At 34.4% G+C, this 72,089-nt stretch overlaps 2 protein-coding genes across 2 annotated transcripts; one reads left to right on the forward strand and one right to left on the reverse strand.

Moving 5' to 3' along the window:
* The first annotated feature begins 19,695 nt into the window (after positions 1–19,695).
* LOC107908433 (UV-B-induced protein At3g17800, chloroplastic) lies at positions 19,696–22,126 on the forward strand. Its single transcript, XM_016835593.2, has 4 exons — positions 19,696–20,156; positions 20,235–20,383; positions 20,692–20,987; positions 21,070–22,126. The coding sequence occupies exons 2-4, from the start codon at positions 20,243–20,245 to the stop codon at positions 21,899–21,901; spliced, it is 1,269 nt and encodes a 422-aa protein (XP_016691082.1). The 5' UTR covers positions 19,696–20,156; positions 20,235–20,242; the 3' UTR covers positions 21,902–22,126.
* A 5,063-nt stretch (positions 22,127–27,189) lies between these two features.
* LOC107908432 (purple acid phosphatase 8) lies at positions 27,190–28,867 on the reverse strand. The gene is made up of 6 exons (XM_016835592.2): positions 28,493–28,867; positions 28,213–28,369; positions 28,011–28,118; positions 27,685–27,941; positions 27,553–27,620; positions 27,190–27,471 (listed from the first exon to the last, which is right to left on the reverse strand). Exons 1-6 carry the CDS (start codon positions 28,679–28,681, stop codon positions 27,240–27,242), a joined length of 1,011 nt encoding a protein of 336 aa, XP_016691081.1. The 5' UTR covers positions 28,682–28,867; the 3' UTR covers positions 27,190–27,239.
* Positions 28,868–72,089: the final 43,222 nt, after the last annotated feature.

Below are 72,089 nucleotides of genomic sequence, written 5' to 3' on the forward strand. Positions count from 1 at the left end.
ACAAGTCATTATGTACATAAGACAACCAATTAGAGTTGCATATTTCAATTAACCAATTTTCCTACCAGCATTAAATACTAATTTCATTTGAGGATCCATGGGTGTAGATGCTGGTATACAGTTGAAAAGACCAAACTTTTTAAGCACATTTTAAATGTAATGTGATTTTGATAAAGCTATAGTACTTTCATCTCGGGTTATTTTAATCCTAAGAATAACATCTGCTACATCCATATCCTTCATAGCAAAGTTATTTGACAAGAATTTCTTTGTGTTTTCTATTTGTTCCAAATCCATGCCAAAAATGAGCATGTCATCAATAAATAAGTAAATTATGACACCTTTTCCATTTTCAAAATTGCTATATATGCATTTATCGGATTCATTTATTTTATAGCCATTAGCTAAAACAACCTTGTCAAACTTTTGGTGCCATTCTTTTGGTTCTTGTTTAAGTCCATATAAAGATTTAACAAGCTTACATACCTTATGCTTCTGTCCTGGAACAACAAATCATTTTGGTTGTTTCATGTACACTTCCTCTTCCAATTCACCATTTAAAAATGTAGTTTTAACATCCATTTGATGAACAACTAAATTATATATAGAGGTAAGTGATATTAAGAGTCTAATTGTAGCAATTCTTGCTACTAGAGCATAGGTATCAAAGTGATCAATACCTTGTTTTTGTGTAAAACCTTTGGCTACCAACCTTGCTTTAAATTTATCAATGGTTCCATTGAATTTCATTTTCTTTTTGAAGATCCATTTACAACCTATTGGTTTGGAACTCGGAGGAAGATCAACAAAGATCCAAGTTTGATTTCCCATTATTGAATCTATCTCATCATTTATTGCTCATTTCCAAAAAGCAGAGTCTTAAGATTTCATTGCCTCTTCAAATGTAATAGAATCAAATTCCGTATTATAACAATAAGGTATCTTATTACATATACTTTCACATTTTCCTTCTACAAAAAATATAATGAAATTTGGTCCAAAATCTTTGACCTTTTTAATCCTTTTACTTCTTCTTAGTTCTTGACAAGATTCATCATTATTATTAATTTGTTCCAATGGAATCTCATTCTCATTTGAAGAATGAATTAACTATTGTGGTTGTAATTGTCTTGAAATAGAATTAAATCTATTTTCATCAAAAATAACATCTCTTGATTCAGTAACAATATTAATTGAAATTGAATCATTTGGTTCAATTACCATAAACCTATATGTCTTGCTATTATGTGCATATCCTATAAATATGCAATCAATTCATCTTTCACCTAACTTTTTATGTTTAGGTGTTGGAACTTTGACAATAGCTCTACAACCCCAAACCTTCAAATAATTAATGTTTGGTTTCCTTTTCCTCCATTGTTCATAAGGGGTTATTTTAGTTTCCTTATTAGGAACTCTATTCAATATATGACAAGTTGTTAGAATAGTTTCTCCCAAAAACCTTGTCTAAGACTTGAATATGATAACATTGAATTTACCATTTCAGTCAAGACTCTATTTTTCCTTTTAACTACACCGTTTTGCTGTGATGTGTATGGGGTTGAAACTTGATGGACAATTCCAGTGGATTCAAAATAACTTAGATTATAGTATTCTCCACCTCTATCCGATCTTAAGCACTTGATAAATGATTCACACTGAAGTTCAACTTTAGATTTGTAAACTTTAAATTTATCAAGCGCTTCATCTTTTGAATGCAATAAATATACATAACAATATCTAGAACAATCATCAATAAAAGTAACAAAATATTTCTTTCCACCTAATGTAGGAGTATTATGCATGTCACATAAATCGCTATGTATCAAATCAAGCAATTTTGTTTTCCTTTTAACATTAGAGAAATGGTTTTTTGTAATTTTAGTCAACATACATGTATTGTATTTTTCAATATTATTAATAAAAATAAGAATTAAATCTAACTTATACATGTCATTCAATTTTCTATAATTCAAATGACCTAATCTATAATGCCATAAACAAAAAGATTCAACCATATAAGCAAAAATATATAGTATTTTTATTCTTATTAATAATATTGAGTTTGAACATACATATACCCTTTCCCTACAAAAATTCCTCCTTTAGACAAAATAAACTTATCTGCTTCAAAAACAAGTTTGAAACCAAACTTATTCAACAGACTTCCAAACACTAAATTCTTCTTAACTTCTGGTACATAATATACATCATCTAAGGTTAAAACCTTTCCAGAAGTGAATTGTAGTTTAACAGACCCTTTGCCTTTGATTGCTACGGTGGAAGAATTTCTCATGTACAAGACATTGTCATTTTCACTTTGTATGAACTTTGTGAACATGCTTTTGTCTTTGCACACATGTTTGGTTGCTCCGGTATCAATCCACCATGTATTATCATCTTGTGCCATATTAATTTCAGATATCATTGCAAAGAAATTTTCGTTATTATCAGCCTTAGAAGATGATTTCTTCTTTAAAAATCAACATTCATTCTTGAAATGTCCCGACTTACCACAATGATAGCATGAGCCCTTTTGTTTCTTTTTGAACTTAGGTGCTCTATTAGTCTATTTGAACTTTTTCTTAAATGGTTTAGTAGTCTGCACTTCCTCCATAACATGCACTTTGGCATTTTTAGAATTTAGATTATGATCTTACTTTCGATATTCTTCTTTTATACGAAGATGATTTGCCAAAGCCTCAAGAGATATTTCCTCTTTCTTATGTTTTAGACTTTTTTTTAAAGACTTTCCAAGATAGAGGAAGTTTGTCTATTATGGAGGATACAACAATCATTTCATCCATTTTCATATCATATTGCTTAAATTGATTTAACATCTTTTCTATATCACGAAATTGTTCCATAACAGAACGACCATCAATCATTTGATAATTATTGAAACGACTGACAAGAAATTTCTTACTTAGAGCATCTTCGGTCATGTATCTTGTCTCCAATTTTCCCCATAATTATTTAGCGGTGACCTCGTTTTGATAGGTGTCAAACAAACCATCAGATAAACCATTCAATATGTGGCCCATGCATATGTAATCAGCATTGTCCCATTCTTGCCTTTCTCGGGTTACAACAACAGATTCATTTTCATTTTCTTTAGGTCTTGGAGTATCCAAAACATAAGCAATCTTCAAATTTGATAATAAGAAGTGCATCTTTTTCTGCCATTGTCAGAAATTACCACCATCAAACTGATCAAGTTTGACAAAGTTGGAAACCAACTCCCTTAGTGTTCCACTTTCATGTGTTTTGGTAGTCATCATGAAATATAACCATAAAATTGTTAGCATAAATCTCCGATGAGAAAAATCTCAAACACAAGAACGAAAATCCAATAGAAAAAGAAGAAATAGGATAAGGCTCCAAGACGTGTATCAAGCCACTATATTTAAGGTTATATTAGCCTCCACTTATCTTCGGTGTGCAAATGAGTTCCAAGAAAATTAACCTCGATGATACAATGAAGCCAATGAATATTTATGTTTTGCACTGACAAGAATAGTCCACTAAGCACTAAGCAATGTGATACGAACTCATCTCGAAATGATTCGAGTCGTTTGTGTTTGCCTTATCATGAATTTGAGTAAAGCTAAGTTCGTTTCAACAGGATAGATAAAAGGCTCCAAACAAAAGTTTAAAAAGGAAGTAGGTTTAACAATGAATGGAAAGTTCAGCTAAGGGCAGAGAATGAACCAATAATAGAGATTGTTGACCCGGATCTCAAAGTAGCTCCTAGGTGAATGTCAGTTTAGGAAACCAGCAAAGAACCTTGACCCACTATCAAATGTGATAGGAACCAAAGGTATAGTGAACTCCACACCAAAGGTGATAAGTTCGGTTTAGCAAAGGAAGGAATGACGCCACAAGATAACTTGATAAGTCAATTTAGTCCTGAAAAGAACAAGGAGAATTGGAAATCTCACAAGTTTCAGTTTTAACATAAATTCAGCAAAAGTCCCTTACAATGAGCTGATTACAATATTTATAACGCTAAATAAGGCCTAGCTGAAAAGTCATAATTATTCAACTTAAATGAGCTAATAATGAGCTGAAATTAACTTAATCATTAAGCACAAACTCTTGAAATTCTAGGCCTAAGTAACAGCAACTTTAATATTCCAATTCAGCTGATTAAATGATCTTGAATGCTTAGGTTTCATTCTTGAGCAGCCAAATAGTTTAGGAAGAGCTTTAAATTCTCCCTTGGACAGCCAAATAGACAGCATGAAGAAGCAGAATAGACTACTGAATTTAAAGGATGTATAATACTTTCCTTTAAATAATGTAACAGCTCCTTTGAATGATGTATAATGTTTTCCTTAAATTGATGTAACAGCCCCTTGTATGTAACCGATTCCAACTAAATAGTCACAATTAACACTTTGTAACAACTCTTGTACTTAACTGATTCCAACTAAACAGTCACCTGCAAACATTTATTAACAAACACATTAAAACTCATTTAAACACACTAAACTTAATAAGTAACTAAATAGTCACCTGCAAGCAATTTATTAACAAACACATTAAAACACATTAAACACATATTAGACTTAGTAAGTTTAATTAATAAACTAAATTTAATAAACTAATTTAATAAACTAAAAACACATGCAACAATAAATTATTTCAGCAACTAAATTAACTAAGAAGAACTTAATTAACTAAGATGAGTAATTTATTCCAGCAACTTAATTAACTAAGATGAACTCAATTAACTAAGATGAGTAATTTATTCCAGCAACTAAATACTTATTCCAGCAGATTAAAAATATGTTGAAGTTAAGCTAAATGAGCTTGGGTTAAACATATGTGTTTAAATGTGTTAAATGTGTTTAATGCGTTTTAATGTGTTTGCTAATAAATGATTGCATGTGACTATTTAGTTGCTTATTAAGTTTAGTGTGTTTAAATGTATTTTAATGTGTTTGTTAATAAATGTTTTCAGATGACTATTTAGTTGGAGTCAGTTAAGTACAAGGGCTGTTACAAAGTGTTAATTTTGCTAAGCACTAAGCAATGTATAGCAAGAAACTCAATTTCTACAAAGAATTTCTGCAGTAACTCTTCATAGAACAATCTAATAATATTAGAAAATAAGGAAGGATAGAAATAACTTTTAGAACTTGTTGGTGTGATTTCCAAATGAAATCTCATTCCTATTTATAGGAATTTTCATGTCTCTTCATAGAGACATCTTTCAATAGGTGTCTTTATGAATAAATAAATAATAATTATTCATTTAATTTTATAACTATTCAAATAGTATTGTTTGAATAGTTATAATTATTTTTCAAAAATCAAATGATATAACTTTTGACCAATGATCAAAAGATTTATCTTTTGATTAATTACACCCATTCATTTATAGTTATTGGAATACTATAAATATTTGAAAATGTTCCAATAGGCTATTATATTAAAGTTCTTCAGAGTGACTGGGGTGGAGAGTTTCGATCCTTTCCCAAGGTTCTTTCTTAGTTGGGTATTCATTATCGATTTTATTACCCTCATGCTTCAAAGCAAAATGGCTTAGTCGAAAGAAAACATAGGCATGTTGTCAATAATGGCTTGACATTACTAGCACAAGTTACTTTACCTGTGCATTTCTGGGCTCATGCGTTTGTCAGTGCGGTCTATCTTATCAATAGGCTTCCTACTCCTATGCTCAATGGAAGGTCTCCCCATGAAATGTTATACAAGACTTCACTTACATGTAGCTGAAGGTGTTTGGATGTTGGTGTTATTCGTATCTTAGGCTATTCAATGATCATAAGCTTCAATATCGGTCCAAACTTTGTGTTTTTACTGGCTATAGTCCAGTCCATAAAGGCTACAAGTGCCTAGATGAAACTGGCAAGATTTTTATCTCTAAACACGTGGTCTTTGATCGGCGTTTCTTTCTTTCTATTTGTAACAGCCCGATTCTAGGCCTAGTCAGAACAGTGGTTTCGGGACCACAAATTCGATGAGAGAAAAATATGATCGGCAAAAGTCATATGCGGATTTAAAGAGAAAAGAGATTGAGTTTCAAGTAGGTGATAGAGTGTTTTTGAAAGTATCTCCATGGAAGAAGATTTTAAGATTTGGTCGTAAAGGCAAATTAAGTCCACGTTTTATTGGACCGTATGAAGTTATTGAAAGGATTGGACCCGTAGCTTATCGGTTAGCCTTACCAGCAGAGCTGGAAAAAATACATAATGTATTTCATGTATCGATGTTGCGATGCTATCGTTCGGATCCTTCACATATAGTTTCTCCTACAGAAATTGAAATTTGACCGGATATGACTTATGAGGAAGAACCGATAAAGATTTTGGCTCGAGAAGTTAAACAATTGAGAAATAAAAGTATAGCCTTAGTGAAAGTGTTGTGGCAAAAACATAGAATGGAAGAGGCTACGTGGGAACCGGAGGAAGTTATGAGGAAACAGTACCTAAACCTCTTTGCCAGTAAGATTTTCGAGGACGAAAATCCCTAAAGGGGGATAATTGTAACAACCCGATTTTGGGGCTAGTCGGAACAGTGGTTTCGGGACCACAAATACGATGAGGGAAAAATATGATTATTATTATATTTTTATGGTCTACAATTTTACGGAAAAATTTCGTAAAAATTTCGTTCGAAAATTTCGACGTTTGGGCACTCAATTTAATCAAAAGGACTAAATTGTAAAAAGTGCCAAAGTTGAGTTCTACATGTTAGAAGTGTCTAATTGTTATGAGATTATAAGTTGGGGGTCCTTATGTGGTAATTAAACCATTAGTTAATTGATGGACAAAAATAGACATAAGAAATGGGTGAAATAGATTTTTTTTAAATGGGGGCATTTTAGTCATTTGGTAATAAAAAGAATAAAATGGGAAAAAGATGACAAAAATCATCATCTTCTCCATAAGTTGCTGTCGAATTTGAAGAGTCACCATAGCTAAGGTTTCTTCACTTTCTCAAGCTCATAGTAAGTGCATCCTAGCCCCGTTTTTAATGTTCTTCGCATTTTTGGAATCCTCGTAGCTCGATTTAGCTTATTTTATCAATAATTCATGTTAGGGTTCATATTTGGAAAAATACCCATAGGTGAAATGTGTTTATTTTGCTGTTTTATGGTAGAATATGAAGCTATAAATTATGTTAAACAACTTTTGCTAAGTGATTTTAAGCAAAAACGAGTAAATTGACATAATCGGTAAAAATATTTATTGTTCATAAGTGTATGTTAGAGTGAGAATTTGATGTTGCCATAGAAGAGAAAAGTGTTTAACATGTTGTAAAACATAGGAATAAGGTGTGAAATTTAATTTTCGAGCTTGGGGACAAAAATGTAATTATGCAAAAGTTTAGGGGCAAAATTGTATTTTTATAAAAATTTGAGTCGAAGCTTTTTTAATAAATGTGAATATTAAACAAGCTCAATTTGCTGTTATAGATGAAGAAAGACGAGAAATTAACCTTCATCGGGGAAAAGAGAAGATTGTGGATTAAACTGTAAAATCTCTACATTTTGTATCGAGGTAAGTTGTATGTAATTAATATTGTTATAATTGTTTTCGTTATATTTTGTGACAATATATGTGAAAGGGTTGATATTATAATGTGTTTTGAATGAATTGTAAATATATTTGGAAAGTAAGAATCTTTGTGGAAATGTCGTAATGCTAAAGATTTGAGTAAGGTATCGATGAACACGTGTGTAGTACTGTGTGAATGCTACCACGTGTCTCGGTAAACTACGGTCACATGTGTAGTACTAAGTGAAGGCTACTATGTGTACCAAGAAGCTTTGAGCACGTGTGTAGTACTGAGTGAAGGCTACTACGGGAGCCGTAAAACTTGATCACGTGTGTAGTACTATGTGAAAGCTACTACGTGAATTGTAAAACTGATCACGTGTGTAGTACTATGTGAAGGCTACTACGTGTATCGAATGATAAAAAAAATATGAGTAGTACTATGTGAAAAGCTCCGAATATTATTTTATATATACCGTCATGATGATGAAATATGAGTATGTGATCGGAATGTAATAAGTTGTGAAAAGCGATTGAAGTGATGAAATTTGCGTTGTGTTATAAAATAAGTGGTTATAGTGCTATGTGAATAAGGAATGTTGGAATAGAACAGATTTGGACAGTGACAGTGATGTTAGTTTGAAAAATCACCAAAAACTATAGAAATTGAGTTAGAGGTTGAATAATATATGAAATTTAAGCTGAATGAATCTATTTTTATATGGACGAAACAAAGTAAGCAAAGGAGTTGTATGTTTGGAGATATTTAAACTTTATTGAGACAGGGTTGGATTGATTTCGAAATCCCCTGTTCCAACTTTGGAAAATCACCAAAAATTGTAAAAAAATAATTATGGCTTGAAATTTACATTATTGAATTCCTTAATGAGTCTATTTTTAATAGAAAGAAACAAGAACATTTTTTGAATTTTGTACAAAGAGTTAAATAAATTTTAGTGAAGAGAGGTCAGAAGTTTCAAATAGTGAAACAGGGGAACATTTAGAGAATAAACTGTACTAATTGGCTAAACCAAAAATTTTTAAAATTTTATGGTAAGAATATATATGAGTGTAGTTTCATGGAAAATTTACGGATCTTAATTTGGAGTTCTGTATCTCTGGATAAAAATAATTTACCGACTATGACGCATAAAAATAGTTTGCTGGAAGTTGACTAAATGATAGATTTATGTGTGATAGAAATGATATTATATATGATATTATCTTAGAAATTTATTTATCGATTACATACATACTTACTAAGCTGTAAGCTTACCCCTCTTTATTTTTCCTTTGTTTTATAGTGATATTAATCAACTCGGGAATTGGACGGAGTCAGTACATCATCCTCACTATCATCATCAACTTTTGGGTATTTTGCAATTAATACTTTTGAAAAATGGCATGTATAGATGACTTAATGCAATGTAGATTAAACAAATATATATACGTAGAAAATATCGTTTGGTTTAAAATGTTGGTATCTATAATTGATGAATTATTTCCCTAAATCTTTTGTTCATATAGTTTAGGATGTTATGGATGAATTAATCATGTCACAACATATGATTGTGTTTGGTTGAAATATCGATGTTGCTTGAGATTGTGTTTCGAAAATTTGCAGGAGGAATTGAATATTTATGAAAAGAAACTATGTCAAAATTTTTGTAAAAAAAAAATTTGATCGTTTGATAACACTTCCCGCCTTGTTTCAACGATGAATACGGGTAAGAGGTGTTACATTTTAGTTGTATCAGAGCTACGATTTAGTCGGTTCTCGGACCAATATAATATGTGTGAAAGTCAATCTATACATGCCATAAATATATTGTGATAGTGTGATGATTTCTGACAATTTAAAATTTTATTTTATATAGTAAATGGATCCTGACCGAAGTGTAGTAGATGATGTTGAAAGTAACGCGCCGACTCCCGCACAAGGGACCGCGCATGAAGAAAGTAGACATGAGACACAGAGTCAAGATGAGTCTCGAGAAGCCTTCCTTCGAATGATGAGTAATTGGTATACAGAATTTGTTCGTGCAAATTCGAATGTTCAACCTCCTTCACCCCCTCCTATTCCCCAACCGGTTCCCGCAGCTCCACAAAATGTTGACTTGGTAAGATCAAGTAGGCCTCCCGTTGACAAAATCCGAAAGCATGGAGCTGAAGATTTCAGAGCTAATATAGATGATGACCCACAGAAGGCAGAGTTTTGGCTTGAAAATTCCATTCGGGTATTTGATGAATTGTCTTGTACTCCCGAAGAATGTTTAAAGTGTGCAATATCTTTGTTAAAAGATTCAGCGTATCGTTGGTGGAAAACATTAGTATCTGTGGTTCCGAAAGAGAGGGCTATGTGGGAGTTCTTCCAGGATGAATTCAGAAAAAAAAATACATAAGCCAACGGTTCATCGATCAAAAGCGCAAGGAATTTCTAGAGTTGAAGCAGGGCCGAATGTCTGTGGCTGAGTATGAAAGAGAGTTTGTTAGATTGAGTAAATATGCTCAAGAATGTGTACCCACCGAAGCTGCTAGGTGTAAAAGGTTTGAAGATGATTTAAATGAAGACATTAGAATATTTGTTGAGATGTTGGAACTGAAGGAATTTGTAGTATTGGTTGATTGAGCTTGTAAGGCTGAAGAATTGAATAAAGAAAAGAGAAAAGCTGCGATGGAGGCTCGAGATACGAGAAAGTGGCCTATGAATAAACCATTTCAAACTCAGTCAAAGAAGTCTAAAGAGATGAATCCTAGAGTGACTACTTCAATTGGATATCCACGTCGAGACCGGGGAAAATTGTATTTGGGTTCCGAAGCTCAAGCTACATCGGTATCAAGTGTGGGTAATATGAAGCCTAGTAGACCGGAGTGTCAGCATTGTGGAAGACAACATCCTGGTGAATGTTGGTTAATTAGCCGGGCTTGTTTCAAGTGTGGTTCTCGACAACATTATATTAAAGATTGCCCTGAGAATTTTGAAGAAGAAAAATTTCAGAATGTTAGATCGAGTGATACTGTTAGCTAGGGCTGTGCATAATTCGGTTAACCCAATTTTTTTCGGTTAACCGACCGAGTTCGGTTAATCGGTCGGTTAACCGAAGAACTTCGGGCGGGGGTCGGTTAATTTTTTTTGATTTTTTCGGTTAACGGTTAAATCGGTTCGAAACTGGTCGGTTAACCGAAAAAAATTGGGTAAACCGAATTTTGCAGGTAGGGCCTAAAATAGGTCAAATTAAACCCGGCTCAATTTTTTCTCAAGCTCAACACCGAACCTTTTGGGTAATTTTTGGGTAATTCAGGTAATTTTCGGGTAATTCGGTTAATCGGGTAATTCGGGTAATTTTTAACCAAAAATAAAAAACACATAATTTTCAGTTAATTCGGTTAACCGACCTTATTAACCGAAAAAAATTCGGTTCGGTTAATTTTTTTAAAAAAATTCGATTCGGTTAAAGGTTAAAAATTTTGGAAGGTCGGTTAATTCGGTTATAGTAATTTCGGGTCGGTTAACCGGTCGGTTAACCGAATGAACACCCCTACTGTTAGCAGAGGTAGACCGTCGAGAAATACCGAAACTAGAGATAGCGGTAAAAGTGGAATGAATGGTACAGCTGCAAAATCAAAACCTCGAACATCTACTAGAGCTTATGCCATACGAGCTCGTGAGGATGCATCATCTCCCGATGTGATTACTGGTACATTTTCTCTTTATGATATTGATGTTGTTGCTTTGATTGACCCTGGGTCTACTCATTCATATGTATGTGCAAATTTAGTATCTAATAAAAATTTTCTTGTTGAAAACACTGAATTTGTGGTAAAAATATCAAACCCTTTAGGCAAATATGTTTTAGTTGATAAGGTTTGCAAGAATTGTCCTTTGCCGATTCAAGGTTACTGTTTCCCGGCTAATCTGATGCTCTTACCATTTGATGAATTCGATGTTATCTTGGGGATGGATTGGTTGATTTTGCATGATGCCAAGGTAAATTATAGACAGAAAATCCTTGAATTGAAATGTGAAAATGGTGAAACTCTTCGGGTTGAAGCGGAGGAGCCGAATAAACTGCCTAGGGTGATTTCGCATATGTCTGCTTAGAAGTATATGAGAAAAGGATGTGAAGCTTATCTTGCTTACGTGTTGAATACTGGTATAACTGGGTCGAAGCTTGAATCAGTGCCGGTAGTCTGTGAATTTTCAGATGTATTTCTAGAGGAATTGCCTGGGTTACCTCCGATTAGAGAAGTTGAGTTTGCTATCAATTTGTTACCTGGTACTGCACCGATTTCTATTGCTCCATATCGGATGGCTCCGACAGAATTGAAAGAATTAAAGGCTCAGTTGCAAGAATTGACGGATAAAGGATTTGTGAGACCGAGTTTTTCTCCTTGGGGTGCTCCTGTATTATTTGTAAAGAAGAAAGATGGTTCTATGAGACTTTGTATTGATTACCGTCAGCTCAACAAAGTGACTATAAAGAATAAGTATCCCTTACCAAGAATTGATGATTTGTTTGACCAACTAAAAGGAGCAACAGTGTTTTCAAAGATTGATTTGAGGTTTGGTTACTATCAGTTAAGAGTTAGGGAGTCCGATGTGCCAAAGATCGCTTTCAGAACGAGGTATAGACATTATGAATTTCTGGTAATGCCTTTTGGGTTGACTAATGCTCCGGCTATTTTTATGGATTTAATGAACCGAATTTTTCGGTAGTATCTGGATAAGTTTGTGGTGGTGTTCACAGATTATATTTTAATTTATTCTCGGGATGAATCCGAGCACGCCGAACATTTGAGAACTGTGTTACAGATTCTGAGAGAGAAGAAATTGTATGCTAAATTCAGCAAAAGTGAGTTTTGGCTTCGTGAGGTCGGATTCTTGGGACATATAATTTCAAGTGAAGGTATTCGGGTTGATCCAAGCAAAATTTCAGCAATTGTTGATTGGGAGCCACCAAAGAATGAGACTGAGGTTAGAAGCTTTCTGGGCTTAGCCAGGTATTACAGACGGTTTGTCAAGGGATTTTTGATGATTGCCTCTCTTATGACTAAGTTATTGCAGAAGAATGTCAAGTTTGAATGGACCGATGAATGTCAACAAAGTTTTGAGAAATTGAAGGCATTGTTGACTAAGGCGCCAGTATTGGTGCAACCTGAGTCAGGGAAGGAGTTTGTAATTTACAGTGATGCATCGTTGAATGGTCTTGGGTGTGTGTTAATGCAAGAGGGCAAAGTAATAGCTTATGCTTCGAGACAGCTGAAACCGCATGAGAAGAATTATCCGACGCATGATTTAGAATTGGCTGCCATTGTTTTTGCTTTAAAAATTTGGCGTCATTATTTGTATGGTGAGAAATTTTGGATCTTCACTGATCATAAGAGTTTGAAGTATTTAATGAATCAAAAAGACTTGAATTTACGGCAACGAAGATGGCTCGAACTAATTAAAGACTATGAGCTAGTGATTGATTATCACCCTGGGAAAACTAATGTGGTTGCTTATGCCTTGAGCAGAAAATCTTTATTTGCTTTGAGAGCTATGAGTACGAGATTAACTTTATCTGATGATGGTTCAATTTTGGCTGAATTGAGGGCTAGACCATTATTCCTTCAGCAAATTCGGGAAGCTCAAAAGAATGACAGTGAATTGCAAGTCAGAAGAGCTCAGTGTGAATCAGGTGTTGATACAGATTTTCGAATTAGATCAGATGATTGTTTGATGTTCCGGGATAGGGTATGTGTACCGAGAAATGATGAATTAATTTGGACCATTTTATGTGAGGCACACAGTGGTGATTTGTCAGTTCACCCAAGTAGTGTGAAAATGTATAATGATTTGAAGAAATTGTATTGGTGGCCGGGCATGAAAAAGGATATCTCAGAATTTGTATCAAAGTGTTTAATTTGCCAACAAGTGAAAGCTGAACATCAAGTACCATCGGGGTTACTTCAACCAATAATGATTCCAGAGTGGAAGTGGGACAACATCACGATGGATTTTGTAACGGGATTGCCTCTGACTTCAAAGAAGAAGGATGCTATTTGGGTAATTGTTGATAAATTAATGAAGTCAGCCCATTTCATTCTTGTACGCATTGATTATTCACTTGATAGGTTGGCGGAGTTATATGTTGCTGAAATAGTGATATTACACGGGGTGCCTAAGTCTATTATATCGGATAGAGATCCGAGGTTTACATCGAGGTTTTGGATAAAGTTGCAGGACGCTTTGGGTACAAAATTGAACTTTAGTACTGCATTCCATCCGCAAACTGACGGGCAATCAAAAAGAGTGATTCAAGTTCTTAAAGACATGCTCCGGTGTTGTATTTTAGAATTTGAAGGCAGTTGGGAGCAATATCTACCATTGGTTGAATTTGCTTACAACAATAGCTATCAGTCAAGTATACGAATGGCACCGTATGAAGCATTATATGGGCGTAAGTGTAGAACTCCTTTATATTGGACTGAGCTCGGTGAGAACCGGATTCATGGAGTTGACTTGGTGAAAGAAATTGAAGAAAAAGTGAAAATCATCCGTGACTGCTTAAAGGCTGCTTCAGATCGGCAAAAGTCATATGCGGATTTAAAGAGAAAAGAGATTGAGTTTCAAGTAGGTGATAGAGTGTTTTTGAAAGTATCTCCATGGAAGAAGATTTTAAGATTTGGTCGTAAAGGCAAATTAAGTCCACGTTTTATTGGACCGTATGAAGTTATTGAAAGGATTGGACCCGTAGCTTATCGGTTAGCCTTACCAGCAGAGCTGGAAAAAATACATAATGTATTTCATGTATCGATGTTGCGATGCTATCGTTCGGATCCTTCACATATAGTTTCTCCTACAGAAATTGAAATTTGACCGGATATGACTTATGAGGAAGAACCGATAAAGATTTTGGCTCGAGAAGTTAAACAATTGAGAAATAAAAGTATAGCCTTAGTGAAAGTGTTGTGGCAAAAACATAGAATGGAAGAGGCTACGTGGGAACCGGAGGAAGTTATGAGGAAACAGTACCTAAACCTCTTTGCCAGTAAGATTTTCGAGGACGAAAATCCCTAAAGGGGGATAATTGTAACAACCCGATTTTGGGGCTAGTCGGAACAGTGGTTTCGGGACCACAAATACGATGAGGGAAAAATATGATTATTATTACATTTTTATGGTCTACAATTTTACAGAAAAATTTCGTAAAAATTTCGTTCGAAAATTTCGACGTTTGGGCACTCAATTTAGTCAAAAGGACTAAATTGTAAAAAGTGCCAAAGTTGTTCTACATGTTAGAAGTGTCTAATTGTTATGAGATTATAAGTTGGGGGTCCTTATGTGGTAATTAGACCATTACTTAATTGATGGACAAAATAGACATAAGAAATGGGTGAAATAGATTTTTTTTAGATGGGGGCATTTTAGTCATTTGGTAATAAAAAGAATAAAATGCGAAAAAGATGACAAAAATCATCTTCTCCATAAGTTGCTGTCGAATTTGAAGAGTCACCATAGCTAAGGTTTCTTCACTTTCTCAAGCTCATAGTAACTGCATCCTAGCCCCGTTTTTAATGTTCTTCGCATTTTTGGAATCCTCGTATCTCGGTTTAGCATATTCTATCAATAATTTATGTTAGGGTTCATATTTGGAAAAATACCTATAGGTGAAATGTGTTTATTTTGCTGTTTTATGGTAGAATATGAAGCTAGAAATTATGTTAAACAACTTTTGCTAAGCGATTTTAAGCAAAAAAGAGTAAATTGACAAAATTGGTAAAAATATTTATTGTTCATAAGTGTATGTTAGAGTGAGAATTTGATGTTGCCATACAAGGGAAAAGTGTTTAGCATGTTGTAAAACATAAGAATAAGGTGTGAAATTTAATTTTCGAGCTTGGGGACAAAAATGTAATTATGCAAAAGTTTAGGCGCAAAATCATAATTTTTATAAAATTTGAGTCAAAGCTTGTTTTAATAAATATGAATATTAAACAAGCTCAATTTGCTGTTATAGATCAAGAAAGACGAGAAATTAACTTTAATCGGGGAAAAGGGAATATTGTGGATTAAACTGCAAAATCTCTACATTTTGTATCGAGGTAAGTTGTATGTAATTAATATTGTTATAATTGTTTTCGTTATATTTTGTGACAATATACGTGAAAGGGTTGATATTATAATGTGTTTTGAATGAATTGTAAATATATTTGGAAAGTAAGAATCTTTGTGAAAATGTCGTAATGCTAAAGATTTGACTAAGGTATCGATGAACACGTGTGTAGTACTGTGTGAATGCTACCACGTGTCTTGGTAAACTACGGTCACATGTGTAGTACTAAGTGAAGGCTACTATGTGTACCAAGAAGCTTTGAGCACGTGTGTAGTACTAAGTGAAGGCTACTACGTGAGCCGTAAAACTTGATCACGTGTGTAGTACTATGTGAAGGCTACTACGTGAATTGTAAAACTGATCACGTGTGTAGTACTATGTGAAGGCTACTACGTGTGTCGAATGATAAAAAAAATAATATAAGTAGTACTATGTGAAAAGCTCCGAATATTATTTTATATATACCGTCATGATGATGAAATATGAGTATGTGATCGGAATGTAATAAGTTGTGAAAAGCGATTGAAGTGATGAAATTTGCGTTGTGTTATAAAATAAGTGGTTATAGTGCTATGTGAATAAGGAATGTTGGAATAGAACAGATTTGGACAGTGACAGTGATGTTAGTTTGAAAAATCATCAAAAACTATAGAAATTGAGTTAGAGGTTGAATAATATATGAAATTTAAGCTGAATGAATCTATTTTTATATGGAAGAAACAAAGTAAGAAAAGGAGTTGTATGTTTGGAGATATTTAAACTTTATTGAGACAGGGCTGGATTGATTTCGAAATCCCCTGTTCCAACTTTGGAAAATCACCAAAAATTGTAGAAAAATAATTATGGCTTGAAATTTACATTATTGAATTCCTTAATGAGTCTATTTTTAATAGAAAGAAACAAGAACATTTTTTGAATTTTTTACAAAGAGTTAAATAAATTTTAGTGAAGAGAGGTCAGAAGTGTCAAATAGTGAAACAGGGGAACATTTAGAGAATAAACTGTACTAATTGGCTAAACCAAAAATTTTTAAAATTTTATGGTAAGAATATATATGAGTGTAGTTTCATGGAAAATTTACGGATCTTAATTTGGAGTTCTGTATCTCTGGATAAAAATAATTTACCGACTATGACGCATAAAAATAGTTTGCTGGAAGTTGACTAAATGATAGATTTATGTGTGATAGAAATGATATTATATATGATATTATCTTAGAAATTTATTTATCGATTACATACATACTTACTAAGCTGTAAGCTTACCCCTCTTTATTTTTCCTTTGTTTTATAGTGATATTAATCAACTCGGGAATTGGACGGAGTCAGTACATCATCCTCACTATCATCATCAACTTTTGGGTATTTTGCAATCAATACTTTTGAAAAATGGCATTTATAGATGACTTAATGCAATGTAGTTTAAACTTATATATATATGTAGAAAATATCGTTTGGTTTAAAATGTTGGTATCTATAATTGATGAATTATTTCCCTAAATCTTTTGTTTATATAGTTTAGGATGTTATGAATGAATTAATCATGTCAGAACATATGATTGTGTTTGGTTGAAATATCTATGTTGCTTGAGATTGTGTTTAGAAAATTTGCATGAGGAATTGAATATTTATGAAAAGAAACTATGTCAAAATTTTTGTAAAAAAAAATTTGATCGTTTGATAACACTTCCCGCCTTGTTTCAACGATGAATACGGGTAAGAGGGGTTACACTGTTTCTCTTGATAAGCTAGGTAGTGGTTCCGATTCTCATACTTAGTCAAGGCTTCTACATCAACAGTCCAATATTCCTATTGTGGTTCCTTCTTTTGGTCGGTCTGTTGGTTATGTTGCTCCTATTGATTCTTCTCCTCACTTGGGATTACCTATTGTGTCAAGTTCAACTATTAGAGTTTGTGGTTCTTCTCCCTCTATTTCTACTGATGCTTGTTTGGGTCAGGCTACAAATGTTTCACCTAGCAGTGCTGCTAATGTTTCTCCTCATGATGCAGCTTCATATGATGGGAATGGTAGCTCATCTAGAGGTCTAGTTGTGTTCTTAGAAGTTACTTCACCTGTTTGGATTTCTCAAGATCATCTAACATCTTTACCTGTCTGTGACAACTCTCATCCTATGCAAACCAGGTCTAAGAGTGTTATATTTAAACCAAAGGTGTTTTCAGTTGAGTTAGGTGAAAAAAAACCTGTTATGATTGAGGAAGCTTTTACTAGCAAGGAGTGGACAATGGAAGCTTAACAGGAATATGATGTTTTTCTCAAGAATAAGACATGTAACTTGGTTCCTTTACCTGCAAACAAAAAGCCTGTAGGTTGCAAATGGGTGTTCAAACTCAAACGTGTTGCGAATGGCTCAGTAGCTGGTTATAAGGGTTGGTTGGTGGTCAAAGGGTATCTTCAAGATGTAGGTGTGGACTTCCAGGAGGCTTTTAGTCTGGTTGTTAAGCCAACAACAATACGAGTTGTTTTGGCTTTGGCTATGAAGTTTGGTTGGCAACTGCTACAAGTAGACATCAACAATGCATTTCTTAATGGAGATTTCTCTGAAGAGATTTATATGACTCAACCTTCTGGTTTTAAAAAACAACATGGGTATCAACCTGTAGTGTGCAGGATGAATAAGGCATTATATGGCCTCAAGTAGGCTCCCCGAGCTTGGTTTTCTAAGCTAAAACAATTTTTTTTTGCTTTTGATTTTGTTCTGTCCAAATCCGATGCTTCTCTCTTTGTTAAGAAGGTAGGAGGTATGATCCTTTATGTTTTGGTATATGTGGACAATATTATTGTCATTGGGAACCATCAAGGTAGTGTAGATACGTTTGTTAAAACTCTGGATACTTAGCTTGTTGAAAGACTTGGGACAATTGAGTTACTTTCTAGGTATTGAATTCTCTTCTACTACTGACGGACAGTTGTTAAGTCAGCGTAAGTACATTCTTGACCTACTCAAGAAAGCTCTTATGGATCAGGCTAAAGGCTCTCCTACATCTATGGCCACATCAACAAATTTGTGTCAACATGTTGGAAGTGCTATAGAGAATAGCTCTGAGTATAGGAGTATTGTGGGAGCTTTGTAATACATTGTCATCACCAGACCTATCATTATGTTTGCTGTCAACAAAGTTTGTCAGTTCATGCATAAGCCTTTTCGTTAACACTTTAAGGCTGTCAAGCACATCTTGTGATATCTCCAAAACATTGTGGATTATGGTCTTCACTTTATAGTTGCTTCCAATTTAAATTTGGTTGGTTATTCCGATGCTAATTGGGGAATTGATTTGGACGATAAGAGATATAAAATGGGTTTTTGTGTTTTTCTTAGTGGTAAATGTGTGTCTTGAGGTTCCAAGAAATAACAGGTTGTGTCCAGGTCCAAAGCAGAAGTGGAGTATAGGGGGGTTGGCTCATACTACTATGAAGATTGTTTGGTTGGAGATTGCCTTGGTGTTCAGTCTAATGTGAAGAAATGAGATTCTTTTCTACTATCTTGTTATACTTTCTTTGATTGATTTGCTATCGGCTAGTAGCTTAATACATGCATGAATATATGATAAAATTTTAAATTTTAATAAAAGAATTAACAATATTAATCATTTGGAGTAATTAATAAAAATATAGAAATTAAATTATATTAAATTTAGACATAAAAATCAAAATTAAAATTAAGCGAATGGAAAGAAAGAGAGGGCGCATGATGCCCACGTATGAACGGATTTGAACCCCAAGTATTAGTAGTCAGAAGTAGAGAATTTTGCATCTGAAAACATTGAGAGTCTCGTATAATCATTTCAAAAAAAAAAAGAAAAGAAGAAAAATTGATTTGTCAAAAAATGCAAAACCACAAAAGAATTATTCAGAAAGAACAAGACACGTCAACCATATAACTCAGAATCCAAACACTTCTCGAATATCAATTACGTAGCCACCATTCCTGCTTTTGATTTGACTTCAACTCAAATATCTTTTTCCCATTTACCAATCTACCCTTCTCCTTTCGAGATGCTAATTTCTTTTATATTAAAATAAAGGCCTTTTAACTTTGGTTAATTGGATATATATCAGCCTATACATTTATTTTGTGAAATCATACTTTATACATAAATAATTACATGTGCATAAATGTATTTATGTAAAACTAAATATTAAAATTTGAAGTTTAGGGAATTCTTTTTCCATCATATTTAAGTTATATTATTATTATTATTTTAAGAGAAACAAATTCAAGGTTATTTGAAAAGAAGAAGCGAATGGAGTAATATAGAGAAAGTAGAGGGGCATTTTGTAGGGTTTAGCTGAACTAGCTGAGCTGTTACAACCTTAATCACATTTTTGTTACATTCATATTTGGTAACCTAAGGTAGAAATATAAAAGCAGTGCCAAAGAGAAAAAGAGCGTGTAGTAGTTGAAGAGAAGAATTAAAATAGGAGACTCCGCCCATTTTTCTTCATTTTCCTCCAACCATAATCATTATATTTATATTTCTTCCTCTCTCTTCTTTATTTCTTCAAGTTTAAGGTAAATCTTTTCCTCAATATAACTTGTCTTCTGCTTCTGCTTTTATTCTTTTTATCTGACGGAAATGATATTTTCCAGGCCTCAAAATGGAGGCAGCCACTGTGGTTGGATCTTCTATGTCTCTACATCGAACTTCATGCTCCGCTGCCAGATCCGCCCTTTTAGCTGCCAATGGCCCGCTCTTTCCACGTTTCGCTGCTAACCCTCGCTCCTCCTTCTCGATCAAGGTTTCAATTTAGCTTCTTACCTTTTTCAAAGGAAAAAAAAAGCGTGTAATTTATGAGGGGGAAATCCTGATACTTGCAAACCCAAATGGTCTATAACACCCATTTGAGCTGATTTTTATTTATTTTTGTTGTTATTTTTATTTTTATTAAATAGAATCTGTGGGTAGAGTTGTGATCTTCCCTTTTTTTTTTTAAATAGATTTGTTCTATTCAGTTACAGCTTTTTGATTGATACTGTGTTTTGATATCAAATTTATGTGGGAACTCTGTAGTTGATTTGGTGTTTTCTCTTTTAAAATTCGTTGCAGCTTTATTCTTCAGTTTCATATTCAAAATCACGGAATAGGAGAATGGGTTTGGGGGGTAGGAGAGGCATGGTGGTAAAGGCGTCTTCATCTCCTGACTCAGCTGAACCCAATGCTCAAATTGCGTCACTTCGGATGGAATCTCCAATTGGTCAGTTTTTGTCTCAAATCTTGATAAGTCATCCTCATCTTGTTCCTGCTGCAGTTGAGCAGCAGCTTGAACAACTTCAAACTGACCGTGATACTGATGAAAAGAAGGAAGAGCCGTCTGCTTCAGGCACGGATTTAGTATTGTATAGGTTAGCCACTCATCTGAGATTTTAACTATTTAGACTTTATGTGAAATTTTCTCTCATGCAAAAAAGTTTGAATTTGTTGCAGGAGAATTGCTGAGGTTAAGGCTAATGAGCGGAAAAGGGCATTAGAAGAGATTCTCTATGCATTGGTCGTACAAAAGTTTATGGATGCCAATATTTCCTTGGTTCCTGCTATAACTTCTTCTGCAGATCCTTCAGGTCGAGTGGACACATGGCCTAGCCAAGAAGATAAGCTTGAGCAGATCCACTCAGCTGAGGCCCATGAGATGATTCAAAACCACGTAGCACTCATCCTGGGAAATCGATTGGGTGAGTCAACATCTGTAGCACAGATAAGTAAACTCAGGGTTGGGCAGGTCTATGCTGCGTCGGTGATGTATGGATACTTCCTGAGGCGGGTTGACCAGCGATTTCAGCTTGAGAGGACAATGAAAGTCCTTCCAAGTGCTTCAGATGATGACAAAAGTAGCATTGAGCAAACTGTGGGGGATGACACAAGACCTTCTGGTCTAGGGGACTCCTATCAAGCTGCTTCATCACACCCTGAAGTCTCATCATGGTCTGGTGGGATCAGTTCTGGAGGTTTTGGTAGTGGGATAAAGCCCTCTCGACTAAGGACTTATGTTATGTCCTTCGATGGGGAGACACTTCAGAGATACGCTTCAATTAGATCAAAAGAAGCTGTTGGCATTATAGAGAAGCACACAGAGGCTCTATTTGGAAGACCTGAGATTGCTATAACTCCTCAAGGGACTGTTGATTCATCCAATGATGAGCTTATTAAGATTAGCTTTGGCGGTTTGAAGAGACTTGTTTTGGAGGCTGTTACCTTCGGTTCTTTTCTATGGGATGTTGAAAGCTTCGTGGACTCAAGGTACCACTTTGTTATGAATTAACTATTTTCTAAGCAAACTAAGTAGAGGGGAGTGTGGGACTAAGCTGACTAGACTTATGGTTTAAATTGAGTGTATTTGTGGTGATTGTTACTTAGTAATTTGCACTGAATATTCTGTACATAGATATGTTTTCCTGTTAGGAACTTGGATACTTCTGAAATATGCTTTATTGTTCCTCTTTAATTTACAACTGAAATGTATATATGCTATGGTAACTTCTCAGTAGTGATATTCTTGAGTTTATTTAATTTGATACATAATTTTAGTTATTATAATCTCTATTTAAAGGGACTTATGGAATAATAAAAGTTATGCCGAAGTTTTATCAACAAAATTTAAAAAAAGAGATTTGGATTTCTCTTTAACAAGTCTTAAGGTTTCAATCCCTTCAATGGCCGAAAGGTTTCATTTCACTTTGATCAGAACTATTAATCTCAATTATACTGTTGTAATAAACCCATTTGACTTGTTACCAGGCCCCTAAAGATCAGTTTGGTACTTTAAACTAATTAAGACGATAATTTCCTTTTGAAGGAAATAATTAAGACAATAATATGGGTAAAAGTAGGGGCTAGTTTCATGCAAGGTTCGGTAGCTATTGATTGCTGCCTATAAGGTTGCAGCTTCAAGTAAACCCATTCTCCGACCTTGAATGATCTTTCAAAATTTTTTTTCAACTCTTATTTTCAACCTTTGAGACATCTATATCACGAGCTATTTTTCTCCAAAACCCAACCGTATCATCAACCTAGTCCGATGTACTAAAACTTCGGGAATCACAAAATCTACTTCCTTTGAAACATTAACTCCCCGAGCTTTACATCCCTCTGTTGACTTTTGTGGCACTTCTTCAAGTAAAATCGGAAAATGTGTTGACTTATAATCGGTTCAAGCCCTTTCTGCTTATCCTTTATTCCTACTCCTACTCCTATGTTAATAGGATTAGAAACATTGTCTTCATCACCCACAATACTATGACTGGTTTCCTCTCCTAACTCCTGTTGAAAACCAAAACTTGAAGCATCCTCTCCAAAAACCTCACGATGAATATCCCCCCTCATGTTATGATGCATCATGCTCAACATATTCCTCAGCAAGGGTGTAAACATTGGATCGAATTCTTACGGCTTGCAGTAATTGTTCTATTTGACTTTACATGACATTCATTGTATCATGACATGAAGTAATACCGTCTTTGAGCATACTCACCCTAGTGTTGATAATAACTATGATAACAAATATCATGCATCAGATAATTATCGGTTCACTTTGGGTTTTAGCTATCTATTCCATTGATATACCCATGAGTATCATAAGAATACTCGTAAGAATATTCTTGTCCAAAAGAATTGCCACCAGAACTCCACTTTCGAGTTGAGTCTTCGATTGCATACATGGCCTCAACTAATATGCGAACTAGTCAACTGACCATCTATATTTTTTTGTTGAATATGATTTTTATTTTCAACAAGGCAAACACAATACAAAGAATTATCAAAAGAAAACAACACAAGAAACTAAAGAGCATTAACCAATTTCACTATTTTTTAGTCGTATTGCTTATCCACAAAGCAAAACAATCAATTAAACACAATTACACCATTGCAATCCCTAGCAACAACGCCAACAACTTGATTGCCCATTTGTGCTCACTTAAAGTTGTTCAAAATATTCAACAATTTAAAAGCACGACAAACCACAAGTGTGTCAAGTTGTAATATAATAGTGTTTACAATGAAATAATTGTGGTAAGTGTTCCAAGGATCATTCTTCCATAGGGATTGACTAGGTTTTATGCTTAATTGATTAATTCACCTCGAAGCAACTACCGACTTACTCAATGTTCAAATTATTAGTGTCATCAATTTTGGAGCTACGATTATTAAACTACACTACCTAATGCTTACACTACCTATTCGCTTTCTTTCTTGTTTTAAATTAATGTAAGAATGAAGCAATGGTCGATTAGTCAACTATTTTCTAGGATTGAAAATACACAAGCTTCGATTGAATTTATTGTTACTCATAAGTAGGAATCTCCTTTTGGTCTCATCTTAACCTAAGAGTTATCGCCTAGGATCTCCTCTCGGTTTCACCTAGTTCGTAGTTTACCTCTTCGTCTCATTATTCGATATGACTATGTAGCATTTACATGATAAGTTCAACTCTCGATTTCACTTATCTCAATATTCAGCTAGAGGCATCAATTCTAGCTTACTAAGTTTAGCAACATAATCAAACAATCAACTTATTGTCAATAAGCGTATCAACAATTCTTAGAGCTAATATTCCAATCAACCATCAGAGATTTGGTTCAGCATGGCATTCATCACACAAACATGCATTTTAATCATGAAAGTTAACAAAGCAAAAATAAATAAGATTTTAGAAATGCTTAGCCAATTATTGAAGATCGAATTTGGAAAAGTATGTTGCAAAGTAGTCCATGCGGTGACATCTACCACTAAGTTCCTTCCTTCATACCTCAACAGGCAGTATGGTCAAGACTAAGTTCCTTTCCTCGTTGTGACCATGTATTTGGTCACCAAGTAGCATGCCAAGTCAACATATAACATCTCAAACTCAGATCATCTCACGTTGCGGCATTATCCCTTTTTCAACCACTTTGGATCTCTTTATTCACCTACATAAACATTGTACACTATATTAAGTATCATCAATAATTAAAACTCAAATGGCAAGAAAAACATCAGATTAAACATAAAACTAATATTAGACCTAACTACAACACATGCAATAGTTAAATGGCTAAATGACTCAGTTTCACTTAAAAACAAGCTAAAATAAGTATGAAATAACACTAATTATGCATGCTAGTTTATCACATATCGCTTCAAATTGGTTTGAAGATTGAATTCATTAAACTCTAGAAGGTTGAAGGTAGTGTCCATCGTGTATCTTGAAAGTTGTCTTGTAAACATCATTAACAAACATTCGAATTTGGTGATCGGACCTGACAATCGGGTCGGGAATAGGGTGTTACAATTTCAAGTAGTCACATCTATGTTTCTATCTTTTGAGAGTCATTTGCTCCGATGCTCAAGACAAAGCATCTCTCCAACTGGACTTGATAGACAACATTAATTTTTCAATCGGTTTGCTTATTTTCGATTAGACTATGGACATATTTAGGTTCATCTACTAATACAAGTTGTCTTTTACGATTTGACCACGTACAACCGCTTAGTATTAGTTAAATATTAGATAACCAATGAGCCAATATTTGCTTCCGTTTTGCTTTACATGCAAAAACATTAGGGATAATATACAAAGGGTATTATTGTAATTAATAGATGTTATTATTAAACCAAAATTTTTAAAAAATACAAGTATACAAAACGAATATACTCCACTTAGGGCGCCATATTCAACAATTCAATAGTTTGCAAATTAAAGAAATTCATCTATAGGCTTAAGCAGGCCTCTTGTCAGTGTATTACAATATTCACCAAGTGATTATCTCATTCAGTTTCAAGATGACTTTGGTTAATGATTGCATATATCAAAAGTTCAATGGGAGTAAGAATAGTTTCAATTAATGCCCCAAGAATGACTTTGAGATTATAGAAATGCATAAGATTCCCTACATTTCAGTAGTGGGAAGTCTAATGTATGTTCAGGTTTGTCTGTTTTAAGATATTGAGTACATTGTTGCGATGTTGTACGAATATTTAAGCAATTCGGGTATGGATCAATAGAAAGCAACCAATTGGTTCATACATTACCTTCAGAAAACAAAACGTTACATGCTTACATATTTGGGGTTTGATAAGTTAGAGATTTTCAAGTATACAAACTTCGATTTTAATGGAATATAGATGCAAAATTTTGTCACTAAGGTACAAATTGTGATAACAAGCTGTAGTAATTTATTCCAATAACAATAAGAGCACATCAAAGTCAAAGCACGTAGACTTTAAATTCTTGGTTGTTAAAGTAAGAGTTTAGAGTGGTCAGGTGTTTATAAAGTATATTGGGACAAACTCCATGATTGTGGATCCGCTAAGGGCCTACCACCCAAGGTTTTTATGAGCACACTGCTCATATGGGTGTAATGTCATTTCAGGATATTTGATTTTAGTGGGAGTTGGTAATTTTAAATAATTTTTTTATAGACACATTTTCGGTTATTTCAATTTATGGTTTTAATGTTGTTTTCTACATAAATAAGATTTATTTGGTTTATTCACATTTTGGTTTTGGTAAGGTTTGATCTCACAAAGGGTTAAAGAGGACCAGTTGGAAATAGAGATGTTTAGATCACATTGCATGTAATTTCCATGCTACACATTCATACTTGATCTATGTCATTTAGTTGTGTTAATTTACGTGATCAGGGATGAATTGAGTTATAATATATGTATCGAAAGTCGCATTGATTCTATGTTAACATAATTAATAGACGAGATTGTTCAGAATACCTTTTGGACATGATAGTAAAATTTTGAGCTCATAAGGTTATATAATAACATTTAATTTAGAGTAATTAGTATATATATGTGGTCCAAGTGGGATATTGTTGGAAACATATGAACGTCACATATATAATAAGATTAATTACATGTTATTATTTACCATCATAAAATGTTAGTCAAGTGATTTATTTTGGTTAAGGCTTATTGGGCTTCAGTTATTAAATAAAATATAAGCCAAATATGTGTAGATACTCCGGTAACTAATTTCTAATGGATGATGAGTTGATTAGAAATTAAGGTTAATGTGCAAATGTTAATGTTCCCAAATTACACATACATAACATTTTTGATATCTCATCTTCAGAAAAGAGAGTCACATTCTCTAAATTACTCGTGTGTTAATCTGTAAGATCAAAACCATAAGACTCAAAGATTTGAAGATATTAATGGATTGAAATATGCTTCCGTATCTAGTTTTGTTTTTGATTCATTCTTGATGATTTGACATGATAAATCCTAATTTATTAAGTTTTACATCAAATTTTTCGGTTCTAATAGTTTGTTGTTTACTTCAATTCCGGCCAGCCACAAACAAGGGCTACGCGGGATTCCTATGTTTTTGAAGCTTAGGTTCTGTTCTAGTTCAGTTTCTTTGTTAAACTTTTCTCAATATTATTTCTAGTTCATCCTGAATCTCAGTTAAGAATTAGAATCCTACCTTTAACCCACTAGCTGTCCTATGCACAAAAATTCATAGCTTATTATCAATCAGTCTTGGATGCTTCCTGTAGGGGGAGGCCAATCAGTAAGACATTCGGATCATATTTTGTGTGGATAATATATAGAGCGGAGTGATCTAAAACTCGATTGATTCATTTCATCCATCATTATTCTATTATTTCCTACATTTCAGTACTGTAAGTGTAGTAGAGTTGGTTGGAATTGAAGCTATGCAGAACATTGCCGGAAACATCATAGAAGGCAATCTTAGCATTAGTGGGAGTAAGCTCAACAGACATGAATCCTTGGCCGTCGTAATAAAATTTGATTTCATCATCTCCCCCACCGTCTAAATAATCAAAATCACCTTTCCATGCCTTCGAACCACCTCCACTGGTGAAAAACTGGAGCGGGCTGCATTTACAATCATAAACACATTTACCCTCAACCAATATTCTTTTAATTTGAGGAGGCACTCACTCTTATTGAATTTACCTTGTGATGCTACTCAGGTGTTGCAAGCAATGATCATGCCCGTTTATGTACATATCTACATTGTATGCCTGCAATGCCAAATTAATTAGCTTTGGCAGCAAATTATACCTTAATTAGGTAGAGGTAGTTCACCTCAAGTATAGGTAGAAGGAGGGTGATGAGCTCCTTGGTTTGACCATGGTGCCCGATGCTTCTGATGGGATGATGCCCGATCACTATCTTCCACTTACCAACTGATTCCCTCAGTGCGCATCTCAATTCCTTCAAAACCCGGGTGAGGTATTTATTACTAGGAATCACCCCTCTCCAGTCAAACTTTTGGTGCTTTGGGTTTCTGAAGTACTCATCAACAAACGGGGTCGTGTCTATGAAGAATAATTCCGCTATTTCTGTTCATTTTTATAAATTTTGATAAGATTTTTGCTTTTCAAATAAACAAAGTATTCACATTTTTTTACCTGTGTTAACGAGGAAAGACCGCAGGCAAAGCCATCTGCTATCGATCTTCCTCAGAATGGGGCTCAACTGCGCCTGCACATCTCCCCTGTAATCGTGGTTGCCCAAAACTGTAACATATATATAATATATACATAGTCACGTCCGAAAAGAAGGAAAATGTGAATCCCCAAATGAAAAGAAGCAGTCAATATTGGTGCTTACCACTACACCATTGCTTTTGCAAGCTGTTGGCACTGTAGATATTGGTAAAAGAGTGTTTGAAATGAGGGTCATAGGGGGTAGCCAACCCCTTCTCGTAAAAATTGTCTCCAGTTGAGATCACAAAATCTATGCCTAGTTTCTCGCCAACCTTCCCCATCTACCAACAATACAATGTATTCCATGCACATGCACCAGATATTAATTTTTCATCAATCTATATATTTGCAATGTAAACATAGTATTAATTTTCACAGTAAACAGAAAAAAAAAATGAAGGGACCTGAAGGGCCACTTGGGATTGATTATAAGCTCCTTTTCTTCCCCAGTCTCCTATCACCAGAAAGCTAAGTGACCCATCGGCTTTCACAGGGTGTTGGAATCGCTGAAACTCGGCTGACACAAGCATAAACTCAAAATAGAAGCAAGCTACCCACATCCACTTTAAACAATGCTTACATGAACCATCCATATCGTTTTATATATATTTGATAGAAAGAGTTTGGTTACTAGGTATTTTACATGACAAATTTGGTAGAGATAGCCCAAACTTGCATTGCATGGCATCTATATAATCACATAGGCATCTTCATTTTTATATGTGAATTTGACGGGCAAGAAAAAGTAAATTAAGTACACAGCCGAATATGGGCAAGGCTTGATTTGGTGACATTCAAAGTGATCTTTCTTTTATGTTTCCAGGAAATTTCTCATGAATTTCAGTTGGCACTATCGTTTTTGGCATGTTTAGAGCAAAGGTATTCACGTGATATCGATGGATGACCGGAAATGGTTCAAGTGAACCGAAATTAAGCAACTTTTATATTAACGGTAAACTACACCCAATTTTCATAAATTTTCATTTTGAGCACACACAAAAAAGTTTGTTGCAATTTAGCCACTGTCTTTAGATACTTTTATCATTTTAGTCACCTACGTTTACTAAATTTGCATTTTAGTCACTCATTTTCTTTTTTAGAATTAATTTGATTAAAAAAATCACATTAAGTTCCTCAACTGCTGAGATGAAACACAAGTTTTCCACCTATAACTCAGTTCCATGTAAAAACTTAGGGTTCCCCAAGCCACTGGTTTGTTAATCCAATTAGTTTGAACCACTAAATTAAATAAATCATTAAAAAATTTTAAAAAATAAAAACATGTTCAACCAATTTTTTAGTCTAATTAAACTAGCTTGTACCGATTTCTGGCTCAATCAGTCTAAAGCTTTCTCCGTATCGATACCTTAAATGGTTCTCAGTCAACCGGTCCAATCTGGTTCAGATAACCATGGTTTGCTCCTATAAAAAACCTAGGTAATTCCCTGTAAAACCCTAGATATTTCCTTTTCACTACAAAAATAAAATTAATTCTAAAAAAAAAATAAATCAAGAAAATTAAAAAGATAAAATGGTTTTTCCTTGTAAAAATCCTAATTTTTTCTATAAAAACCCAGATAATTTCTTATAAAACCCCATGTTTTTCCCTCTTATTGAAAAAAATAAAAATTAATTCTAAAAAAAAAAGAAAAATTGGTGTCTCTAGAAAAAACTAAAAACTAAAGTTTTTTCCTCTAAAACTAATGTAATTCCATCTGAAAGGCATTCCAAGGAACTTGTAATGACCATACCGAGTCCTGAATGCAGTTTTGAGTACATCCTATTCTTTCACCTTTAATTGATAGTACCTAGACCTTAAATAAATTTTAAAGAACACTATTGCACCTCGAAACTGGTCAAACAAGTCATCGATTCTTGGCAATGGATACTTATTCTTAAAAGTTAGCTTATTCAACTGTCGATAGTCAATACACAGCCTTAAGGAACCATAATTTTTCTTGATGAACAAAACCGGAGCTCCCCATGACGACACACTGGGTCTTATAAACCCTCAATCCAAAAGCTTCTGAAGTTGAAATTTCAATTATTTAAGCTCCTTAGGTGTCATGCGGTAGGGAGCAATGGACACTAGAGTAGTTCCAGGCAACAACTCAATTCCAAATTCTACCTTACGATCTTGAGGTAACCCTGGTAGTTCCTCGGGAAAAACATCTAGAAACTCCTTAACTATTTGGATACTATCAATGGTTTTGCTACTTACACTTACATCCAACACATAGGCTAGATAGGCCTTGCACCCCTTTCGAACCAATTTCTTGGCTACCATACTGGAGATCACACTAGATAAATAATTTCATTGTTCACCAACCATAATGATCTCGCTACCCTCATTCATTTCCAAGTCACCATTTTAGTGGCACAGTCCAAACTAACTTGATGCTCTACCAACCAAATGATTCTTAGAAGTAAATCGAACTCGCTGAAAGACAATTCCATTAAATTAACCAAAAACACTACACCCTAAATTTCCAATGGACATCTCCTATAGATCTTATTTACAACAATTGATTGTCCCAAACGCCCAACTACAGTAACACAATTAGTAGTTTTCTCTACCCCATCAGTCATAGCATAAGCAACATATGAATGGGTAGATCCTATATGTATCAAGGCAAAATACAGAACATAATGGATGGTAAAAGTAACTGCTATGATGTCAAATGTGTCTCTACCCTCATGGCCTCTAACAGCTTAAATGAAAGTAGGTTGTCTAGCTACGATTCGATTCTCACCCTGTTCTAGTGCTCGCTGGCCCTAATTGCCAGTCGCAACATTATTCACAACCCTATTTTAACCTCGACCCTTCGGAGGTAACTGACCGATTCTCTGATTCTAGGCTTGATTATGAGTCGGAGCTTGCATCTGATCAACTCGACGAGGACAATCTTTTATTCTGTTCTTAGCCAAACCACATTTCAGACAAGTACCCAAATTCTTCCAACACTCGCTCAAATGACACTTATCACAATACGTACATGTTAGAGTCCTACCCCTAGAACCAACTACCGCAACCCCTTGTTGCGGTCTAGCCTCTCTAGCTCGTTTAGAAGGATGGGAATTCGAATTAGTGGGACCAGAATCTCTCTTAATTGGGTCCTTACTTTTCTCCCATTTTTTGCATTCCAAATGCTTGATTTCCTCTACAATTGTATTTTTTTCCATAAGAGTCTCAAACACTCTTTCTTGGTGTGGAGCAACCTATATGTTGAGGTCATAGCATAGTCTATTTTTGAACCTCAGAAATTTATCTTGCTCAATAGCAACCATACCTTGAGCATAGCGACTAAGCCTAAAAAATTCAGCCTCATATTCATCCATGATCATATCCCCCTATTTTAACTCGATGAACTCGAGTCTGCGGGCCTTAACATACCTTGTGTGCACATACTTTTTCTAGAAGTCCCTTTGAAAATACTCCCAGGTCAATCGTTCAGCCTGTGTACCTCTCACCACAAACTATTACCAACGGTAAGCCTCATTCCTCAGTAAGGACACAATACTCTTTTATTTATGTTCTGGAGTATAGTGCAAATCTTCCAGAATCCTCTCAGTGGACTTCATTCAGTACTATTCCACAGTAGGGGTCATTCAAGCAACGCCCCTGAATAATTCAATCCCATTAGAACGAGGCCTCTCAGTAATAGATTCGTGGTTCCCAAATCTAGTTTGGGCTCCAACAACCCTCTAAAGAATCCTCAGTATCAATTGTAGTGCTGCACCGTTGCCATTTTCATACCCTTCGACACCAATAACAGATGAATCCTCTACATAATCCGCCCTAAGAATTGAGGTTTCATCTTGAGTAGTAGGTGGCTCAACAGAAGAGACCCTATGAGGCCCTAAATTTTATTTATTAACTTTCACAAGTTTGTATCACAAGGTAATTAGTAGTCAAGTGGATAAGGGTGTTAACTAAATTCTAGAGGTCCTATATTCAAATCCCCTACACTCCATTTTATTTATTTTTACCATCCTAGTCGTAATTGTTGACCATTCTAGAAGGTCAATACTCCCCCTTGCCGTCCAAGTCTTTTCATAAAGGGGGAGATTCTGATACGACCTCGGTTTAGTGGTTGATTTCGAGTCGTTTAATTTCCTGATCGATAAACGAAGAAGTATGCTTTGTTTTTAGAGTTTTAAAAAAATAGGTTAAGTTTGAATATACGGAAAGAAAGTTGATTCGTATATAAGAAAGGAATAATGTGTAAGGTTAGGATAGAAAGGATGTGGTTTGAATTTGGTCGTTTACGGTTTAGGTTTTAAAATGGAATGGTTTTGGTATATGTATGAAATGGTATGGTTTAAAACAAAATAGACCAAATTGGCTCAAAAAGGTCAAGGATGAACCAACACTAAAGAAGAGTGTTGACCCGAAGCATATAGAACCTAAAAGAGTTGGATTTGGTAGTTGGAGAACCTTGACCCAATACTTAGAAAAGTATGAACCAAAGGTATTAGAATGAACACCACACTCGGGTTTAAGGAGTGATAAGTTTAGAAAAGACTCAGAAAGACGCCACTAGAAGCTAGATAAGTCTCATGGGTCTCGAACAAAATTTGAGAGAAAGATGCCTCACAAATTCGGCAGCAATTCATTAACAATATGCCAAAAGTTCTTTACAAAATGAAATTTTCAACTATTTATAAGTAGCACCTAAGCTAGCCGAATAGCCACATACATTCTTAAGAATTAAGCAAATGAACCCAATTAATTGAGCTAGCAAGATTCAGCTGAATGTGAGCTCCAATGGTCAGCTTCTAGAATGAACAATGGACTTGGAAGCTTGGAAAGGTGCATGGCAGCAGCTAGGTTCAGTTAATAGGCTTGAATAAGCTCAATTAATTGGCAACTTTTGCTGAAAAGTGACCAGCAATTAAGAAGGTAATGAACATCCATTTAATGTGTGAAAAATCAGCTTTGAAGAGTCATTGAGTGTGAACACAATGGACCGAACAGCCAAGATCTATCTAGCAATGTGAAAGAAATAAATGGTAGCTTTGGAGTAGGAAACATTAGCTCCATTGGCCGAATAGTCACATAGGAATGTTCAGAATTCAGCACACCAATTTGATGGCATTCCATGCATGTATCGCCAGGTACATTGAACCCAACATGCATGTATCTTGTTTAAATGCAGTCCACATTCGGCCAACCTATAAAAAAGAAAAAATGAACTTAAATTAATTTATATTCAGCTGAAACATAATTAAAACATAATCTGGACATTTTAAGTTCACATAATTAAAACAAGACGAAATTAATTAAACTAAGACTGTGACAGCCCAAAACTGACCCTAGTCGGGAAGTGGTTTCGGGACTGCTAAACCGAGTCACCGAAATGTTTGAATGTGATATTATTGTCTAAAATATGTGATTATGAATGTGTGGAAAATTTCAAGCTTCGATTTAGTCAATTGCATGTGAATTTAGTCCATAGGACTTATGTGAGAAAGTTTTAAAAAATGTGATAGGGTAATTTATAAGGACCAATTTAAGCAAGGAGTGAAAATATTGGCTTTGCATGTCAAATACCCCTTTTTTATACATAGTGGCCGGCCATGATGGAGCATATATTAGACTATGTGGTAAATTTCCATGAAGTGGACATTAGTTTAAGTAAAAGAAAAGAAATATTAAGGATACTAAAAGAAAAAAAAAAGAAGGAGGGAGGTTATCACCTTGTTCATCTTGGCCGGTTGTAGAGAGGAAGAGAGGAGGATAGCATTCGGTCATTTGAAACCTAAGGAAGGTTAGTCTTTTGTTTGGTTTTTGATAATTTTCACATTTTTGATATCATTGCTTTGTGTTCTTTAAACCCCATGGTTCAATTTTGTGAATTGATGATGATTTTGTGTTTTGCCATTGATGAGTGCTTGAGCTTTTTGATAGTTGTTGATGAAAAATGAAAGATATGTTAAAGATTAATATGTTTTGTGTTGAAGTTTTTGGTGATTTTGAGTAGTTAGGGCTAAATTACAAAAATAAATTTTTGAAGGACTCAAAGGTGAAATAAATGAAATGTATGGACTTATATGGGTACTAGGAAGATTCGGCCCTTAAGGAGTGTGACCAAATTTTGTGTATTTTGTGTTTTGTGGAATAAAGACTAAATTGTGAAAGTGCGAAATATTAGGGGTAAAAATGTAATTTACCCATTTATGCGTTATTAGACTAAATTGAATGAAAATATGTTAAAACGAGATTTATTTGAATATGTTAAGATCAAGAAACCAAGAAATTGGATTTAGATCGGGGAAAATCGAAAGTAGTTGAGTAGCCGATCAATTAGTCGACGACATCCGAAGAAAGTTATAAGCAATTAGATATTAAAATTTCGGAATAAATGTTAGTTATATATGCTGAAATGGAAATATGATAAATGTATATATAGCTGAATATGATATGTGTGAATTATATGTTAAATTAAGGCTTGGTAAGCTAGCTATTAAGGTGAAATGCTAATGTTAGTATTTGATTTGGTAATAATCTGTTTGGGGACAGCAGTAGTAAGGTGATTTTGGAAAATCTCCATAATTTGTAGGAGTTGAATTAGAAGCTGAGTGAATTATGTCATTAAAGCTTGAAGAGTCTATTTTCTTACAAAAGAAACTATAAAAACAAAAGAGTTACCGATCTTGAGATATTTGAAGTATTGTGGTTCTGAGTCAAAATGACTACTGGATTCCCTGTTCTGTTTTTAGAAAATCATTATAAATTGTACAAAAATTATTATAAGATAAAATTTATATGCTTAGACTCCTTAATGAGCCTAGTTTCAAATGAGATCAAATACAACACATTTTGAATTCTGTAAAATGAGAAATTGGATTCGTAGTGAAGAGTGGTCAGAATAGTCAAACAGTGAAACAGGGGAAACTTTAAGAAAAATCTGGTATTTATTGGCCAAGCCTAAAATTCTGAAAATTTTATGGATGGAAGATATACGAGTCTATATTCAGGGAAAATTAACGGCAAGTGATTTGGAGTTTAGTAGCTCCAGTTATAAATAATTTAGTAACTACTGCTCAGGAAAACAGCTCGTAGTGAATATGTGATTTTGTTGTAAACATTAATGAAAATTTGCCAATGAATTATTTATTGATTATTATAAAGCTTACTATAATCTATGTGTGTGAAAGTCAGATCAATATATATATTATTCTGAAAGTAATATTTGAATATTCGATTAATGACTATTTTAAATTTTGTTGAACTTAAGCTCAAGAGCAAAGGGGAACTAGATCCGATAAAGGGAAGGAAAAAGTAATTGAATAGCCATTGAAGTCGTTCGACGACATTTGAGGTAAGTCTTCGAGTAATGACCCTACTTGAATTATATTGAAATGATTAGTCATACTATGACGGATAGTCGAATGTGCTTAGAGACTATGTTATAAAGCCAATTGAAATCATGCTCTTTGTGTGTGGCTATTGAGCCGAAATTTGAAAGGTTTAATAAATGTTTTGTGTTTGAGCCTTAGTAACGAAGAAATGATATGGATGTGTTATGATTATTGATATATGTGTGCATGAGCACTGGAATATATCCGGGCTAAGACCCGAAGGCAATTACGCGAGTTGATATATCCGGGCTATGACCCGAAGGCAATTATGCGAGTTGATATATCCGGGATAAGACCCGAAGGCAATTATACAAGTTGATATATCCGGGTTAAGACCCGAAGGCAATTATGCAAGTTGATATGTCCGGGTTAAGACCCGAAGGCAAATGTGTTTGCGGCTATATCCGGTTAAATACCGAAGAGACTTGGGTTTGAATGTGAGCGCTTGGTGCTGTAATAAATTCTATTAATACGCTCGACTAAACCGAACGATAAGGTATGTTTGCATGTGCTTCAGAAAAGTCGATTAGTTTTAAATAGTCTTCGTGAAATCGACTAATGAATTTTCGGCTTTTAGAAAGGTTGATACCTTGTGTATATATGTTGATGAAGTGTGAAGTAAGTATGATTATGAGAATGTGTGTTAATAAAGTGACTTAGTTAGCTATGTGAATGTAATACTTTAGTCAAAGCCGATTTCATTACTTGAAACTTACTAAGCTTAAAATGCTTACCCGGTTGCTTTGGCTCTTTGTTTTATAGATTTTGTTCGTTAGCTAGCGGATTCGGGATCAGCGAAGTCGAAGTCATCCACACTATCAAAGCTCTTTTGGTACTCTTTTAGTTGAACTCTGGATATGGCATGTATAGGACTACCCCCTGTTGTTTAAGTACTTTTTGTGATGTATGTGTGTAAAGCCATGCGAAAATGGCTCGTAGAAGTGGAGTATGGCATTAGACCATTTGTGTTTATGTATGTATATATGGTTTCACGATGTGACTATGGTTTGGAATGGAAGTGTTGGGCAAATGATCAGCCATTGGAATGGCTAAATATGATCATATGTGGACCTATGTATGACAAAACCCTAGTTGGTCCATGGTAACCACGAAATAGGTAAAGTTTACCTTGAAAACAGATGCTGACAGCAGCAGTGGTGTGGATTTGAAAAATCACAAAAATTTTTAGGAATGGAATTAAATAGTGAATAAATTATGTAATCGAACCTTGATGAATCTATTTTCATATGAAAGTAACGAAACAATCATATGAACAGTATATTAAGAGATATTAAAGTTCTCGTGAAACAGGGCCAGAACGGTTTCTGGATCTCCTGTTTCAACTTTGAAAATTTACCTTAAATTAACCAGAGATAATTAGGAGTCATACCATATATGTATAGATTCCTCTCTGAGTCTAGTTTCTATAGAAACAAATGTCATCAGTATTGGAGCCCTGTACAAGGAGATATCCAAGTCGTAATGCGCAATGGTCAGGGTAGTCGATCCCTGTAACATGGGAGACTTTGACTAATAAACTGTACTAATTGGCCCGACAAAAAATTCTAAAAAAAAATATGTAGATGGGCATGTGAGTCTAGTTTCAGGTAAAAATCACGAAACTGATTTTCGAGTTGTGAAACTCAAGATATGATTTTTAAAGCGACTATTACGCAGATTGGCAGTGTCTGGAAAATTTTTAAAAGTCTGTTAACACCTTGTGTTCGACTCCGGTGACGGTCTCGGGTTCGGGGTGTTACAATTGATTGGTATCAGAGCTACGGTTTAGTCGATTCTAGGACTACCGTAATGCGTTGGGTCTAGCTATACATGCCATTTTATGTGATTATTTGATAGTGTGGATATTTCTGACATTAATGTGTTTATTTATAGTAATGGATCCCGATCCCGACCGAGCGGTAGCTGATGATCTTGAGAGTGTAGCGCCTGCTCCCGCACAAGGGACAGCGCCGGCGGACTCTCAACCTAATGCTAGTAACCCGAATGATGAAGCTAGACAAGCTTTCTATAGCGTGATGAATGATTGGTTCAACCAATACATTCGAACTAATACGGCTGTTCCACAACCTCCATTCCCGACAAACACCACCCCCGCACCTACAATACCTCCGGTAACTGACCAAATAAGGTAAAATAAGCCCCTAGTTGACAGAATCCGAAAACATGGGGCTACTGAATTTAAAGCTACGGATAGCGACGATGCCGAGCAAGTTGAATTTTGGTTGGACAACACTATCCGGGTACTCGATGAGCTATCTTGTACACCCGATGAATGCCTAAAGTGTGCTATCTCCTTGCTACGTGATTCTGCCTACTATTGGTGGAGTACTCTGACTTCTGTTGTGCCCCGGGAGCAAGTAACTTGGGAGGTTTTCCAAACTGAGTTTCGGAAAAAGTATATCAGTCAGAGATTTGTTGATCAAAAACGGAAGGAATTTCTTGAGCTTAAGCAAGGTTCTATGTCAGTTACTGATTACGAGCGAAAATTTGTTAGACTTAGTAGATACGCTCGGGAATGTGTTTCGTCCGAGGCTGTCATGTGTAAACGCTTCGAAGATGGGCTGAATGAAGATATAAAAATGTTCGTTGGCATTCTTGAAATACGAGAGTTCGTAGTACTTGTCGAGCGAGCTTGTAAAGCCGAAGAGCTTAGAAAGGAAAAACAAAAAGTTGATGTGGGAACTGGGGAGTTTCGTAAAAGATCCTCGGGAAAGTCTCTTCAACAGGCATCGAAGAAATTTCGAGATGATGTGGGCCGGTCTAGAGGCACTTCGGGCCTTTTTAGACGAGATCGTGATCGACCCCCTGTGGGTACACGAGGCACTTCGGTCGCCAGTGTTGGGAATGAACGTCGAGACAGAACGGAATGTCGACATTGCGGTAAATGGCATTCGGGGAGTTGTAGATTCCATGACCGCTCCTGTTACAAGTGCGGATCAGTGGACCACTTCATTAAAGATTGCCCGAGGCTGTCTGAACAGAATGTAAATCAGAGTGGGAAACCGGGTGCTACCACTGCTCGAGGTAGACCATCTAGAAATACGGGCAATGCTAGTGGTGGCCAGAGAGGATCTAGAGATGCTACGACCAGATCCGAGGCTCGTGCACCTGCTAGAGCATATGCTATACGTGCCCGCGAGGATGCTTCTTTGCCTGATGTTATTACCGGTACTTTTACTCTCTTTGATACTAATGTAATTGCTTTGATTGACCCCGGTTCTACTCATTCTTACATATGTGAAACCTTAGCATCCAGTAAGACTTTACCTATTGAGTCTACTGAGTTTGTAATTCGGGTGTCAAATCCCTTGGGTCGTTACGTGCTTGTCGACAAAGTGTGTAAGAAATGTCCCCTAGCAATTCGAGGTTCCTGTTTTCCGGCGGACTTGATGCTTTTGCCGTTTGATGAATTTGATGTTATTCTCGGGTTGGATTGGTTGACCGTGCATGATGCGGTTGTGAATTGCAAAAGCAAGACTATTGATTTGAGGTGCGCAAATAACGAAGTAATCCGAGTTGAGTCTACGGACTTGGATGGGTTGCCAGCTGTAATATCCTCAATGTTGGCCTAGAAATATGTAAGAAAAGGGTGCGAAGCATACCTTGTGTATGTACTGGATGACCAAGAATTAGAAAGGAAACCTGAATCTGTGCCGGTGGTTTGTGAATACCCGGATGTTTTTCCTGAAGGATTGCCGGGTTTACCACCTGTTCGGGAGATAGAGTTTGGTATTGAGCTTGTACCTGGGACTACGCCGATTTCGATAGCTCCGTATCGTATGGCACCAACTGAGTTAAAAGAGTTGAAAGCTCAGCTGCAAGAATTGACGGATAGAGGTTTCGCTCGGCCAAGTTTCTCACCTTGGGGTGCACCAGTATTGTTCGTGAAAAAGAAGGACGGAACCATGAGGTTGTGCATTGACTATCGTCAACTGAATAAAGTGACGATAAAGAATAAATATCCATTACTGCGTATTGATGATTTGTTTGATCAACTAAAGGGGGCCTCAGTGTTCTCAAAAATAGATTTGAGATCAGGTTATTATCAGTTGCGGATTCGAGATTCGGACGTACCCAAAACTGCTTTCAGAACGAGGTACGGTCACTACGAATTCTTAGTGATGCCGTTTGGGCTCACTAATGCCCCTGCAGTATTTATGGATTTGATGAATCGGATCTTCAGACCATATTTGGATCGGTTCGTAGTTGTGTTCATTGATGACATCTTGGTCTATTCAAGAGATGAGACCGAACATGCTGAGCACCTGAGACTAGTGTTGCAAATTTTACGGGATAAGCAGTTATATGCTAAGTTCAGTAAGTGTGAGTTCTGGTTAAGAGAGGTTAGCTTCTTGGGTCATGTGGTATCCGCATCGGGTATTCGAGTTGACCCGAACAAAATTTTAGCCATACTTAACTGGAAACCTCCGAGAAATATTACTGAGGTTCGGAGCTTTTTGGGGCTCGCCGGTTATTACCGACGATTTGTCAAAGGTTTCTCGATGATAGCCACACCAATGACGAAGCTACTTCAAAAAGATGTTAAGTTCGAATGGACGGAGAAGTGTCAGAAAAGTTTCGATCAACTGAAAACTCATTTGACTGAAGCTCCAATTCTAGTGCAACCCGAATCAGGCAAGGAGTTTGTCATTTATAGTGACGCATCCCTACTTGGGTTGGGTTGCGTGTTGATGCAAGAAGGTCGAGTGGTGGCCTATGCGTCGAGACAATTAAAGCCACATGAGAAAAATTATCCGACCCATGATCTCGAACTAGCTGTCATCGTATTTGCTTTAAAAATATGGCGACATTACTTATTTGGTGAAAAGTGCCATGTATTTTCGGATCACAAAAGTCTCAAATATTTGATGACTCAGAGAGACTTAAATCTGCGACAAAGACGTTGGCTTGAGTTGTTGAAAGATTACGAGCTTGTCATTGATTACCACCCGGGAAAGGCTAATATGGTTGCGGACGCCTTAAGTCGGAAATCATTGTTTGCTTTACGAGCGATGAATGTACACTTGTCTGTTCTACCCGACAATGTGTTAGTAGCTGAATTAAAAGCCAAACCATTATTGATTCATCAAATTCGTGAAGCCCAGAAAGTTGATGATGAATTGGTTGCAAAACGGGCTGAGTGTGTTTCAAACAAGGAATCGGAGTTTCAAATTGATGGTGATGATTGTTTGAGGTTCAGAAGTCGTTTATGTGTTCCAAGGAATTCGGAACTCATTTCGATGATTCTGAACGAAGCCCATTGTAGTCGAATGTCAATTCACCCGGGGAGTACAAAAATGTACAACGATTTGAAACATCGGTTTTGGTGGCATGGTATGAAATGAGACATCTCCGACTTTGTTTCGAGATGTTTAATATGTCAACAAGTGAAAGCGGAACATCAAGTGCCTTCAGGACTACTTCAGCCGATCATGATACCCGAGTGGAAATGGGATCGAGTCACAATGGACCTTGTGTCCGGACTGCCATTGTCAGCAAGTAAGAAAGATGCGATTTGGGTTGTTGTCGATAGACTAACTAAGTCGGCTCACTTTATCCCCGTGCGTACGGATTTTTCATTGGATAAATTAGCTGAATTGTATGTTTCTCAGATTGTGAGATTACACGGGGTACCGATTTCTATTGTGTCGGATAGAGATCCGAGATTCACCTCGCGATTTTGGAAGAAATTGCAAGAAGCTTTGGGTACCAAGCTGCATTTTAGCACCGCTTTTCATCCACAAACCGATGGTCAATCCGAGCGGATAATTCAGATACTTGAGGATATGTTGAGATGTTGCATCCTCGAGTTCAGTAGTTCATGGGAACAGTATTTACCTTTGATTGAATTCGCTTACAACAATAGTTTTCAATCAAGTATTAAGATGGCACCTTACGAGGCTTTGTACGGTCGTAAATGTCGTACACCATTGTTTTGGACCGAGCTCGGTGAAAGTAAAATTTTCGGAGTTGATTTGATTAAAGATGCCGAGCAGAAAGTAAAGGTAATCTGTGAAAGTCTGAAGGTAGCCACAGATCGTCAAAAGTCGTATGCGGATTTGAAAAGAAAAGACATTCAATATCAGGTTGGAGATAAAGTGTTTCTTAAAGTTTCGCCTTGGAAAAAGGTACTCAGATTTGGCCGTAAGGGCAAATTGAGTCCGAGGTTCATTGGGCCGTATGAAATATCCGAAAGAATTGGTCCAGTGGCATATAGATTTATTTTACCCCCTGAACTTGAAAGGATTCACAACGTTTTTCATGTTTCGATGCTTCGACGTTATAGATCCGATCCGTCACATGTGATTAATCCCTCGGAAGTTGAAATTCAATCTGACTTGAGTTATGAAGAAGAACCGATTCGTATCCTAGCTCGTGAAGTGAAAGAGTTGCGAAACAGAAGGGTTCCGTTAGTTAAGGTGTTATGGCTCAAACACGGGATCGAGGAAGCTACATGGGAAACTGAGAGCTCGATGAAAGAACGATACCCAAACCTATTCACCGGTAAGATTTTCGAGGACGAAAATTTCTTAAGTGGGGGAGAGTTGTGACAGCCCAAAACTGACCCTAGTCGGGAAGTGGTTTCGGGACTGCTAAACCGAGTCACCGAAATGTTTGAATGTGATATTATTGTCTAAAATATGTGATTATGAATGTGTGGAAAATTTCAAGCTTCGATTTAGTCAATTGCATGTGAATTTAGTCCATAGGACTTATGTGAGAAAGTTTTAAAAAATGTGATAGGGTAATTTATAAGGACCAATTTAAGCAAGGAGTGAAAATATTGGCTTTGCATGTCAAATACCCCTTTTTTATACATAGTGGCCGGCCATGATGGAGCATATATTAGACTATGTGGTAAATTTCCATGAAGTGGACATTAGTTTAAGTAAAAGAAAAGAAATATTAAGGATACTAAAAGAAAAAAAAAAGGAGGAGGGAGGTTATCACCTTGTTCATCTTGGCCGGTTGTAGAGAGGAAGAGAGGAGGATAGCATTCGGTCATTTGAAACCTAAGGAAGGTTAGTCTTTTGTTTGGTTTTTGATAATTTTCACATTTTTGATATCATTGCTTTGTGTTCTTTAAACCCCATGGTTCAATTTTGTGAATTGATGATGATTTTGTGTTTTGCCATTGATGAGTGCTTGAGCTTTTTGATAGTTGTTGATGAAAAATGAAAGATATGTTAAAGATTAATATGTTTTGTGTTGAAGTTTTTGGTGATTTTGAGTAGTTAGGGCTAAATTACAAAAATAAATTTTTGAAGGACTCAAAGGTGAAATAAATGAAATGTATGGACTTATATGGGTACTAGGAAGATTCGGCCCTTAAGGAGTGTGACCAAATTTTGTGTATTTTGTGTTTTGTGGAATAAAGACTAAATTGTGAAAGTGCGAAATATTAGGGGTAAAAATGTAATTTACCCATTTATGCGTTATTAGACTAAATTGAATGAAAATATGTTAAAACGAGATTTATTTGAATATGTTAAGATCAAGAAACCAAGAAATTGGATTTAGATCGGGGAAAATCGAAAGTAGTTGAGTAGCCGATCAATTAGTCGACGACATCCGAAGAAAGTTATAAGCAATTAGATATTAAAATTTCGGAATAAATGTTAGTTATATATGCTGAAATGGAAATATGATAAATGTATATATAGCTGAATATGATATGTGTGAATTATATGTTAAATTAAGGCTTGGTAAGCTAGCTATTAAGGTGAAATGCTAATGTTAGTATTTGATTTGGTAATAATCTGTTTGGGGACAGCAGCAGTAAGGTGATTTTGGAAAATCTCCATAATTTGTAGGAGTTGAATTAGAAGCTGAGTGAATTATGTCATTAAAGCTTAAAGAGTCTATTTTCTTACAAAAGAAACTATAAAAACAAAAGAGTTACCGATCTTGAGATATTTGAAGTATTGTGGTTCTGAGTCAAAATGACTACTGGATTCCCTGTTCTGTTTTTAGAAAATCATTATAAATTGTACAAAAATTATTATAAGATAAAATTTATATGCTTAGACTCCTTAATGAGCCTAGTTTCAAATGAGATCAAATACAACACATTTTGAATTCTGTAAAATGAGAAATTGGATTCGTAGTGAAGAGTGGTCAGAATAGTCAAACAGTGAAACAGGGGAAACTTTAAGAAAAATCTGGTATTGATTGGCCAAGCCTAAAATTCTGAAAATTTTATGGATGGAAGATATACGAGTCTATATTCAGGGAAAATTAACGGCAAGTGATTTGGAGTTTAGTAGCTCCAGTTATAAATAATTTAGTAACTACTGCTCAGGAAAACAGCTCGTAGTGAATATGTGATTTTGTTGTAAACATTAATGAAAATTTGCCAATGAATTATTTATTGATTATTATAAAGCTTACTATAATCTATGTGTGTGAAAGTCAGATCAATATATATATTATTCTGAAAGTAATACTTGAATAGTCGATTAATGACTATTTTAAATTTGTTGAACTTAAGCTCAAGAGCAAAGGGGAACTAGATCCGATAAAGGGAAGGAAAAAGTAATTGAATAGCCATTGAAGTCGTTCGACGACATTTGAGGTAAGTCTTCGAGTAATGACCCTACTTGAATTATATTGAAATGATTAGTCATACTATGACGGATAGTCGAATGTGCTTAGAGACTATGTTATAAAGCCAATTGAAATCATGCTCTTTGTGTGTGGCTATTGAGCCGAAATTTGAAAGGTTTAATAAATGTTTTGTGTTTGAGCCTTAGTAACGAAGAAATGATATGGATGTGTTATGATTATTGATATATGTGTGCATGAGCACTGGAATATATCCGGGCTAAGACCCGAAGGCAATTACGCGAGTTGATATATCCGGGCTATGACCCGAAGGCAATTATGCGAGTTGATATATCCGGGCTAAGACCCGAAGGCAATTATGCAAGTTGATATATCCGGGTTAAGACCCGAAGGCAATTATGCAAGTTGATATGTCCGGGTTAAGACCCGAAGGCAAATGTGTTTGCGGCTATATCCGGTTAAATACCGAAGAGACTTGGGTTTGAATGTGAGCGCTTGGTGCTGTAATAAATTCTATTAATACGCTCGACTAAACCGAACGATAAGGTATGTTTGCATGTGCTTCAGAAAAGTCGATTAGTTTTAAATAGTCTTCGTGAAATCGACTAATGAATTTTCGGCTTTTAGAAAGGTTGATACCTTGTGTATATATGTTGATGAAGTGTGAAGTAAGTATGATTATGAGAATGTGTGTTAATAAAGTGACTTAGTTAGCTATGTGAATGTAATACTTTAGTCAAAGCCGATTTCATTACTTGAAACTTACTAAGCTTAAAATGCTTACCCGGTTGCTTTGGCTCTTTGTTTTATAGATTTTGTTCGTTAGCTAGCGGATTCGGGATCAGCGAAGTCGAAGTCATCCACACTATCAAAGCTCTTTTGGTACTCTTTTAGTTGAACTCTGGATATGGCATGTATAGGACTACCCCCTGTTGTTTAAGTACTTTTTGTGATGTATGTGTGTAAAGCCATGCGAAAATGGCTCGTAGAAGTGGAGTATGGCATTAGACCATTTGTGTTTATGTATGTATATATGGTTTCACGATGTGACTATGGTTTGGAATGGAAGTGTTGGGCAAATGATCAGCCATTGGAATGGCTAAATATGATCATATGTGGACCTATGTATGACAAAACCCTAGTTGGTCCATGGTAACCACGAAATAGGTAAAGTTTACCTTGAAAACAGATGCTGACAGCAGCAGTGGTGTGGATTTGAAAAATCACAAAAATTTTTAGGAATGGAATTAAATAGTGAATAAATTATGTAATCGAACCTTGATGAATCTATTTTCATATGAAAGTAACGAAACAATCATATGAACAGTATATTAAGAGATATTAAAGTTCTCGTGAAACAGGGCCAGAACGGTTTCTGGATCTCCTGTTTCGACTTTGAAAATTTACCTTAAATTAACCAGAGATAATTAGGAGTCATACCATATATGTATAGATTCCTCTCTGAGTCTAGTTTCTATAGAAACAAACGGCATCAGTATTGGAGCCCTGTACAAGGAGATATCCAAGTCGTAATGCGCAAAGGTCAGGGTAGTCGATCCCTGTAACATGGGAGACTTTGACTAATAAACTGTACTAATTGGCCCGACAAAAAATTCTAGAAAAAAATATGTAGATGGGCATGTGAGTCTAGTTTCAGGGAAAAATCACGAAACTGATTTTCGAGTTGTGAAACTCAAGATATGATTTTTAAAGCGACTATTATGCAGATTGGCAGTGTCTGGAAAATTTTTAAAAGTCTGTTAACACCTTGTGTTCGACTCCGGTGACGGTCTCGGGTTCGGGGTGTTACAAAGACCTAATTAATTGGATTTGGATGAGACACATTACAAACATGCAATAAAACATATTTATAAGCTGTAGAAATTAAGATGACTTAATAGCATGTAAGAAAACACAATTAACATGCATAATTAAATTCGTCCAGATTTAAGACCAATTAAACAACGAAAATTAATTGAACTATATTTAACTAATTTAACTAACTTAAATAATTATCACAGCAACTATATTAATGACTAAATTATATTGAGCTGAATCAAAAGTTATTGAGCTGAATTGGAGCTGGTTCGAGCTCATTGAGCTGAAATAGAGCTTAATTCAGCTCGCAACAAATTGTACGGAGAACTCATAGAATTAGTCCAAGCTTCTTTGATGTGTCCAACCAAGGTTTCGCCCTAAACTTTATCCAGTAGAGCCGAAATAGCCTCCTTGAAATGCTTGGCTCGTGATCGGGTGATAGGGCCTTGGGGCAGCTCCAAAGGTTCCTTGCTCGAGCTAGTTGTGACTTGGGTCGTGGCCGTATCAGATTCTCTTTCCTTTTGTTTGAGTCAAACTTTCCTTCCCAAACCCCCCTTTTTACTCTAACTTTTCCCCACGATCCATGTTTCACTCCTTTTTTCACCAAACTTACCCAAAGTAAGGTTTTGACTACTCATGGTTGGCCCTAGCACTCTCATAGCCCTATTTTTCATTTTGATACTCCCATTTTCCCTCTCCTCTCTTACCATCCACCACCCTTTCTCAACTGGTTTTCAATTTTTTCTTCATTTTTCACAACCTTTGAAGGCAATTCTCCTTTAATCTCGTCCCTTTTTTCCACCACACACGATAGTCGTACCACCACCTAACCTCCATCATCACCGTCGTCATACCACTACCGTGTCGTCGCCGTCAGCCATTGCCAGTTTTTCTTATTTTTTCTTCTTTTATTCTCCTCTTTCCAAAAATCTTCTCGTAAACTCTTGAATTCGATTTTTAAATGTTAAAGATCATGTTTCATATTATTTTTTTTATCTCTAAACTCTTTTATTTTTTTATAGTGCCTAATCCCCCTATTTGATTGGTTTTTATGGATTTTATTGTTGAGCCTTTTACTCTCTGTTTAATCGTAAGTATGAAGGAATATTGTTCTCGTTACACTTTCGTAATATTATTTTTGATTTAGTAAGGTTCTAACTATTTGATTTCACACATTATTGAAGAGCATTCAAAAATCCTAGGCTTCACGCATCAACTGTAGAAAGGGTGATAGTTGACGGCCTTTTTACGTAAAAAGTGTCGAATCAGTGTTATTTTTATTAAGGGAATATTATTTATTCAGTATATTTGTACTAACATGTATATTTGATTAAACTTAGTGACTCAAGAAATCAGACTCATCCCTTTCGAAATGGAATTGAGATCTATTCAATCAAATCTAAGGTGTGTGGACCTATTCTTGTTAATAATTAATAATATTGATCACATAATAAATAAAAGTGATATTTTAAATGTATTATTTTTCATTATATGATTCTTGAAATAGAAGTATGTGTGAATACAAGTGTATACATGGAGATCAAGTAAGTAAAACCCCGAAACTTTGATATCTATGATGTGATTGGTTAATTAGATGATTCTGTGATATATGTTAATATGTGATTTCCATTACTCATGTTATGTCATTTATGGCTCATAAAAAAATGATATTCTGATTTATATGAAAATAATATTTGTTACCAAATCTGATCTATGGATTTGCATGTTGAGCATGCCCTACTATTATATTCCAATTTGCAAGATAAAACATGCCATTGTGAAATTATGTATAAAAATATGAGATCTGGTTCACATGTTAAGCATGCCATATTCTTATAATCTAGTTCGTATGTAAAGCATGCTACTGAAAAATGTGTTTTGTTGCCGTAACACATGCATGGGGTGGGAAAAATGTGTGGAGGGAGTATCTGGCAGTAAATCTACATTTTCTGGTGGCATGTCCATATTATTTTGCATTTGGCAGTAAATCTGCAAATATCTGGTGGTTCGACCACAGTAATTTGTTTCTTGCAGCATTCTGCACCATCTAGTAGCTAGTCCACATTTATTGGTGTGATGTTAGATGGATGAATTCTGGGGAACTCTTATTGATGTGTAGCGGAGTTGGGTAGGTTCTTTTTTCAAAATCTACACTATTTTCTAAAAAGCATTGCATTGACATCCCCATATCTCATTTTTCCATATCTAATTCTGTTATTGAATATTTTGTGTTATGATCTATTTGAAATTAATGTTGATATGAGTTATTATGTGATTATTATTATTGGAGACCCACAATGTGCTTTTTAAAGCTCACTTCCTTTTTAAATTATGATTTTCAGATAATCGAGGTTAGGATGGGCCCGGCTACGGAGGCGCTCTTGGTCATTTTTCTGTTAACTCTACAAATATTGGCAATTGATATTTTGGGGTGTATTTATTTATGGACTTTAGTTTTGGGACTTTGGTTTGGTTTTTGGTTTTGAGACTCAGATTTGATTTGAGAATTTTTTGCATGATTTGGATTTAAAAGCTATCAGTTAAATGGTTTGAGAAAATGATAATTTACGATGGATTTTCATAATTATGACGAAACTTAAACTCAATAAGGATGATTTTCAAAACTTAATATTATGTTTTTAAAATTCGACATATCTATTTACGAGACTACTATTTTTCCGAGTTGTATGATTAATTTATGTTTTCAAAATAAATAATGAAATTTTTTATTTTTGTCTGCTACGATGTCTTAGTTAAATTACGATGTTTTCAGTAAAAAATGATAATACTTAAGTTTTAACAAAGAAAAGATACCATCTAAATTTGATTTTACTTTAAACAGGTATTAACAATGATTTGTCAAAAAAATTAAAGAGAAATTTTCTAAACATTTTTTTTGCGACATTGTCATGACGAATGTGACCTTCGAGATATGACCATAAAGTCTAGGCTGGGTCTAAGGGGTTACAGGCCCTACACAACCTAGATTTACCACGTCTACCTTGAGTGTTCATAATAATCTCCGAGAGATTTAAAGTCTAGAATATATATCTACAATTCAAAAGTATGGTAACTAGTTAGATGTCTTACTATCTAAAGTTTATATACGATTTTAGTTACATTATACAACCTATAGTTTGACTATAGTTTCCAAAGCAATAGTAATTTATTTAGGAATGGCATCGGAGTCTCCGATTTAATTTCTTTGAAGAAAATCATATTTTTTCAAAAAATTTTGGCATGATTTTTCCCAAAATACCCTTTTTTAAGACATGCATGCAAACTCATTCAAAATCCACAGTCTAATTTTTGATAACCTAGCTCTGATATCACCAAATATAACCTCCCTAATCCAGCCTAGACGTTATGGCCTAATTTTGAAGCCTACACTAGCCATCAAAATGGCCTAGTGAAACTATCGAATTTTAATAGTCTTTTTAAAATATTTGTTTATCTTAGAAGAACACTTAGCCTCATACCTCTCTTTCACAAAAACTTACGAGTTTTGAAAACCGGTTGTTTTTAACATTTTCCTTGTAATGGTGACTATTTTTGAAAACTTGGTTGATTTTCAAATTATTTACTTTTCAAAAATCTCTTTTAAATAATATCGCAGCGAAAAAATGATATTCAACCTAGTTTTAATGGAAAACCAGTATTTCATGCATAATTAAATCAAAATACACATTTCAATAGCCTAGAATAAATCTTAACGTCATACATGCCAAATAAACCCCAAATTAAATATCTCTTGCCACAGTTCATATAAAACATTACAATTCCCAAATAACAGAAATTATGAATATTAAGTCTAAAATACTTTTAATGAAAATAATCTGAGTCGAGACCTTAAAAATGTTGAGTCCATGTCCTAACCTTGTGGGGGTTATCTATGAAGATTGAAATAAGATGGGTGAGCTTAAAAAGCTTAGTATGAGTCTAAACACAATAAAATCAGTGCAAAATAGTGGACAAGACATACAAGATAAAAATTCTCAGAACAATCGCAATTGATATAGCAATTCAGAGAACATGGCATACAAAATATCAAATTTTCAATTTGACAAATCAGTATAGAATTTCAGAATTTTTAGTTTGCTCGTAACAACCCGTTTTCAGTGGTGTCGAAAATAGTGGTTTCAGAATCAGAAATCTGACTAATGAGTTAAAAAATTTATTAATTTAATTCATATGACTCAACTATAGTTTTATAAATGAATTTTGATTTGATAACTTTTAGCTTATTGATCAAATAGTAAAGGTAAGTGGTTTGTCCAAAAAGTCTAGTGGTTTTAGAAAATGAGGTATCAGGACATCATTTTTATAAATCGAGCTTATAAATATTTTTATTAAATACTTAATGAAGTGTTATAATGGTATGTGAAGGTTCGGTTCAAAAATTTTATTGTTTGATTAGTTAATTAAAGAAAAAGGACTAAATCATAAAATATGTAAAACTTAATCGCTATTGAATTTTAATGATTAAATGGCTTAATTAGTGAAAGAGGGAGGACTTATATGGTATTTAGATTATAATAATTTAAAGTGGACAATTCAAGGATAGAATTTAGTTAAAATGAATGTTTTATTAAAGGGTAAAATTGTAATTAACTAAATAATACTTAAAAGAAAATAAAAGTAAAATACCATGATCTTCCTTAAGGGAATTTTCCACCAAAAAACCAAGTGAGAATCCTCCATTAAAGTCCTTTAAGCTTCAAATTTGTTAATTCTATTGCATGTAAGTGAATTTTTCACCTTTTTCTCGTAAATTTTATATTTTTGTGATCGTTGTTACTTAATAATCTAGCTAACCCAGGGACTATTTCGTAAAATTGTTAAATATTTTGAAAATTTTAATTAATGAATTCTAGGTGTTCTTGAGATTTAATGATGAAATTGTAATCTTGGTTGTTGATTAGGATTATTTTGTAAAGTGATTTTAGTTAGTTTTTAGTTAAAGGATTGATTTGTTAAAATATTAAATTTGATATGAAATTCTTGTGAATTTTGAATAATTATGGATTGTATTAGTATAAGAGGAAATTTGGCTAGCATGAAAATTGTGATAAATTTGAAGTTTTGGGTTTAGGAACCAAATTGTATAAAATATAAAAGTTTAGGGTAAAAGTATAAAATATTATAAAGGGAAAAATGTAAATTTAAATTTATTATGATATTGAGTTGGCTAATTGAATAAAATTATTATATTTGGATTAAGAAACAGATCGGTGGGTTGATAAACGCGGGAAAGGAAAAGTCGTTGAGTAGTTGTCGTCGTGTGTGGATAGCTATCGTATTTTGGTAAGTTTATAGAGTAGATGACTAAGTATATATGATTATAATTTATGTTGTTTGAATTTGTTTAAATTGAAACGTGGTTAAATATTCAGTGTTGGAACTGTAATTATAAATTGTTTATAATTAAGTATAAAATGGGTGTGTATTTATTTGAAAGTTGTAAAAAATGAATTATATGATCTTTGAATGAATGTAATGGACTTACAAAATGTGTATGAATAATATGGAAGTGCCTCTAATTTGTTAATGTGATGAATTAGGTTAAAATGCCCGTTTGAACGTAGTAAACGATTAGGATACGATTGAATGCCAATAGGGTTAGGACGCGCGCTTCTACGAGATTGCACTTCGGTGCCTTTGTTTGCACTTCGATGCTTTCTGGTGTGTTTGGGGAACTCGAGCATCTGATTCATGTTGCTATAGTTCATTGGGCTATGAAATTATGTATTTAAGATGGGAACAATTTGATAAGACTGGATTATAATCAATATACTGTTGTATTAAGTATGATCGTATTAGTATATTACCTTATGTTGCTCATGTGATGAAAAATGAGATTTTTATATGTATGAATTTTTTTCTGTATGAACCACTGTGAGATGTCAATTATATGATGAAATGATTCCGCACTGATGTGATGCGATCTTGTAAATGGTTGTCAGGGTTAAGTAATTTAAGTTCTTTTTGTATTCAGTTTTTAATTGAGGTAAGTTTATTTGAAATTTAGCTATGAATTTACTAAGCTTCTCAAGCTTACTCATTTTGTTATTGATTTTTGTAGTTAACATTTTGCAGAACTGGGTGGACAGATCAACTTCAGAGCTCACACATCCAGCCTTTTTTTTGGTAGTTTTTGATTTGGTTATTTTGGTTTGCGGCATGTATATAGGGTTTAGAAGTTGTCAAACTTAAAGTTGTACTTGAATTTGTAAATTATGTGAATGTTGGTATATGATGTTAAGTTTATGTTTTTTTGTTGATTTTGGGATGGCTGTAGAGTAAATAGTTGAATTATCATGTTGGCCTTATGTGATAAGAAGTTGTTTTGTGCCATTTGAATGGTAGATATGTTTTGGTCTTAGTGTCTTAATTGTGAATAGATATAGAAATGGTCAATTTAACATTGGTATCTTATAGTTTTGGAATTGAATATAATTGTCTTGGGTAAGTAGCACGAATGAATGATTTTAGTAAGGGATATTTGGAACCTTATTGATGATAGAACAAAAATTTATATGGTTATTGCATCTTTAGTTAATTTTTTTGTTGTTTATGTACAATTTTTGGTGCCAATGAGGGCATATTGGTTAGGCCCTTAAGTCTAATGTTTTGGTATGTTCTAAACTTCTTTGGATGTGTTTTAAAGGCATGTAAATGATTGATTTTGGTTTGGTTTGTCACCTAAGGAATTGGTAAGGCTTTGGCTTGTTTTAAAAGTCATTTTAGGTGCACACAGCTTGGGACACAGGTGCCACACACGATCACTCCATATAGCCGTGTGGCCTATTTAATTTTGGTGCAGGTTTGTTCCACACAGTCACAGGTTGTTACACAGGTGTGTAACCTTATTTTGAATCACACACGGTTTGGCACATGGTCTGCGACACGGCAGTGTGACCTTATTTCGAATTGTACACGATCTGGTAACACGACCATGTGACTCTATTTTTGAACTGTGCACAGTTTGGCCACACGGCCATGTCTATGAGCCAATGGCCTAGGCTTTGTTACATGGCTGTGTAACCCCTCTTTTTAGTTTTTTTTTTTACATTTTTCTATTTTATTTTGAATAAGTCCCAAACTGTTCTCGAATTTATTTTTAGATTCTGTAAGCTCATTATAAGACCTGTATTCATTTATATGCTATGAATAATAATTGGTTTTATATTTAATCTAATAATTGAATGGTTTTATGCTTACATTTGACTCGATATGTATTGTAATACTCCATAACTCTAATCCAGCGACAGAGATGGGTTAAAGTGTTACATTGCTTGTACATGCTTATGAATGGCAATACAATTTCAATTTTTCAGAAAAGATCCTACCCAACTCCGCTACACACCACAATAAGAGTTCTCTAGAACTCATCCATCCCTACACACGACGTTGTGGATAAACCACTAGTAATTTGAAGATAAACTACCATTAAATTTTGTTGGTACCACTATTTTTAGATAAAAAGTTTATAAATAAACTGCCAATAAGTTGTGGATGAACCACCAGTGTTTGTAGATTATTAAATTACCAGTACTTCCTCTGTTCATATCACCCCTCCCTATGCTATGTAATATGACATGCTTGTAATAGAACAATGCTGAAATAGTAGACATGTTTAACATGTATTTAGTTCAACAGTAGATGTAGACATGCTTAACATGTAATCAGTAGGAAAAAAACAATGATAATAGTAACAAATCATTGAGTATACCATAATAGTAGACATGTATCCTACCGCATATCATTCCTATAACGGTAACAAGTCAGTCAATCAGATTACAACTTTTAGAATATACATAACATCAATGACCCAACTGAGTGAATAAAAACTCTAAAAATAGTTTAAGGATTATGGAAGGACTAAACTGAACATATCACAAATTTCTGGGCAAAATTGTAAAACATAGACCACACGACTGTGTGGCTAGGCCATGTGGAAGGTTGATGTCGTGTAGAAAGGGGTCACGGTCGTGTTTTCAGGCCGTGTAATAGCCTGATACTGTGTGAAAAGTGATAAAATACCTTACAGTAAGGACACAGTCGTGTAATAGGCTAAGGCCGTGCGGTTCACACAAGTCCCTAAGGTTTACAAGTCCAGTTGGTCTTGTGGTCCACACGCCCGTATAGAAGACCGTGTGGCCCTAAAACTACACATGATCGCCACTGATTCACTTGGAAAAGACACACACCTTTCACCACGGGTCCGATTGGTGCTCCTTACGATCGATTTTGATTCGATTCACCTGGATCCAATCTTCAAACAATAACCATACAAGTATTCATGTGTTAAATTTGACGGTAGGGATTTTGACGAAATCTAAAACAAATTGATTAATGAGTTGAAAAGATTGACGTCAAACTATGATATTACGGAAATACGAGATCTAATCATTAAAACGAAATGTACTTACCAGTTGTTGGTAAAGATATGGACTGCTACTGATGACGATTCTAAATATCAATAGAAATTAAATGAACAGGGAGCAATTCGATAAAGGAAAGAAAAATAAGTAATAGCACAAAGAAGGAAATAGGGTGCAAGAATGAGAGAAAAAGAAGGTAAAAAGAGATGGAAATCTAATTCTACTTGAATTTTGAGAAGGGGCAAACTGCAAAATCAAGATAGGAAAAAAAAGTGATTAAATACCTATCGTTAGTAAGCGTTAGGGGCGCACATGTAATTATTCCATGCTTGTCGAAAATACAAAAAAATGAATTGGAGGGACAGGGGTCAAACCTAGGACTTCTAGGATGGATGCACTAACACTTAACGATTATGCCTATAGCTGATTTCTTACTTAATCATTACAATTAACCCCATTTATATTGGGGTGTGACACGCCCCAAAGGATAAGTTGATCTCATTCTTTTTCTTATTTAACCTTGATGCTCAAACATCGAAGTGTCCCCCCTCTCCACAAGGCCTAGAGCTTCGCACATAACAATTCACACTTAGCAACACTGTATGGCGGAATCTTAACAGAATTCCAATTTCCCTATTCCTTCACTCATTCCTCCATTTTTTCTATTTATGTACCTTGATGCTTGAACATCGCAGTGTCCCCTCCGCAAGGCCCGGAGCTTCGCACATCACGGTTTACACTCAATAGCATTGTATGAAGGTATACCGAAACACCATTTCTCAAATCCTAACTTCTTCTATCCCATCAATACCTTTCCCTCCGTACCCCACAATTTATAAGCATACAAACACAAACATATGATCACAAATACATACTAACGTAGAGTACACCAAACTTAGACTTGTGTTCTCGCAACCATTTTATGCATGCCGACACTTATGCAGATACTCAATTTCCTATTTACCCTTATGCATACATACCATTTTCAAATAACAGGGATCATACATCATCTTAGACTCTTACGATACTTAACATAGATTCATGCCAGTCATGTAGTATCCCAAATATGGAGTTTAAAAACTCACCTAATGTTTCTTTGCCCACTTAGCTTAGATTTTCCAAATGCCAAAGCCTCTATTCTCCTGGAAACTAAGCATGACAACCAATTTCATAAGTTAAACTTATCAATTTCAGCTTTAAAACTCAGTTTCCAGAAACATGCAGAACCACTCAAGGGTTCTTGTAGATTCTTAACTTTGTTTCTTAGTTTTATGAGTACTGAAGGACTTAGAGTCTTACCAATTCACTATATTTTCTACTTTTTTGACTTAAACCTCCTGATCATCACCCCATGCAAAGCTTCCATAGCTATCTCTTCTTTAGAGAAACCAAGGAAGAAGATGAATAAGAGGAGAGAATGAAATAGAATTGAGAGGAATTCACCATTGGAATTCCCTTCAAATTTATTTATAGCCCTTCACGTACAGTCTTCAACTGCATAGAAACCATCCATTGATAATCATTTTGTCCCCCACCAAAAACTAGTTGGTTTTAATCCAACCAAACCAGAATTGGATCCCAACTATGTCAAATTTCGTCACTAAATTTTGCTTGGTTTTTTAGTAGCTGTTGATGTCGTGACACCAAAAAAAGATTACTAAACAAGGTCAATGTCGCGACACTGGGATGCAGATGTCACACCACCGAAAATAAATTACTCTAACTACATGTCCAATGTGGCAACACTGATTTCTGATGTCGCAACACTAGAGACATATTACTTGAATCATGTTTGAAACGTCTAAAATCAAGTCTCAACTATCATCAACCATTCCAAACCATTTTTAAATATTATAAAACATAAAATCTCCATCAAAACATCATAACATTCAATATGTAACCCAATCAAAATTTAACAAGTTTTTAAGGTTACAAAATAATTAAGAATCTTCAAGTATTTTCACTAGAAATCTTGACCATATGCTTTGCATTAACCTATGTACATGCCATAATCTATAACCAAAATATTAAAATCATACTCTTTTCCAAGATTTTTGATGTGATGAGTTGGGATGATATCTTTCTTCTAGGGCTTTAACTCGAATCTCTACCTACGCATTGAAAAATAACGCTTTAAGCTTATATGAACTTAGTAAGTACATTAAGAATTAAACTTACCATTTAAAGCAACTATATTATCATTTAAATACCTGACTAATAGTTAAATACAATGAAATTAAGTGAAAAATAACCATAGTGAATTCTTAAACTAACATTCTATAGATCATTTACCAATTAATTTATATGACTACTTACCATTTATATTATTTGCCCAATTGTAGGCTCAATAGAACACGTAGGATATGCGGAATGAAAATTGATTCATTTGCACAACCATGCATTCACTACCTTACATCGAAGTGTAAAGTTAATAGATTGCACCAAAATTCCATTTTCATTAGCATCGAAGTGCGAAATCACTAAATTGCACCGAAGTTCCACTATCACTAGCGCACTTGAAAATCTCCTAATGGCATGTCATCTATATCCTACTAGTTCACACCTTGTCTAGATGAGCATTTATATGTTAAATTCACTACATTTACTCAACAATTAAAAACAATTTAAGTTATACACCATTTACAATTTAGTCCTTATTAATATGAAAATTCACTATACTCTCTAATTTCACTATAAGGTTACTTTTCGTCTATTCACTAATACATCACACTTAATTCAAACCCTATTTATAAATATCTTAATTCACATTTCTAATTTTTTAGACTTTACAATATGGTCCCTTCTTACTACTATTTTAATAAACCAAATCTATTCATTTGTAATTAAAATCCAATATTTCAACTACTCGTTCATCAAATTTTTACATATATTCTTGACATGTTCATATACAAATTAATCATCTAAAAATTCTAATATAATTTACACTTAGGTTAAGTTAGGTAAAGTAAAATTCTTGAAGTACTTACAATCAAATTCTTGGATGAGTTCTTTCTTTTTTTTTCTTCACTCTTTTGTTACTTCTTTCCCATTATCAAGACCTTGTTGATCACATCTCTTCTCTTTCTTTTCATTAACATATCACATACATACAATATTTAATATCAAAACTATAATCACATATTATTTCCATGCACTTTTAATGAAATAAACATGAAATCCTTAAAGAAACTTCATTGTCCTTACCTTGAACTTTTACTCAAATCCTTATCTTCAATTTTCTATCTCTTAAAATGTGAACACTAACTAACTTTACAAGAAACTTAGCTTGCTATGAGGTTGCTCTATTGGTTTCACTAAGAATCCATGGAAGAATTTGAAGATTTTGAGATTGAGGTGATTGGAAATGGTGGAAAAGACTAAAACAAAAAAAAATGAAAATCTACTAAAATGAGATATGAAGGTGACGTGGAAGAGATGATGATGGAAGATATTTATAAACTCTTATTTAAAAAATCCATTGAATTAAATATTTAAAATATAAAAAATTTTAATTGAAAAAAATCTAAACATAATCATATATATTTATTAGCCCAAAATTAATTTCAATTCCATTCACAATTCACAATTCACAATACTCTATTGGTTAAATAGGACTTCTAATCCTTCCTTTTTTTCCCATCAATCTAATTCAATCATTCTTATTTTTAATTTTCCCACTTTTTCCCCAACACTTTTCACACTAATGCAATTTAGCCAATACCTTAAATTAATTTCTCTCAATCCAAAAATCTTTTTTAATTTCTTATGGAATCCAACTAACTTTTCTACTAATCACTCATTATTCCTTTTTTTTTTTACTTCATAAGTGCTAACACAGGCAAATCTTGAAATAATACTATTCTTTTTTCAAGGGGTGTTAGGGATATTATAAATGTGGTGATGTCAAGTGTTATTGTCATATGCCTAGATTTTAACCTAGTAAACCATATGGCTTTGAATAAGGAATTTGTTTCCAAATTGCTTAAGAATGTTTGAAATACTAAAGTTGAGAATCTCTTAAAATTCTCTAAAGCATTGAAATTAAAAAACTAGAAAGATAAAAATGCAAGAAAAGTAAAAAAGACAAGAGAAGCCAGAGTAAATGCTAAGTAATTTCTATTACTCAACAATTAAAATGAAAGAATAGTAAAAAAAAGACAAGAGAAGCAAGAGTAATTGCTAAGTAATTTCTATTAAAATGCAAGAACAGTAAAAAGACAAGAGAAGCCAGAGTAAATGCTAAGTAATTTCTATTACTCAAGAATGAATGATGGTATAATTGGGACTAAGGCGTGCCTTATATCAACTATGATCGAAGAATATCTACAAGTTAGAGTTCTAAGAAATTTAAATTCTATTGACTTTTACTCCTTATAATTTTAAAAAATAAATTTGTAATTACAAGTTACTAGATTGTTTAATTGGGTTACCATACTTTAAATAGATGAGCCTTTTGAAAATTTCAAGAATTAAGTAATCTTGATGTGTTAAACCTAAATTAATCACAAGAACAACTTGGGTTAATAGTGTGTGCTTTAGTCACAAACCATTGTGCACAAGTTGTGACATTCTTGTCACCTATTTAGCGAAGCCTAAATCGTACCCTTTAAAAGGAACTGGTTAACTTATCTTAGAACTGTCACAATTCTTTGGTTGGTTCTTCATGAGGCTCATTATTGAATAGTCCTCTTCATCGAAAAAAAAAGTATTCATGCTTTGGCTTGTCATTTTAAAATTTTATATGTCAATATACATTATACATCTCAGTCATAAAAGACTTTCATTCCTATTGGCACTTGTGACTGGATTTGGTCCAAATCCTCATGATTTACATGGAATGTCTTAAGCATACTTATATTGGACACTAGGTGGACTTTGAGTATTTGTTAACAACTCAAGTTTTGTAGGCTACCTCATCTACTGGCTTCAAGATTCCAAATAGACCCTTATATATTTATAGAAGCCTTTTATGCATGTCTATATTGTGTAAAACCAAGTGTAGTTAGGCAAGGACTAAGTCCCCTATTTGAAACTAAACATTCTCATGTATTCTATTTTCTCACTTCTTTGTATGTTTGTATGCTTTATGTAAACAAGTGTTTGCAAACATGTAAGTTGTTGGACTTGGTTTTGTGCAATTGGTTGTAATAGAGTTTGCAATGAGTAGTTGTTTCTAGACCATTATCTTGATCAAACCTTGATTATTGATCTCACTCTATTGCAAGTTGTGAGAAAATTTGCCCACGTCCAACAATTTTGGCCAATCAGGTTGTAACATAAGGTAGATTTCAAAGCAACCTCTAATTTCTTTAGAACTCCCTTGATCTCTTGAGCATTGTAATTAATCTTCATCTCATATGTCAATAGAGACCTAATGATCTCATCAAAAGAAAGTGTGTCAAGGTTGAATCAACTTGGATCAAGGAGCCAATACTTTACTCGAATCAAGTATAATATCGTCTGCCGATACTATGTGTCCCAAAAATCCTACTTCTCGGAGCCAGAACTCTCATTTCCTAAACTTAGCGAACAATTGTTTTTCGCGTAAAGTCTGCAAAACAATTCTCAAATGTTGGGCATGCTTTGTCTCATCTCGGGAAAAGATCAGAATGTCATCAATAAACACAACAATAAATCTGTCTGAGTACGGTCTGAATATTTTGTTCATCAAGTCCATAAACACAGCAGGTGCATTGGTTAAACCAAATGGAATAACAAGAAATTCATAATGTCCATACTTGGTTCTGAAAGCAGTTTTTGGCACAGCCGAGTCTTTAACCCGTAACTGATAATATCCAGAATGTAGGTCGATCTTTGAAAAGACTATCGCACCTTCCAGCTGATCAAACAAATCATCTATACGTGACAAAGGATATTTGTTCTTGATCGTGACTTTATTGAGCTGTCGATACATAATCGCATAGACCCGTCTTTTTTCTTAACAAATAAAACATGAGCACCCCAAGGAGAAAAACTGGGTCGAACAAAGCCTTTATCTTTCAATTCTTGCAAACTCAACCTCTTTCAACTCTATCAACTCTTTCAAGTCGATAGGTGTCATTCTATACGGAGCTATTAATATCGGAGATGTTCCTAGCACTAACTCAATAGCAAACTCAACCTCTTTGAGCGGCGGTACCCCTGGTAATTCTTCTGGAAACACATCTGTGAACTCGCACACAATCGGAACTGAATCTACTTTCAATGCTGAAACCCTGGAATCAAATATATAAACGAGATACGATTCACAGCCCTTTCTAATATATTTATGTGTCATCATAGTTGAGATAATATTATATGTACCATCCAATCTATCTGATTCAATTAAGATCCTTTCCCTATTCTGACATTTTAACACAATATGTTTTCATCTACAGTTTACAACAGCATTATGCAGAGTTAACCAGTCCATACCCAAAATCACATCAAACACATCAAATGGTAACAACATCAAGTCAGCTGGAAAGTTGCAACCCCGATTCATTAAAGGACAATTTTTACTGACATTATTAACTAACACATATTGACTAAAGGATTCATTACTTTAACCATAAATTCAGTAGACTCGAAAGATATTTTCTTATCTGACACTAAGGTGGTGCATACATATGAGTGTGTTGACACCGAGTCAACCAAAGCATTAACATTAGTATCAAAGATAGAAAATGTACTAGTAATCACATCAGGTGCTGAAGCTTCCTCTTGAGCATGAATCGCATAAGCCCTAGCTAAAGCCTCTGCCTCTGATCTAACAATAGAACCTTTCATTCCACCATGACTGTTACCCGTATAACCACTATTTTTGGGTAGTGTAACACCCCTAACCAGTGTCTATCGCCGAACTAAGGTTACGAGGCATTACCAACCAAAACACAACTCCGAACAGTCTTTAATTTTAAAACTTGAATATTAAATAACAGCCCAATCATATACATCACTTTCACAACTATAGATCACCGAACCAATTAAAAACTTATCGTAATTAATATTTTTACGTTATAGCAACTATTGTAAATATTTATTTTATTAACAAACTTATGGCCATATAGTTTAAATAAAAATATGTGCATAAGAAAACTAAGTCATAACAATCCATATCTTTAATTAACTATCAAACATATTATTTTAATATATATATGCACATAACACACTATAACAAAGCTATTTTTTTTAAAATTCAAATACCAAATCATGGGTAATTAAATTCCTTAACTAATTAAATAAAATAATAACAATTTATTTGTTTTGCTTATTTGCACCTTTGCTTTGTTTAAGTTTTTCACATAAATAGCATACAATATAAAACTTAAGTAACTTCAATACCAACCTATATGCATATACCTAAGCTACATGAAACAATTTTTTTATCTTTAAAACATACACAAAAAAATTTTAGTACATCGGTTTGCATGTAATTATCATGCCCCAAACACATAAAGACAACAAATTAATTACCCTATATTCGGCCATTAAAATTAGCCTCAATGATCAAACTCAAACCATCTTAAAACATGTATGTTAATTACCATTTCAAAATTTGTACCCAAATAACCATAAAATATGCTCATATTTCTATCTTCATAGTTATTATTCATGCCGAATCATGTCATCCTATAACTCACCAAACAACCACATATCATACTTCCAATACAAGATACCTATAAAGCCAGAAATACATACAAATAAATTACCACTTCCAAGTCAATTCACTAAACAAATTGTACATCAAAAAATAGGTCAATATTAAGCCACATTGCATGCCAATTTCACAATCTAAATCAAAGCCATCACCTAGATTATAGATACATACATCACGAACCAAAGGTATATCCATCAACGAAACAAGTTATAATATGAACTTCATTTCCATAAGAGCTAATTTATTGGCTGATTGTTGATCAAACTCATTAGTACTCGTTACCTAATCATAAAACTTAACCCTTTCAAGCATGAGTATAAGTCATAACCACATATGCACAAACCACAACATTATATTTAAGCCAATTTCGCATGGTATATATATACACACAAATTCAAAACCAAACCTATTTAATCTAACCTATACATGCCATATGTTTAGAGTTTAAAATTTCAAAAGTACCGAATAACAGTCGATAGTGTGATGATGATTCTTGACGATCCCCGAGCTAGTAATTAATTTCAAAAATCTATAAAATAATGAATGAACAAAAACACCGTAAGTTGAAATAACTTAGTAAGTCGTTAGCAAATACTTTTGAAAATACACATATAAATTATACAAATAAACCGAATCCTACTAATATTTTACATATATATATACTCATATTTAAGTGGTTCATTCATCTTTCATGTTATATATAATGCTTACCTTTACTATCAAGCTTTGTATAACTCAAACATACCTGAATTTTATTAATTCAATCTCCTACTCGATTTTTTCGTGTCATATAATTACTTCTTATATCATTCAAATTTGAGAAAGATACTCGAACGGCTCAAAAATTTCGTACAATGCCAACGTCCCGGACTTGGTCTTACATGTAATCAAATAATGAAGCCATTGTCCCAGACAGGGTTTTACATGTAATTAAATAACGATGCCACTGTCCCAGACAGGGTCTTACACGTAATTATATACGACGCCAATATCCCAGACTTGGTCTTACACGTAAATCTCAAATTAATGCCAACGTCCCAGACGTGGTCTTACACGAAGTCACAATTTAGCATTCTTGTTGTTTGTATGAATTTTGTATGATGTAGTTCAATCAAATTAAACTCGTAAATAATCTTTCTATGAAAAATACAAAGCAGCAATGAAGTATACATACACATATTTCTATTCGACTATGTATAAAATAAGTAAATTAAATTTAAAGTCAATTATTTACTTACGAACTTACCTCGGACAAAAACGAACGAAACGGAACGACTACTCGACCACTTTTGATTTCCCTCGTTCCAAATCCGATTTCTTCTTTTCTTCATCTAATTCAATAGAAATTTAAATTATTTAACCATATATTCATTCAAATTTACTTAAAAGCTCAGAAATAGGCAAATTACATTTTAGCCCCTCACATTTCACATTTTATTCAATTTAGTGCCTATTTTCAAAAATCACAAAATACACAAAATTCATCAAAACTACGCCTTAGACGAATCTTCCTATAGTCCATAGCAACCCATATTTTTCATTTCTTTCACATTTAAGCCCCTAAATTTTCTAATTTCACAAATAAATCCCTAATTTAGATTTTTATCAAAAATCACTTAATTAAACATAAATGTCAAACATCAAAGATTTATTTTTCATCTTCAAACAACAATTTCATCACATTATCAAAAATGGCAATTTTCGAAATCATCATCAACTCCAAAAATTAACACATGGGCTAGATAATATACAAAGCAACGATCTCAAAAATGTAAAAATTATCAAAAACCGAGCAAAACACATACCTAATTTGAACTTCCAAACTGCTGAACCTAACTTTTCTTTTCTTTTGAAGTTTCGGCCAAGGATGAACTATGCATCGCTATTTTGTTTTTCCTTTACTTTAATTATATGTTAGTTTTTTTTTCTATTTACTATTTTAACCTTAATTATAAAACATAATAATTAATTAATATATGTCTATAATGGTCCACTCAAGCTACTAATGGTATAATAACATCATAAAGACCTCCTATTTAAGAAAACATAACAAATAAACACATTTAACATATAGAATGCCTCTTTTACTTTTTATGCGATTTAGCCCTTTTTTTTTCAAATTAAGCACTCAAACGGATAAAGTAAATTACGAAAATTTCACACATGTCAATTCACATACTATAAGAATAGAAAATAATATTAAAATATTTTTCTGACTCAGATTTGTTGCCCTGAAACCACTGTCCGATTAGGGACTAAATTGGGTTGTTACAACCCTCCCCCTTACGAATTTTCGTCCCCGAAAATCTTATCGGCAAAAAGGTTTGGATATCGTTCTCTCATAACATCCTCGGGTTCCCACGTAGCTTCTTCTAACCCATGACGATGCCACAAGACTTTCACTGAAGAAAATTTCTTATTCCTCAATTCCTTAACCTCACGATCCAAAATTCGGATCGGCTTTTCTTCGTATGACATATCGGGCTTAATTTCAATCTCAGACGGTGAAATTACATACAAGGGATCAAATCGATATCAACGAAGCATCGATACATGGAACACGTTATGAATCTTTTCTAACTCAGATGGTAACTTCAATTTGTAAGCAACCGGCCCAATACGCTCAATAATCTCATACGGCTTAATGAATCTCGGACTCAATTTTCCCTTACGATTGAATTGAAGTGTTTTCTTCCACGGAGATACTTTTAAAAACACTTTATCCCCGGTCTGAAACTTAATATCTTTCTGTTTCAAGTCTGCATATGATTTCTAACGATCTGACGCTGCTTTCAAACTATCGCGAATCACTTTCACTTTCTGTTCAGTCTCTTTGATCAAATCAACCCCGTATATCTTATTCTCACTAAGCTCAGTCCAATACAAAGGTGTTCAGCATTTACGACCGTACAAAGCCTCGTAAGGTGCCATTTTGATGCTCGATTGAAAGCTATTATTATACGCAAATTCAATCAGTGGTAAGTATCGTTCCCACGTACCTTCGAACTCAAGAATGCAACATCTCAACATATCCTTGAGTATCTGAATAATTCTCTCAAATTGACCATCCGTCTGTGGGTGAAAAGCAGTGCTAAAATGTAGCTTCGTACCTAATGCATCTTGTAGTTTCTTCCAAAATAGCGATGTGAATCTCGGATCTCTATCTAAAACAATAGATATAGGTACTCCGTGCAACCTGAGAAATGTACAATTCAGCTAGCTTATCAAGCGAGTAATCTGTGCGTATTGGGATGAAATGAGCTGATTTAGTCAATCTGTCGACAACTACCCAGATTGCATCTTTCTTACTCGGTGACAAAGGCAAACCTGATACATAATCCATCGTGATTTGTCCCGTTTCCACTCGGGAATCATAATCGGCTGTAGTAACCTAGACAATACCTGATGTTCAGCTTTGACTTGCTGAAAAATTAAACATTTCGAAACAAATTCAGATATGTTATTCTTCATACCGGGCCACCAGTAAAGCTGTTTTGAGATCGTTGTACATTTTTGCACTACTCGGGTGAACAGATAACCGACTGCTATGAGCTTCATTTAAAATCATCTAAATCAATTCTGAATTTTTCGAAACATATATTCGGCCTCTAAACCTCAAACAATCCTTAGTATCAACTCAGAACTCTGAATCAGTATTCGAATCACATTTGAAACAAGACCCATCTTTCAATCTGCATTCTCCGAAATGTCATCATTGCATTGTTAACATTCAAGCTTGTTATTTCTGACACTATCCACACTCGCTAAAGATATAGCTTGAGGTCTCGAACTAGAATGCTGCTTCCTTTTATCTTTCCCAGGGTAACCTATTGAAGTTGATGAACGACTATGAAATTCTTTTGATTTCTTCGATAGAGATGAGAATGTTTGTCCCATAGATTGTTTACCCGTATCTCAAGCCTCAAAATTGACTTTTCTTTTTTTCTTTACTGAGTTCCTTGGCCTTGTGTGTTCTATCTACTAAAACCATAAAATCTTTCAACTCTAAAATCTCGACTAACAACTTGATGTCTTCATTTAGACCATCCTCAAATCGGGTACACATAACAGCCTCTAACGATATACATTCTCGAGCATACTTGCTAAGTTGCACGAACTCTCATTCGTACTCAACCACAATTATACGACCCTATTTCAATTCTAGAAATTCTTTGCGTTTGTTGCCGAGAAACCTTTGACTTACATATTTCTTTCTAAACTTTGACTGGAAGAATTACCAATCCACATGGTCTTTAGGCACTACCGCAATCAAGGTATTCCACCACTAATAAGCTGAGTCTTTTTGTAACACCTCTAACCTATATCCACTTCCGGAATAGGATTACGAAGCATTAACGGAGTTTACATTTCAAAACAAACAAAAATTTTAAACATTTTAATTCATATCACTAATCATAGCAAAACCAAACAATAACATGCGTATCATCCCTTATACGAGCCCTCGAAGCCCTAAAAACACATTGAAAACAAGTCGGGACTAAATCAAAAACATTTAGAGTTTTTCAGAAAAAGATGAAAATCTTCAAACTATAGGGGTCACAAGGCGACTGAGAGACATGCTCGTGTCTCAGGCCATATGGACATTCGAAATAGGGACACACAATCGTGTCTCAACCCGTGTCCATACTCGTGTAACTCTCTAACTTGGGTCACAAGGCCAAGCCACACGCCCGTGTGCCAGGCCATGTAACTCTCGAAATGCAGCATTTAAAAACCTACAGGGGACACACAGCTGTGTCACCTGGCCGTGTGTCACACATGGTTGGGACACACGTCCGTGTCTCTGACCGTGTGGACGAAAAATAGGCCATTTATTAGCCATTTTTCTTACCCATTCATGCACACACCTATAACCAATTTACCACATGTAATCAAGCACTCCAAATGCACCAAACCATGTTATAACAAGCTATCCAATTAAGGTACATAAGCATACAACCAATGTGTCCAAAAAGTGCCTCAATCACAATCATTAACATGTATATTCATATACATAAATTGGCCAAAAGTTCAACTAACTTATAACTAAACTTATGAAAAAACTTACCACTTTGTTTACCTATCAAATTTCACACTAAAAGTACAAAACATGCCATTTTACATCTAGCACCAATAGCCATACATGTCATCTATAACAATTATACCAATTCACCACATTAAAATATATCAAAAGACCATTTATAATATACATTTTTATTTACTATTTGAACTTCCGTCATATAGTTATTATGTATCTCAAATATACATATATCTAACTTATACATAATTAACCATAACACTTCTATATATATATAGTTTAATTCCATACCAAGTTATACCATAATTGGCCACATGCCAAATTACATTCAAATATACCAATTTGGTTATTCAAAAGACCACTTCAAATGACCATATCAACTCTAACCATCAAGGCCATCTAAATGACACAAAGCTAACCATATTTAGATGGTTCCAACAACCAATATGTATACAAACCATATTTCAACCATGCACATCTATTCAAAACCTTTCCAATGCATACCATATCTTGACCATGTTGAGGTCAATTCATCATATATCACTTTGGTTGTTCAAACATGCTTTAACACATTATCAAATTAACAAATATCAACAAGGCACCAAATGTACCAAGGCTACATCACCTAAAACAACATATACATGCCAAACACATCAATTAACATTCAATTAATCATCAACCATCAGTTCACCTATACATGCCATTATAACCTTAACCAAAATATCAAAATCTACCGATATAACTATTGGATAGTGTGATAGATCTCTGATGAACTTCCAACCCGATCGAGCTTTCGATAATCTGAAAAGTAAGGAAAATCAACTACATAAGCAATGAATGCTTAGTAAGCTCGTATAAACTTTATTCATATCAATCCATTTCAAATAGGAAATTTATACATGTCAAGAATAATCATATAAAAATACTACAAGGTTTATGAAACTATATCCAACAACTCACAAAGTGAATAAATCCACAGAATCACATATACATATTATCCCTAGCATAGTAGGACTTTATAAAACTTTAAGCCCTTTCAAATTTTCTTATTTTCATTTGCATTTCATTACTTTCTATTGCATTTACTCTCATTAGCTCAAATAACAACATCAATTCAATTCATCATTCCCTTTCTCATCATTCTACACTTCAGGTATGAACTTACTATTTCATTACCTTTCCACACCCGTTTCATATGCATAACACACACGATATAAGCATATCATTCAATCACAGCCACAAGCTAGTGCATTAAAATATATCTCCTTTTGGAATTAGTTACAGGATAAACCATTTCACAAGAAATTACAAAATTTAAACCTTACCACTCTTTCAAGAACACAAGCATATTTCCATTGGAGCACTTACCATTTCAATGCAACTTATAAGTAAACATAATACCATTCAATCAATAGCTTGGCACATGCCTAAGCATAAAAAAACAGCACATGTTAGCCATGTAAATACATATATAAACCAATAATCATGGATGAGCACAACAATTAATTAATTTTCATATACATGTATCATCCAATTCAATTTTTCATATACCATGTAACAATATTTCCATGTAATTCATATGTGTCCCTATAATAGTCCGTATTGAACTCTTACCATTTCGTATCAGAATATTACCCGTTGAACCATTTAGAATATCATTAGATTCTCGGGATAGCTCACACATAGTGTTCTAAACTGTAATCTGTCAATTCTTGTACATGTATGCTCATATGAGCTACGAATCGGTATGCTTTCACGAGCTGTAAATCGGTAAGCTCATATGAACTGAGAATCGATAAGCTCTCACGAGCTGAAATCGATAAGCTCATACGAGCTGAGAATCGGTAAGCTCTCATGAGCTAAAATCAGTAATCCCTAATGACATTTCATTTGTATCCTATGAATTCCTAAGGTTCTAACAGGGCTCGGTAATCATCATACGTCGTTGGATTTACGTTGTTTCATAACGCAATAAATTGCATACTAATATATATATATTGGTTTAATCACAATATAATCACATATTAACTTAATCAAAATTATATAGAATACAGTTCATACAAACTTCCCTAGCTAAATTGTAGAAATACCAAAGGTTAGGGGTATTTTAGTAATTTTCCATTTTCCTCCATTTTCCACCCGATCTTGATTGATCTTGATCTAAATTAATAATTTAATTCAATATATTAATTTAGAAAATCAAACAATTCATTTCATGCAATATAATTTTTTTGACATTTTTATAAAATTGCCCCTAAAGTTTTTCTTTTATTCAATTTAGTATATGAGCCCAAAACATGAAAATTAACCATTTTTTACCCAAAATTGAACCTAGCCAAATACTTATGGCTTCAAATACAGCACATTATTGCAAAAATTTCACATAAAGTCCTTGAACTTTTATTATTTTAATAATTTAGTCCCTAATTGAAAATTTCATCAAAAATCACTGAATAAAATACTTTTAAATATCAACCAACATTTCAAATTCATCATTTAACATATAAAATCATAAGGTTCATCAATGGCAACATTCAAAACCTTTAACAGTTTCAAAATCGAAGGTACAGGCTAGCTGGACCTAGTTGCAACGATATAAAAAACATAAAAATTAAAAGAAATAAACCAAAATTTAGCTTACATGCAAAGGACTTGACCGAATGTTTAAGCTATCATCCATGGCTTCCTTCATTCTCCAATTTTGGCAAAACTAAAGAACAAAGATGATAGCATAATTGTTTTATTTTTAATATAATTTAATTTATCAAATTACCATTTTAACCTTGATTAATAATTAAAATAATCATCAAATTCAAGCCCATAATTGTCCACTAACACCTTGAATGGTCTAATTATCATTTAAGTCTCTTTTCCTTTATTCAATACCCCTTTAATCACTCAAATCAAATAGCGATCAAATTTTACATCTTTTATGATTTAGTCTTTTTTAATTAATTAACTATCGAAACGTTAAAATTTTTCAACGAAACTTTAATACCACCTTAATGACACTCCTTAAATATTTATAAAAATATTTACAGATCGGTTTATAGAAACAAGGTTTCAATACCTTATTTTCTAAAACCACTTGACCTTAAGGTCTTACCACTTGAACATAATTTATCCTCCGAATAGTGAAAATTATCAAATCAAAAACCTTTTCAAAGTCACAATTAACTCGTAAATATTAAATAATAATATTTACGAACTTATTCATCGGATTTGGTGGCCCCAAAACCACTATTTCTGACACCATTGAAAAATGGGTTGTTACACTTTCAACAGAGAAACATCACACTTTAAGCATTCAGTCGTGGTACAATATAATTCATCAAAAAATCTCACTATGTTTCCAGCTAGAACTCAGCTCTTTCTAGATCATATTCGGCCCTATACTTTCGAATTTTGTCAATTGGAGGCTTACTTGTACGTGTTTATTCCAAAGCCTGAAGAACTATAGGGACAGTTTGGGGTACAGAAGGGGGTGGAGGTCGTTAAGCCAACGAGTTCGTTCTCATGAACTTTGTCAACCATTCGGACGTCATCTGGAAGAAGGCTTCTTTAGCTTCTCCTCTCCGACCCTCTGTCACGGGTCTACTACTACTAGAAGTTGCTCTGTGAACGGAGGCTTGCGCGTTACTATCAACTTCATTGGAATCGGCTCAGTTGGTTGACATCTTGTCTATATGAAAACATACTTCAATTTAAGTTAAGAGTTATCACACTATCACAAGTTATATAATGGCATGTATTTCTAGAATCCAAACATGCTACATTCATTCTGAGAATCGACTAAACCATAGCTTTGATACCACTAAATGTAACACCCCTAACCCGTATTCGTCGTCAGATTAGGGTTACAGAGTATTACCATACAATCGGATATAATTAAACTTAATATCATTCAATTATATAATCACATCAAAAATCAATCATACACATACCTACCATCCCTAAATCGATCCCTTAAGACCCTAAAAATATCTTAGAAGCAATTCGAGACCAATTTGAAACCATTTGGAAAGTCTAGGAAAAAGTCACAAAAATTTGGAAACAATGGTCACACGGCCGTGTGGCCAAGCCATGTGCCTCACACGGTTGAGACACATACCCATGTCTCAGGCCATGTAACTTTTGACCTAGGGACATACGACCGTGTCCCAGCCTATGTTCTTACCCGTGTAACTCTCTAAGTAGGGTCACACAGCCATGTCACACGCCCGTGTGCTAGGCCTTGTAACTTTCTGAGTTGCCCCACACGCCCGTGTACCAAGCCGTGTGTTAGGCCATGTAATTCACTAATTTACAACTTAAGAAAACATCAGATGACACACGGTCGTGTCGCCAGGCTATGTTTCTCACACGACTGAGTCACACGCTCGTGTCTCAGGCCGAGTGGACCCAAATTTACCTGAAATCAAGTCATTTCAAAACCATGTCATGCATAAACATTTAAACCAATTGTGCACACTTTCAAAGCACCAAAACCTTATTTAAACATACATATTTTTGTCATTTCGAGAATCCTAATTCAACTAACCAATATGTCATTCAAAGGCACCTCAAATGCATACAACAACACTTAACTAAACATGCCAATTTTACCACATTTCAATCATCAAATCCTAGTTCAATACTTGCCAAAACATGCCACAAACTTTACCATTATCATACCATTCCAAACATACCATAAGAGTCATTCAAAACATGTATAATAAGATAACCAAAATGACACAATTTAACAAGGCATCAAATGGTACCGACCAAGTTAACTTCCAAAACTTATACATGCCAAAACACCAACTAAACATTCATCAAAATACCATTACAATTTATCCTATACATGCCATTGTAAACCTTGGCCAAAACATTCAAAAACTACCGATATATTTTTTGGATAGTGTGACAGATCTCTGACGAGTTTCCAACCAAATCGAGCTTCTGATAATCTATTAAACATGGGAAAGAAACTACGTAAGCAATTAATGCTTATATCCGTCATAACATTGATATATTTATATATCAATACATTCACATTATAAATAATATAATAAAATTCAATTTAAATAACATTAATACGATAATTGTTCATACGAACTTACCTTAATGGCTAGGGGCGTAGAAATTAGGTCGAACTAATCTAAAGCTTTTACTTTGCCTTGATCTAGGTT

Source organism: Gossypium hirsutum, chromosome D02 (genome assembly GCF_007990345.1).
Source record: "Gossypium hirsutum isolate 1008001.06 chromosome D02, Gossypium_hirsutum_v2.1, whole genome shotgun sequence".
Taxonomy (NCBI): domain Eukaryota; kingdom Viridiplantae; phylum Streptophyta; class Magnoliopsida; order Malvales; family Malvaceae; genus Gossypium; species Gossypium hirsutum.

What these genes read in the sequence shown, in the direction of transcription:
- LOC107908432 (XM_016835592.2), bottom strand. Translation starts at nt 28,681, where the DNA reads ATGGATGGTTCATGTAAGCATTGTTTAAAGTGGATGTGGGTAGCTTGC. An exon ending in AATCCCAAGTGGCCCTTCAG is followed by an intron (nt 28,370 to 28,492) that starts GTCCCTTCATTT and finishes TATTGTTGGTAG; the next exon opens with ATGGGGAAGGTTGGCGAGAA. An exon ending in CACCTGAGTAGCATCACAAG is followed by an intron (nt 27,472 to 27,552) that starts GTAAATTCAATA and finishes TTGTAAATGCAG; the next exon opens with CCCGCTCCAGTTTTTCACCA.
- LOC107908433 (XM_016835593.2), top strand. Translation starts at nt 20,243, where the DNA reads ATGGAGGCAGCCACTGTGGTTGGATCTTCTATGTCTCTACATCGAACT. An exon ending in GCTCCTCCTTCTCGATCAAG is followed by an intron (nt 20,384 to 20,691) that starts GTTTCAATTTAG and finishes AATTCGTTGCAG; the next exon opens with CTTTATTCTTCAGTTTCATA. An exon ending in ACGGATTTAGTATTGTATAG is followed by an intron (nt 20,988 to 21,069) that starts GTTAGCCACTCA and finishes AATTTGTTGCAG; the next exon opens with GAGAATTGCTGAGGTTAAGG.